This window comes from Podarcis vaucheri (genome assembly GCF_965113315.1).
Source record: "Podarcis vaucheri genome assembly, chromosome: 7".
NCBI classification, from domain to species: Eukaryota; Metazoa; Chordata; class Lepidosauria; order Squamata; family Lacertidae; genus Podarcis; species Podarcis vaucheri.
Genome location: NC_138765.1, coordinates 55,778,503 through 55,840,173, shown reverse-complemented (window position 1 = coordinate 55,840,173; position 61,671 = coordinate 55,778,503). Strand labels below are relative to the sequence as shown.

At 44.1% G+C, this 61,671-nt stretch overlaps 1 protein-coding gene across 1 annotated transcript; it reads left to right on the top strand.

The window, feature by feature from the left end:
• Positions 1-3,571: 3,571 nt before the first annotated feature.
• CRISPLD2 (cysteine rich secretory protein LCCL domain containing 2) lies at positions 3,572-50,918 on the top strand. The gene is made up of 15 exons (XM_082232949.1): positions 3,572-3,758; positions 20,626-20,947; positions 27,027-27,145; positions 29,942-30,074; positions 30,219-30,334; positions 32,181-32,281; positions 33,392-33,529; positions 33,869-33,929; positions 35,487-35,553; positions 36,810-36,940; positions 38,231-38,274; positions 40,584-40,656; positions 41,641-41,716; positions 46,804-46,937; positions 49,707-50,918. The coding sequence occupies exons 2-15, from the start codon at positions 20,699-20,701 to the stop codon at positions 49,759-49,761; spliced, it is 1,497 nt and encodes a 498-aa protein (XP_082089075.1). The 5' UTR covers positions 3,572-3,758; positions 20,626-20,698; the 3' UTR covers positions 49,762-50,918.
• Positions 50,919-61,671: the final 10,753 nt, after the last annotated feature.

Sequence of the window (61,671 nt, the reverse complement as noted above, 5' to 3'; positions counted from 1 at the left end):
CTTTACAATTGTCTTTTATATACATCAAATATTTAGTCCAGTTTTCTTGAAACTTCTGTTCATCCTGGTCTCGTATTCTTCCTGTTAATTTGGCCAGCTCTGCATAAGTCATCATCTTAACCTGCCTTATAAAACCTGGTCCTAATAAAAGTACTTTGGACTAGCCAAGCTGCTATCAATCAATCAATCAATCAATCAATCAATCAATCAAATATTTCAATGTGTAGTCTCACAATCTTTTTCTAGACTTATTGTCTTGAAATATGAATGACAATGAAACAATCAATCTTTTTCGAGAAAGTAATAATAAATATTGTTTTTCCTCAAGTGGGACAACTCTTGAGTATAGCATCAGAGCTCCCCCTAATGTTCTTCATGGTACAGGAAGCTGCCTCTTTGGAAACATGGTCAATGAAGATGCCAACTTCTTGGGCTCAGGTTTTTTCTGATTACTTTTTGCAACATACGCTCCTCTCATGGCTTATGACACTTACATGTTTCTGGAAGGTTTGTGGCAACTTACGCAGTGGCTTGCCCTGTTTATCTCAAATGAGTCAATCTGGGAGGGAGAAAAGAATGTGGGTTGCGGTCTCACTGGCACTGCATTCTGCAGCGTGCCCAGGTACTCTGAAAGAAATGGACAAGAGATTCAGAGGCTGATGCAAAACAACAACAACAACCTAATCAGAACTCAAATCACTTCCACATTGATTATTTATAGAGCAAAGATCCTGATCTGTTTGAACAAAGTTTGCAGGAAGTTTAGGCTACACTTGCTATTTAATGAGCATTCATATTCTGATTTGTTTGTAGGAAGCTGATAAGCTGTATCAAGCAATTATTATTCCACACCTTCCTGATCACACAAAAATATGGGTGGGAGTGGGAGTATGTTTGTTGCACAAGAGTATGGAATTAACCTCCCTCCCTCCCTCCCTTCACGTTTCTAAACTGCTTGCTATTTTAAAGTCTCTGAGAAGAAGACAAACATACATCTAAAAATCAATCAAGTACAGTGGTACCTCGGGTTAAGTACTTAATTTGTTCCGGAGGTCGGTTCTTAACCTGAAACTGTTCTTAACCTGAAGTGCCACTTTAGCTAATGGGGCCTCCCGCTGCTGCCACACCACCGGAGCACGATTTCTGTTCTCATCCTGAAGCAAAGTTCTTAACCTGAGGTACTATTTCTGGGATGCCGGAGTCTGTAACCTGAAGCATATGTAACCCAAGGTACCACTGTATTGTAAAAGGAGAGATTTAAAGTATTTAAAATAGTATTTTAAAAACAGGTGAAAACAGAATTTCAGTAATAACAACATCTGATCTCATCCACAACAGGGAAATCCTGTGGAAAAATAAATATCTTTATAAGACACCTGAAACAACAGATGGATGGTGTTTTACAATGGGCAATAGGGAAGGCATTCCACAGTGCTTTGTGAAATTCTGTATTGTGTTTTGGCTATTTAATGAGCAGTTACTCTGATTTCTTCGTGAGAAAGTTAGACAAACAGTGCATCAAAGCAATAAAAGGTAAAGGTAAAGGACCCCTGACAGTTAAGTCCAGTCACAGACGACTCTGGGGTTGCAGCTCTCATCTCGCTTTACAGGCCGAGGGAACTGGTGTTTGTCCGCAGACAGTTTTTCCGGGTCATGTGACCAGCGTGACTAAGCCGCTTCTGTTGCAATGGAACACTGAAACCAGAGCAGCGCACGGAAACACCGTTTACCTTCCCACCAGAGCGGTACCTATTTATCTACTTGCACTTTTGGCGTGCTTTTGAACTGCTAGGTGGGCAGGAGCTGAGACCGAGCAATGGAACCTCACCCCGCCATGGGGATTCGAACCTCTGACCTTCTGATCAGCAAGCCCAAGAGGCTCAGTGGTTTAGACCACAGCGCCTTCATGATGGCTATGTTCTGTTTCCATTGTCAGGGACAGTACCCTTCTGAATACCAGCTGCTGGGAATCACAGGTGGGCAGAGCGCTGTTGTGGCCAGGTCCTGATGTGGGCTTCCCAGAGGTGGCCCAATCCAGCAGGCTCTTCTTGTGTTTTTGTATTCATGCTTTGCAATGCATTTCCCCATCACTTCACTTCCTGCGGTTTACTGCGCAAGACCTCCCAATCAACTGTAATTGCATAAACTGAACTGATTGCACCACATCTAAAAAAACAGTGACAGGCTGGAAATGTCCTAAGCCAATGGGAGCAAATGCTCAATGAACAGATTGTCTGGAAGTGACCTTGACTGCAGATGGAATAGCTCATTACATCTCAGCTAAGTACACCAGTGAGGTTGCAAAGGCAAGAGGTATGGGAATGGCCACAGCTCAGTGACAGAGCATCTCTGTCGCATGCAAAAGGTCCCTGGTTCAATCCCCCATAGCATCTCAATGCAGGGAGAGCTGGGAAAGTCCCCTCTGAAAGAGAGCTGCTGCCAGCCAGGGCACTTAACATCTGAGCTAGCTGGACCAATGGTCTAGTTTGATATAAGGCAGCGTCTCATGTTCCTATGCTCCTTCACCCCGTCAACCTCTCGCAGCTTCGGAAAGGAGACTCTCAGCAGCGCCGCCAGTCAGCCTGCTTGGGAAACCGCGTTTCGGAGCTGAGGGCAGCCATAGCAGCATCTCAGAGCCGGAGGGAAGCAGCGCCTGCAGAAACGCCACGCGCATTTGTAGGGAGGAGGCGCGCGGCCAATGCTGCAGCCACTCCGGCCAAAGAGGTCAGTCCGTGCCTTCCTCTGAAAGTGAAGGCAGGGGCAGGCAGATCGGGGGTCTACCGACAGATGTCAGGATGCGTTTCAGCAGGGATTTGTGTCCCCCAGTTTCTTCCCTGCCGGAATGAAGATAGTTTGGACTGGCCAGAAGTAGATTAAAATAAAAACAAAATTGCTGGAGAACTCAGAACTGTGAGTTCCCACATCCAGTTTTGCTGCTTAAAACAAATTCCTGGAATCCGAGCGCTTTTGCGCCTGGGTCCGCGTGATGGATGGATCAGGGGATTCTAGTAAAACACGCTCAAAGTAAACAGCACAAGTCCGAAGCTCGCTCGCTCGCTCCCGGTCTAAGGTCCCTCCCTCGCCCCCTTATCTCGCCAATCCACTTTCTCAGGCAAGGAGGAGACGTCTAGCCGGCTTGCCCATTTCACTCTGGTTACCAAAATGGATTGCTCCTGTCTACGCTTCTCCCTGGCGCTGTTTGTTGGGGCAAGTGCAACACTTTTGGAGAAAGGATTGCAGTGAAAAAAATCTGGCAGCAATTATTCATCTGCCCTAACCGTCTCCTTTTAACTTCACACGTTAGGTTCTGTTCAAGGGAAGACTGCGGGGATGGGAAAAGAGGAGAGGCGGTTTTTTTGGTGGAGGGAGTTTCAGTCAAATCTGTTGAACTTCCCCTTCAGTGCAAAGCCCCTTCTCTCCTGCGGAGGCTCAGATGCTGCTAAGGAAGCGCATCTTCCAGGGAAAGAGAAATGATTCACTCGTATCTTGTCATAAGGGGTGGGAAGTAAGGGGGGAGGGGGAGGAGGAGGAGGAGGAGGAGGAAAGACAGGATGGTATAAAGCAAGAGACCAGACACTGCTCTGCCACAGTTGCTCTGAGGTTCTGGGAGAGAGACGGAGTACACACTCTTCTTCCCGCTTCTCGTCTGCCCGCCTCTCCTAATACTTGAAATAAGAGACTTCGCCACCCGCAGGTTCCAGAGGAGTAAATATAACAAAGAGGGTCTCTTTCCCCCTCCTCCTTTATATTTTGCAAAGGTGAGTGCCGATTTTCTTCCTTAAAAAAAAAAAGCATTTTAATTTTTTTACAATCGGTGTTCTTGCCCCTAGAGAATCCAGAGGGTGTAGTGAGAATTCTAAGCCTGATCCTTAGAGATCAGTCTCAGGGGCTCTGGAGATTTATAGCCAGTGAATCCGGACTCTTTCCCCACATCTGCTTTCTCAGAGGGATGGGGTAGTTTTGTCCATTTTTGCTCTGTGCTTTTATTTTTGTGTCTTCTTTTTTGTGTGTAATGCTTTTATTTGCTTGCATTTTCAGCCTGCTCTTTGGATTGCATCCAACTTAAGTTAGAGCTAGGCCTATTGAAATGAATGGAAACCAATAACTTGGGTCCATTAATTTCAATGGGTCTACTCCAAAGAGGACTTGGTTTTTTAAAAATTGCATTTATGTCCCACCTTTCCTTCCAAGGAGCTCAAGGTGGTATACATGGTTCTTCCCCTCCTCACTTAATCCCCACAACAACCCTGTGAGGTTCAGCTTCATGACTAAGTGGAGATTTGAACCCTGGTCTCCCAGGTCTAAGTCAAATGCTCTAACCACTGCACCATACTGGCTCTAGATACATCCCTTTGAGAATTATTTTTAAAAAAGAAAGTGGCAAACAAGAGCAATTATTATTATTAGATGGAGCTGATATTAAGTTGTATATCCACTTTGTTTTATAGCTGTGTGTATTTTTTATTTTTAATGAAAAGGTGTCTGAGTTTATTTATTAAATGAAACTCACATACGTCCACATCCATCCATGCCAGCTCTATGCAAACTGAAAGAGTGTGGCTGACAGGCTCATATTTGTCCACTTACAACTTTAACCCAGTCCAAAAGCCAACATTGTGTCTGCTAGGCTATATACTTGCTCCCTCACAAGGGCTGAGTCCTTGGTATGTCTGTCTCCTGAACCAGATCATTTTTGCTCAATGTTTTATGGAACACAGCAGAGCATCTGGTGCAATCTTCACCTCTCCTCATCTTATGCATGGATAACCTTTGTTCCATGCGTTGCCTGCTAGTAAATGCTTCAGTGAAGATGACTAAAGAATTTACATTGTGCTTGATTGTAGACTTGCTGCAATCAATGCACCTAAAATTAGTCATGCCCATTAACTTCAATGGGTCTACTCTGAGTAGGGCCAGCATGGCATACAACCTACTTTCTCTTCCTCCCACATTAGCTCATTAAAAACTGCTGACTTGAGTGCCAATAGACCCAAGATGTAGTAATCTGAATAATTGTCAGAAAATATTGGATAGTTTTATTTATTTATTCTGACATTTAAACCCCATCTTTCCTCCCAGGAGTTAAGATAGTGGACATAGTTCTTCCCCTCTCCCATTTCTTCCTCACAACACCCCTCTGAGGTAGGTTAGGCAGAGAAACAGTGACTGGACCAATATTCCTAGATGACTGAGGATTTGAACTTAGATCTCCTGGGTCCTAATACACCACACTGGTTCTCAGCAATAATGTATTTACCTGTCTAGATGCGGGATGAGTTGTTGTTTTTTGAATCAGGAATGGGGGGGAACCTGTGGCTGCACAGATGTTGTTGGATTCCAGCTCTCTTTATGATAGGATCATACAACATAGTCTTGCACTGAGTCAGATCGTTGGTCCATCTAACTCAATAGTGTCTACACGGACTGGCAGCAGCTCTCCAGGGTTTCAGGCAGGTGGACTCTCCCAGCCCTACCTGGAGATGCCATTGGGGGATGGAACCTGAGACCTTCTGCATGCAAGGCACAGGCTTTTCCACTGAGCTATGAATCTTCTGGGCTGGGGCTGATGAAGGGTAAAGTCCAACAGGGTCTGCACCTTAAACAAGCTGCTACTTGTGTGAAGTAGCAAGCTGCTTACAAGTTATATTAAAGCAACATCATTCATTCTAAAGCTGGCACATCCTAACAGGCTTGCTCCCATCTATTCAGCCCTTCTGAAACTCCTCATTTTCCATCATGCTCTTTCTATTAGGAACCCATGGCGGATGGCAGTCTTCAGCAGATTCACACCACTTAGGCTGCTATCCTGTAAATACTTACCTGAGAGTAAGTTCCATTATACGGTACTTCTGAGTAGACATGCATAGGACTGCTCTGTACTAATCCAGGGCTATGCATGTTTACGCAAGCCTAAATCCTACTCTGTTTGGTGGGGCTTGCTTACTCCTGGAACAACATGTACAGGATTGCAGCTATTGTTGGTTAAAATATATTTTTGCGGGAACATAGCTGATGCTGAAGAACAACTAGAGAACATATTGTTCATTTTGGTTAATGGTGTAAGAATTGCTAAATGCAAAAAGGAAAAAAACAATATCCTTAACTAGTCAGCTCTTCAGTGGGTTGCTATGTACTCTTAAGAATCAGAAGGGCTGACTATTTGGGCTGGGGTAGAATGAATAGGTTTCTATGGCCTATAAGCTAAGTGGGCTATAATTTTAAAAGGGATTATTAGATCCTATGGTCTGATTTCAAGATGGGACAAATCTCTGTGTTGAGAATGCGAGTTCAGCATGGGCTGCTGTGGCTGCTGGAAGGATTAATCCCATCTCCCGGTTGAGAATTAACCATTATCTGTTTATTGAGCTGCACAGTTCAAATACCTATCAAGTTTTTAAACAGATCTGTAATATGAAGACAGGGGTCCCCGAACTTTCTGGAGGGAGATTGGGGGCACATTTCAGAATCTGTCAATGTACCCATTTCACAGAAGACAAACTGACAATGCAGAGAAACCCTCTCCTCAAAGAGCAGGCAAAACATCTACATTCCCACCCCAATAAAATACAGACACAGGGACACAAGGAGCTGCCTTATACCAAGTTAGGTGACTGGTCCGCCTAGCTCAGTACTGTCTACACTGACTGGCAGTGGCTCTCCCAGGTTTCAGACGGGAGTCTCTCCTGACCCTACCTGGAGAGGCCACTGATGGTTAAACCTGGGACCTTCTGCATGCAAAGCAAGTGCTCTACCACTGAGCTATAGTCCTTTCTCCAAATCCCAGTTCTCAGGGTTCCATGTACAGCATAGATTGAAATCTCTTTGCAAAAACACAAAGCAATGCTCTGAGCACTTGGCCAAGCATCCATCTGATAGTTTCACCTGCTGAATGCTGTGCTCATGCACAGATCCACCATGCCTTATTTTCTAAGAAGGCAGTTTGCTCTTGGGAATCATAGCTGATGGGACTCTGTGCAAGAAGTGTGACAGAACAGGGGCTTCTTTTATTGGCCAACCCTGCCTCAAGCCAGGGGTGTGGGGTGATTCTGCTTTTGTTCCCAGATCAAATATCACTTCAACTGATCATACCAAAGGTTTCCCTTTTGTTCCATCCCTCCAGATTCTTTTTCCACATGAGGCTTCTCCTGGGTCTGCACCAGGAGGCATTTTTTCTGCCGACTCATGGCTTTCTGATCCATCCCAGATGTTGACGCGGCATCCGTAGCCTAAGCCCGGCGGATTGAAAAGGAGGCCATGCTCTTACAGTTTCCTCCTCCCTCCTCCCCACTCCCACCCTCTTGCTTAAAACAAAAGCAAAGTTTATTCAGCTGCCTAGATGGCAGCAAGATCCTTTCAAAAGAACTTCAGGCGCATACCAAAAACTTCCAACACAAACACAGTTTTGTTTGGGCAATTTTCTTTTTGGAAGGAATCTCAAATGCTGTGAGCCCACGAGAGCTTGACTTGAGGGGTTGGTGGTGGTATAGAAAGCCCTAAATTATTGGGAGCCCAGGTATACCAGAGAAAGGGCCTCTGCCAGGCATACCCTGCCCAATTATTAAGATCCTTCTGGTGATCCCCTGCTTGCTATCTCAGCTGGTTTGTATGTCGCTCTTTTATCCCAGGGGAAGAACCTTTGTATTTAGCCTTTGGGGCCATCGTTCTTTGCTGACTCTGCTACTTTTGCTTTCTTGCACTTCGTTGTCTCCTGAGACAATTGGGTGCCAGCAACAACAGCAAAAGCTGCTCCTGCTTTGCTTTTGTTTCCAATTTAAGCGTGGTTCCCAGGAGTGCAGTGGCCAATTCAGAAGCACAGGATACCTTCGTGACAGTCACCGTCAAGTCCCCTCACACCCTTCCAAGATTATGCAGCTTTCTAAGATTCTACAACAATATTATCATTATACAATATTAATAATTAGGGGTGCTTTGCAACAATCAGTGCAGAACCTCCATGTGTTGCCGTTCAGCTACTATTTTCTGTACGCATACATGGGCAAATGACTTGGAGCAATCCAACATCTTCTCCTGGAGTTACACGTTTTCCACGAAGTTCCCTTGTTTGGAACAGAAGCTGCACACCATTCTTTTGAAATGGAAGCACCTTCTGTTCTCAGTGTTCCTAAATACTTAGCTTTGGCTCAAAAGGCTCCCGTTTCATGCTGACTGGATGCTGGATTCAGGGACCCTGCTGCAGAAACCCTGGACCACAACCCCACTGATGCTGCCAGGCTGTCATTATTCTTAGGTGGGATTCAACCACATATTGGCAAATACAGGTTGCACCATTGTCAGTCAGTGAGGACATTACTGAGCAAGACAGACCAATGCAGACTCCTTAGAAATGTAAGAAGAGCCCTGCGGGGCAGGCCAATAGCCCACTGAGTCCAGCATCCTATTCTCATAACGGCCAACTGGCAGATCATGAGTGGCATCAGTGTTCTCCCTGCATGTGATTCCCAGTGACTGGTATTCAGAGCCGTACTGCCTCCAATAGTGGTGGCAGAACCCAGCCACTGATAGCCTTATCCTCCATGAATTGGCCTGATCCTCCTTTATAGGCATCCAAGCTGTTGGGCATCTTGGAAGGAGGTATCCCTTGGGAATGAATTTCTCCAAGAAAGGAAGCACAGCAAATCTTGGAGGAATGTGGTGTCCATGGACCCACCACCTGATGAGAAGTCTGGTCTATCAGGCTTCTCCCTTACCCCCCCCCCACTATAGTGCAAGGAATGGGGAACCTCTTCCTGACCCACCAGGCACCTGACCCAATGCGGCAGTGAAAGGCATGGCTTAGATTCAGGGATGGGGGATGAGCAGCTTAGCCATTGTGCTACATAATTGATTGATTGATTGAGAGAGAGGGGGGGGGATCCTGCTGTGGCTTAATGATCTCGAGTCTTCCAAAGTGAATAGCGGGTCATTCCTCTGCTTCCCTGCACAGGGGCACCTTGGAAATCATAAGCTGGGAGAGAACTCTGCTTCTGCTCCCCTTTATCACAAGACAGAAGAGCAGCGGCCAAGCTCCCAGCTGGAGGCCAACGCTAGACAGGGCTGTTAGCTTAAGCTGCATAAAGAGCAGACAGTTCCCTTCGAGGTCAGGATGGGATAAGGAGGGGAGAGTAATTAAAGTGTTTGCCTGTCCCCACATCTGGACTGTGTGTGACACAGCAGGACTTTTCTCTCTGAACATATTTATATGGGGCTGCATCCAGTGTTCCCTTTCGGCTTGCATGGCAGACTTCCACTGGCGCAATGGGATCCCCCCCCATCTCTCTTCTCCCCCACAGTCCCACTGGTGATACACCCTAAAAATTTCCTCCAGATGGTTGGAGAACCCTTTGAAGCAGATTTTTTTGGGTGTGGGTTTGTGTGCATGAAGAGAAGAGGAACAGGAAATCCCACTGGGCAAGTGGAGTGTCGCCCATGCAGTGCTGGATAGCATTGGCTAGGTTTATGACGCTCTTCCTCCAGGTTGTTCTGGGCAGCATTCATAGGGTCCACCAAGCAGGGGTGGATGGGTCAGCCTAAGATCACCCCATTCATTTCTCCTGGTGTCCTACCTTGATCTCTTCAATCCGGTTTTGTGCAGATTTCTTTGTTTTTTTTTAAAAAAATATTTATTGAGATTTTCAAAAAAATACAAAAGAAAAAGAGAAAAAAGAAAAATACAAAATAAAAATAGGTAAAAACAATTCAGTCTTTCTATCACATATTTTCATTTGCTTATTTCCTGGACCTCCTCACGCCTCCCTTTTCTGTATCCCAATTCAAATTGTTAATTCAGCAAATCCCTCCCCTCTTCAATCATCGTAATCTTCAATTTTAAAGTATTATAACATTAAGTTTTTACCTATTAATAACCATTTTCTCATATTCTCTTATAGCATTACAGCTAAAGACCACTTAGTTTCTATCCAACATCATTCTAACATTCATTAATTTTACAATATTTCTGTAGATAGTCTTTAAATTTCTTCCAATCTTCTTCCACTGACTCTTCTCCCTGGTCTCAGATTCTGCCAGTCATTTCCGCCAGTTCCATATAGTCCATCACCTTCATCTGCCATTCTTCCAGGGTGGGTAGATCTTGTGTTTTCCAATACTTTGCAATGAGTATTCTTGCTGCTGTTGTGGCATACATAAAAAAAGTTCTATCTTTCTTTGGCACCAATTGGCCGACTATGCCCACTGGTTTCTTCAAGAAGGTATATTTAAATACCTTTTTCAATTCATTATATATCATCTCCCAGAAAGCCTTAATCCTTGGGCACGTCCACCAAAGGTGAAAGAATGTACCTTCAGTTTCTTTACATTTCCAACATTTATTATCGGGCAAATGATAGATTTTTGCAAGCTTGACTGGTGTCATGTACCACCTGTATATCATTTTCATAATATTCTCTCTTAGGGCATTACATGCCGTAAATTTCATACCTGTGGTCCACAACTGTTCCCAGTCAGCAAACATAATGTTATGTCCAACATCTTGTGCCCATTTAATCATAGCAGATTTGACCGTTTCATCCTGAGTATTCCATTTCAACAGCAAGTTATACATCTTTGACAAAATCTTAGTTTTAGGTTCTAACAGTTCTGTTTCTAATTTTGATTTTTCCACCTGGAAGCCAATTTTCTTATCCAAGTTATATGCCTCCATTATCTGATAGTAATGTAGCCAGTCTCGCACTTTATCTTTTAATTTCTCAAAACTCTGCAATTTCAATTTGTCTCCTTCTTGTTCCAAAATTTCCCAATATTTTGGCCATTTAGCCTCCATATTAAGTTTTTTCTGAGCCTTCGCCTCCATTGGTGATAGCCACCTTGGGGTTTTGTTTTCAAGTAAGTCTTTATATCTTGTCCAAACATTAAACAATGCTCTTCTGACAATATGGTTTTTGAATGCTTTATGTGCTTTAACCTTGTCATACCACAAATATGCATGCCATCCAAAAACATTATTAAAACCTTCTAAATCCAAAATGTCTGTGTTCTCAAGAAACAGCCATTCTTTCAGCCAGCAAAATGCTGCTGATTCATAGTAAAGTTTAAGGTCTGGCAGGGCAAATCCACCTCTGTCCTTTGCATCAGTTAATATTTTAAATTTTATTCTGGGCTTCTTGCCCTGCCAGACAAATCTAGAAATGTCTCTCTGCCACTTCTTGAAACAATCCATTTTGTCCAAAATTTGCAATGATTGAAACAGAAATAACATTCTTGGCAATACATTCATCTTTATAACAGCAATTCGACCTAACAAGGAAAGCTTCAAATTTGACCATATCTCTAAGTCATTTTTCACTTCTGACCAACATTTCTCATAATTGTCTTTAAATAGGTTTAAGTTCTTAGCGGTCATATTAACCCCCAGGTATTTTACTTTCTTAACCAATGTTAAACCTGTCTCCTTCTGAAACCTCTCTTTCTCAATCGGTGTTAAATTTTTCTCAAGTACCTTAGTTTTTAACTTGTTCAACTTGAATCCTGCCACATGACCAAATTCCTGAATCAATTCTAATACTCTTTTAGTACTAAATTCTGGCTCCTGTAACGTCAATACTAAGTCATCTGCAAAAGCTTTCAATTTGTACTATATACCTTTGATCAAACGGTCCCTTCTGATCATGTTTAGCAAAACCTCCAGGACCGAAATAAAAAGCAATGGGGAAATTGGACAGCCTTGTCGTGTCCCTTTTTGTATCTTAAATTCCTCTGTTACCACGTTGTTAACTATTAGTTTAGCCTTTTGTTCTGAATAGATTGCACTTATACCATTTTCAAACCCTTGACCAACCCCCATCCCCTGAAGATTTTTCTTCATGAAACTCCAAGAAATATTGTCAAAGGCTTTCTCCGCATCTACAAAAATTAAAACAGCTTTAGTGTTAATATTCACTTGCAACTTCTCTAAAATATTAATTATATTTCTCGTGTTGTCAGACAAATGTCTGCCCGGGAGAAAGCCAGCTTGGTCCTTATGTATCTCCTCTACTAAGACTTTTTTCAGTCTTTTAGCCAAAATGTCTGCAAAAATTTTGTAATCCATATTAAGCAGGGATATGGGGCAGTAATTCTTGAGTTGCGTCTTTTCAGACTCATTTTTTGGTATTAGTGTAATATAAGCTTCTTTCCACGACTCTGGCGCTTTTTCTCCCTCCAAAATTTCATTACAAACCTCCTTTAGTGGTTGTATCATCCAGTCCTTCAAGGATCTATAATATTTTGAGGTTAAACCATCTGGCCCTGGAGATTTGCCCAACTGCATGTTCTGAATGGCACCTTCCACCTCCTGTTCTGTTATTTTGTAATTCAAGATTAACTTATTTTCTTGAGAGATTTTTTGAAGTCCATTTATTTTTTAAAATTGGTCTAAATCAAACTCTTTCTGTGGCCCTTGTGAATATAACTGTTTAAAATACCTCTGGAAGCATTTTCTAATTTCCACTGGATTCTGGATGTTCTTTCCTTCCACTTCCAAGTTGGTGATGGTGTTGAGTTTTTGTCTTTTTTTCATTTGCCCGGCTAACAGTTTTCCACATTTATTGGCCGATTCAAATGTCCTTTGTCTCATCTGTTTAATTTTCCATTCTATTTCCTGATTCATCATCTTCATATATTGAACTTGGTATAATTTTATTTCTCTCAGAATCTCTTGTGACTTTGGTTTTGCTCTCAGTTTCTTCTCAGCCTCTTTTATTTTTTCCAAAATTTTATCTTTTTTCTCATTTTGAGTTCTCTTCTTTATTGCATTCTGTTGAATAAGAAACCCCCTCATAACTGCTTTACTTGCGTCCCAGATTACTCTTTTTTCAATAGTAGTGTTCATATTTATCTCAAAATAGTCTCTCAAGGTTTTTTTGGCCTTCTTGGTAACTTATTGATCTCTAAACAAGGTGTCATTCATCCTCCATCTGAAGGAACTGGCAGGTGTTAGTTTCATCTCCATTTTCACAGCGTTATGGTCGGAGCAGGTTTTAGGGCAAATTTCCACTTTTCGAGTCTTAGGTGCCAGTCCTCTAGTTATCCAGATTTGGTCAATTCATTGTGCAGATTTCTTTGAAAGAATGCATGAAAAGATTGCATTTAAATTGGACACACTATTTGTACGCATTTCCTTCAAATGCACATTTTCCAATGTTTTCCAGTGCATTTCCCCCATAAAACACTTGCTTGAAATGCATTTGAACTATAAAACATGCATTCTTTAAAAAAGAGTGGAAACTGCATTGCAAAATTCAAAGGGGTACAAAATTCAGAACTGTAGTTTCAAGAAAGCTCAGGACTGTCAAATTGAAGTCTTCTGCAAAAGAGAGGCCAAACAACATTTAAGGCTGTGCCTACTCCACACACACACACACACACCTGCAATAAGCTTGTGAGGAAGGTTAGCCTAAGAGATAGGGACCAACACAGGTCATGGAGTGAGAAGGATTCAAACTCTGGTCTCCCTATTCCTTTCTGGAGGCGGAGTGCTGGACTTGAGAGAAGGTTGTGGTCTGATCCAGCAAGCAATATAAAAGGTGCCCTGCTGGCCTATCCAGCCCAGCATCTTGCTTTCCACTGTGGCCAATTAGATGTCTTTGGGAAACCCCTAGCAGAGCATGAATGCAATAGCCACTCTCTTGCTGTTGCTGTCTCTGGCAACAGGTGTTCAGACTGATACAGCCTCTGAACAATAGAGCTGGAGCAGAGGGATATTGATTTTGTTCATGCTACTGCTCTTTTGGGGAGTTAAAAGCTGGCCAGGAGGCTGAAGTTAGAGCTAATTAGAGAGAATTGCTCAGAAGCAGGATCTAGGCCAGGCATAGGCAAACTCGGCCTTCCAGATGTTTTGGGACTACAACTCCCATCATCCCTGACCACTGGTCCTGTTAGCTAGGGATGATGGGAGTTGTAGTCCCAAAACATCTGGAGGGCCGAGTTTGCCTATGCCTGATCTAGGCTCAGCAGAGGAAGTTTGGGATCTTTCTTCTTGAACCAGATTCCATTACACAACCTTAGGTTGATCCTCTGAGCCTTTGGATTCTGGAGAATGTCAAGGAATGTGAGACTGGCCGATGAGTCAATGCTTGCTTGGCGCATAATTTCATAATTTCATTTTAAATCATGTCATTGCTGAAATTCCTGGTTCTGGCCACTGTCAGTGACAGGATACTGGATGACTTGAGAGGGGAAAGAGAACTTGTGGACATTTTGGCCAGTCTCTTTGGCCAGTGTTTACTTCTCTTCTTCCACAGATTTTTATCAGTCTTGAACCGGCTCCTCCTTTTAGAGAAGCACTTTCTGCATCTTGTAAATTACTCACGCAGGACACTGCAAGTCACTCAGCACTCTCAGGCGGAGAGAGGATTGTCTCAGTGTATTCTTTTCATAATCCCTCTGAGAGCTGGTTCTGACACATGATGGTTGCCATCTGGAGGCTGCTTTAAATTGGTCCACGTGGTGGTTGTCATCACGTGGAGAGCTGCTCACTCTAAAACCGCTATCCTAGGTCTTAGACAGTGAGATGGTTCCCAGCAGCTCTGTTGAGAGTTCTTAACTCGGGGACCTACAGCCCTCCAGATGTTGTTGGAGACCATGAACATCTGCAGGGCTGCAAGCTTGCTGCTTTTGTTATAAGTGAACTGGAAACCATTTTTGAGGGGGTGGGAGAAACAAAGCTCAATAGCAGAGCACCAGCTTTGAATGCCGAAAGCCACAGCTTCAACCCCTGGAATCTACAATTTGAAGGGGATAATTTAGCCAGGTGATAGGGTAGAATTCTTTCTAAGACCCCGGAGAGCTGCTGGCAGAGCAGACAATACTGAACTGGATGGGCAAATAGTCTGACCAGATTAGGCATCTCCTGCAACCTCAATAATGCAAAATGTGTGCTCGGCCACTGGACTTTGACACCTGTCCCCCAAAATTAACTGCAGTGGGTTCCTAAATCTGATAGATGGCAGGAAAGGATTTTTGGTGGGTGTAAAGGAACACAGGAAGCTGTCAGCATTGTGTGCACTGACTGACAGCAGCTATCCAGGGTTTCAAATGGGGAACATTCCCAGTCCTAACTGCAAGCAAACTAGTTGCTCTACCACAGAGGCATTCCCTCCACTAGATGGATGGTTTATCTAAACTGGGAGGTTGCTCTCTACCTGTTCTAGATGGGTTCACACTCTCCCGAAAGGGTGAACCACATCACTTGGAGCAAGCTCAAGCTTTGAAGCCGTGCTTGGCAAAGTGGTTTTGGGCGGTCACTCTCCTATATTGTTGGGCCTCCGCCAGGCTTACCTGGTTCCAGCAGGTTCACAGATGCATGCTGGGCTGCTGCCCTTTAAATCCCCCACAATTTCCTTTTAAATCAGCGCTGTTCCAGATCATTGTGGGAAACTAAATTGGTGGCCTCCATTGAGTCAGGTGTTGCTCGTACGATCCATTATTATCTGGTATTTTCCATTCAGAGATGAATAATACCTCTGGGAACAAAGAGGCAGTGGTCACATTCACACCATATATTTATACAAATAAGGATCTACAGTGGTACCTCGGGTTACATATGCTTCAGGTTACATACACTTCAGGTTGCAGACTCTGCTAACCCAGAAATAGTACCTCAGGTTAAGAACTTTGCTTCAGGATGAGAACAGAAATCGTGCTCTGGCAGCGCGGCAGCAGCAGGAGGCCTCATTACCTGAAGTGGTGCTTCAGGTTAAGAACAATTTCAGGTTAAGTACGGACCTCCGGAACGAATTAAGTACGTAACCTGAGGTACCACTGTACTTTAAACAGTCATGACTTCCCCCAAATAATTATGGGAACCGCAGTTTGCTGTTCAGAGCTTCCCTATTCTCTTCCCAGAGCTGCAGTTCCCTGTGAAGAAAGATTGATTGTTAATCTGGAAACTGCAGCTCTGGGATGGGAATAGGAGTCTCCTAACAGCTCTCAGCACCCTTAATAAACCTATAATTTTTGATGGGTGGGGGAAGCCATGACTGTTTAAAGTGGTTTTAAATGTGCTTCAAATGTATCGTGTGGATGATTGCAAGGACAATACCCTGTCTGTTAACATGGTAAGGTCTAGCTGCTGGAAGGATTTAAAGAAAATTGGCTGAGGTGTCCGATCCTGCAGGCTCCCCATCCTCAGTGTGCCTACATAAAGCAGCTAGTTTGCTGCCCCTTGTGTGTCTCTGTGTGTGTGTGTGTGTGTGTGTGAGAGAGAGAGAGAGTGCCAACAAACATTACATCAGATTGGCACATTGCTTCCTCTGTAACTTTACTGCAGAGAGAGCAAGCGAGCAAAGGCCTGGCGCTGTTTGGGAAAGACGGCCTGCGAGGTCTGATGGGGCAGCGGGGGGGACGGGGGGACGACGACGCGGCTTATGGTAACCGTCTGCTTCCCTACCTAAAAAGCTGTCCGCCTTGAGCAATGGGCCAGGCTAAAAGGCCACATTGTGGACGCTTTACAGAAGAGCATCTATTTATAACCCCCTCGGAGAAGCCTCTGAAAGTAGGAATTGTTCCCCTGAAGTGGGTCAGACTGTCTACAAAAGTAACAGCTTGAGGTTAGCCACAGCAAGCCAGCCTCTTGCTGGAGTGGGGTTTTGCAGGAGGGTGTGTGTGTGTGTCAGTTGGGTGACGAGGACAGGACCAAATAATGCTGGAAAGAGAATGAGGTTAAGGCAATATTTGCCCTGAAAAAAAGTGAACTCATTGGCCAGGAAGCTAAGAGGCACATAGTTTGAGAAAGGAGAGGGGGTGGCTGCCTTAGGTCGATCAGTGACTGTCGGATGGGGAGAGAATGAATGGTGGAGAAGATGCTTTAGATGCACAGAGCTTAGAAGGCAGGGCCCCCCCTCTAAAGGGAGCTTGTTTCAAAGAGATTTCCTCTGCAGGGGAAGAAAATCTCAATCTCCCTCTCCCTCCCTCCCTCTCTTTCTTCAGCTAGAATTGCTTTAAAAAAAAAAGTTTCTTGCTAAAGTTTCCCTCAACTATACAGAAGTGTCAGCCTCCAGATGCTTGGATTTTAATGTTTAATGTGTCTTAAATGTTTTAATGTTTAATGTGTTTAGGGACTGAGAGGAATTTGGTTTTCTTTGCATTTTTATGACAGACACAATACTTGGAATGTTGCACTTCTATAGGTTTTGCAGCGTGGTTCTCCCACCAGACAATGTGTACAAAAATGCACATATTTGGGGAAAATGTGTGTAAAATGCATAGGTTTGTGAAAACCAGAGGCCAGCTCAGTTGGTTAGAGCATGGTGCTGATAACACCAAGGTTGCAGGTTTGATCCCCATATGGGACAGTTGCATCTTCCTGCATTGCAGGGGGTTGGACTAGATGATCCTCAGGGTCCCTTCCAACTAAAATAATAATCTATGATTCTAAAAAAAAAAAAAATGCTTCCGTTTGGGGGAAAATGCATACAAACATATTGGGGGTTGGGGGAGAATCACACTACAATGCTGACAAATTTCCACGATGGTTTTTCTCCTTATATACACAAAAGTCACACTTTGCAGTTCATGTGGTCATGGAGAGGCTGGGAAGTGCTCCCCCCACTCTGTGAAACAAGTTTAATGAAGGGAAGGAGGTGCTTGACACAGTGGTTTAGCAAGTAACTGTCTGGAGTGCCTCCCATCTTCTTTTAATGGGGGTGGGGTTTGGGGTGAGCTGTGTGGGGAGAGGTGAGGGGGTAAGTGAGGTTGTAAAGGGAGGGTTGGTCAGGTGCAGAGGGAGCGCAAACAGGTTTTTGGGGTTGGCAGGCAGAGCAAGCAGGAGTGGCAGCCCCTAGGTTGTTGGTTTTTAAAAATGCAGATTGCTGTGGGAATGTGAACTGAATTTAAGGCCGGAAGAGTGAGAAACAAAGAGAAACTGAAATTGACAGTTCCATTCATCCCAACTTCAGTTATTATATATGATTATATGTACATATATGATTATATGATATATGTATATGATGATATATTTCACAATATATCATATAGTGTGTTATAAGAACATAGTGCATAAACAAACAAAAAGAACCATGTAATCAAAGCATAGCCGAATAAACATGCGTGCTTAAACATCAGGCGTGGCAATGAAAATATTTTATCAGGAGCCTGGAAAGTTGGAAATTTTAGCAGGGAAAGTACATCTGTCCAAGATGGCTTTATGGCTTTGGGTAAAAAAGCTTAGCTGAAAAGTGTTTGTTCATGTGTGAAATGTATGGGTAGCATCTCACTATGAGGGAATCTGACTGTGCGAGACCACTGGACACGTGTACTTGTTGCATCAAAGCCATTCTCCATCAATGTTACCACTGACTTAGGGCACATCCAGACATCCTTTTGTGTCCTGGCACTTTCCCTGGGGAAACCCACATTTTATCGCTGAATCAGAGCAAACGGCAATGCACAGAAAACCTGATTGCTCTGATTCAGCAGTAAAGCACAGGTTTTCTGGGGAATTCACTGGGACAAAAAGAAAGAAAAAAGAAAAACCACTCAGACATGGAGCATTAAAGCCCGGACTGGTGCTGAGAAACCTGGCACAAAAGGAAGTCTGGATGAGCCCTTAGTGTAGGCATCTGGCTTGCTTTCCAACGGCCAGCTCTTTCCATTCCAGCTGCCTGAAGAAGGAATGTCACAAGGTCTTTGTATGCAGTGTTGACTGCAGTTCAGTGGTAGAGAAGTTGCTTTGCATGCAGACTGTTCCAGGTTCAAAAGTAAGGCAGATGCCTATGTTTCCTGTGCTCTCTAAGTCACTATTAAAATTGTTCAACATCTCAGATCCATCAGGGCTCATCTTACATCATTGCAGCTAAATATTTTTTTTGCCCAACTCCATCCCCAGACCTCACTGATACCATTCTAGAGCCAGTCCAGCACCCTTGTCTTTCCCCAGCAAAGTGACATATAAGTAATATAGTAAATTAGAGAAAATCCTGGTGCTTCCTTTGCAAAATGGATCTTTCATTTGCTCTGATATTGCTGGTGACAGATTTTGGGAGCTGGCAGAGGGTTCTGAGTCTGTTTTTCTGCCAGGCAGAAACAGCTCATAGCTCATGGCTGACCTCTCCAACCTGGCTCTTTGGGGATGTCTGCTGTCCTTTTCCATTAAGATGGGATTCTGCTTCCATGATAATACTTGGCAGGACCACTTCTCCTGTCTGGGCTGGCCTGGAAAATCAACAGGGATTGGGGCTATTGAAGAGCTTATACAGGGTATAGATTGTAAGGGCATCTACTTTACAGGCAGAAGGTTCCAGGTTCAATCCCTGGCATCTCCAGGTAGGACTGGGAGTGATCCCTATCTGAAACCCCAAGACTCACTGCCAGTCAATGTAGACAATACTACCAATGTCTAGGACAGCCTTTCTCAACCTGTGGGCCCCCAGATGTTGTTGAACTACAACTCCCATCAACCCTAGCCAGCAAGGCCAGAGCTCAGGGTTGATGGGAGTTGTAGTCCAACAACATCTGGGGGCCCACAGGTTGAGAACATCTGGTTGAGAACAGCTGGTTTAAGAGAATGCTGGCCCTACTGTTAGGCAGAGTGAAGCATCCACCTCTGGTAGCAGATGCTTGGTGCAAGGGGTAGTAAAATCTCAGAGGACAGAGTTTGTGCACCATGCAGCCTGCCTTTCACCTAAACTAGCTTGCTGCCCTCAGTTACAGTAAAGGATGCTGTCATCTGTCTGGAAGTTAGAGCCCGTTGCTAGCACAGTTGGCTCCTGAATATGTCATGGGAAGGTGCCATCTACTCTTTCACCTCAGACATCAAAATGTCTTGGGTCAGCCCTGTCTGAGAGGAGAGGCACTGATGTGGGAATGAACCAAGTAATGGATTCCTCTCATGTCGAATGGGAATTCTGCCATTACCCCCCAAAACATGAATGACCTGCTCTGTTGAGGCCCCCATTCCATGCAGCTAATGTCACAATGGGCAGCTAAATCTTATTGCAACAACAACAACAACAACAACAACAGAAAAATGTAAGCTTTCTGTTTCATTTAATGGAGAAAAACATGACAGCGTGAAGGACCCCATTTTATAAGTTGGGGTAGAGGAACTTTCTTTTCTTTTTTCCAATTATTTTGTATTGAGTTTCAAAGATGTTAACAATTTAACTTCTAATTTAATACAAATTTAAAATAATTGTTATAACTTGATTTCCCACCCTTCCTCCTTGCTCTTTCCACCCCCACCCTTTCCTGCTGCATTATATAACATACTTTTATCTGTTACATTTTTCCTTCATTACGACTAATTATTCATTAGGGTAAGGAAACTATTTCAAACCACATTCCCTTCTGAGGTAGACATGCCAATGGTGGGTGGGCAGGGTCAGAGCCAAAAGTGGATAGAGCAGTGGATGTGAATTTTACCTTTTCTCCAGGACAGTAGTCTTAATTTCTTCACACTCTCACAACCTCCATCCAAGTGAGCAAGAAACATTGGAGTTCAAGGGCATGTTTCAGCTAGCCAGAAACATAAAAGGGTGTGTGAAATAGGGATGGTGAGGGGTGTGGCTAGGAAGAGGGTGTGGCTTGGGTAGTGACATGAAGGCCAGACAGAGAAGCCTAGAAGCCCAAGAGCTTGCCCAGTGTCAGGCTGAGAATAACTAAACTTTCTTCACTTCCCTCTTTACTTTCTAGATCTGTTGCACAGACCAGAAGACATCCCTTTGAGGAGTGTTTCTTCTCTCATCCCAAATCCACAGAGCAGAACATGGCCAGAAGTCCCACTCTGACTTGGACTGCTGTACCATTTGGGCTACTCTTCCTAGTCCATGGAATCCATTGCTTTTTCTTGCCCAATGCTACAGAGTTGGAAAGCATCCTCAGTAAATACCAGGAGGAGCAGCCCCACTCAAGGACCAAGAGAGCCATTTCTCGATCGGACAGAGAAGAGATTCTAATGCTTCACAATAAACTGAGAGGTCAAGTCTACCCTTCAGCATCCAACATGGAATACATGGTGAGTTCAAAACGATAAGTGAGGCTTAGCTCTGCCTCAGAATTTCCCTTCCACTCCTGCTCCTTTGTGTGCCATTTGTGCTTACTTTCCCAAGTTCTGGACATGAATTTTTAGGAAATATGCACCACAAACAGAAGCCTTCTTCTTGTACAGCTTCTAAGTAAAGACCATGTATTTTCCTTAGCTGCAGCTTTGGTGATACACAGACTTCAAGATCCCAGTCGTTACATTAGGATGACCAAAGATACGGTAATACTCAATTACATGGAAGCAGGGCACAGGAAGGTTTTATTACACATTACAAGGGAGACTTAATGTAGGCTTGCCTGCTTGGGTGACAGCCACCAAAACTGGTAAGCCTGCATCGATATTCCCTTTGTAATGTGTAGTAAAAGCTTCCTGCTGTCATGTTGAGGTGTATTTTCCCATCTTTGCTCTACATCACTGGCTGCCACTACTGAGGGTGAATAAACACACCATGGTTGATTCCTATAACTTCGCTCTTTAGCACTGCTAAGGAATTGCTTTTCCACAAGCAGCTGGAGGTGAAATAAAAATGATGCCTCCATGTATAATTTAATATAGTGCTATATTATCTAGTGTTGCCCTTTTCTGTGGCCAATTTTCTTTTATAATGCTGAGACTCACAGGTAAGTACTGTTCAGAGTATTCAGCCGCCCAGTGTTATTCAGCAAAAGGGCTTTCAGATGTTAAATGAAACTTGTATTGCTTCTTGTTGAGTGTGGCTGAGGGATTAACAATCATTCTTATTTTGCTATATAAAAGAGTGGGGAATGAAAGGTCACCAGTAATTTAACTGAACAAGGAAATTCACCCATGAGGGGGCTTTAATCACTTATCTCCCAAGCCACACTCAACAGGAAGAAATGAACTATGTGGAGCATGGCATGTGAAACCTTTTCCTTTTCCTTTTCCTAGATCTAGTTATACGACTTTCTGGTACCCAAAGTGTTTCCATAATTAGAAACAATCAATAGCTGGTTGTTGGCAGAATGTTAACAAGAAAGGCAGATGTTAAAACCAGACCCAGAAAAAACATTTCCAATATGTAACATAGGGTTAGGGAGGAATTCGTTTGGACCACCTTTTGCAGGGGACAGGTGCAGCTGAAATATGCCCTTCACCAGATTTTGCAAAGCTGGTGTGATGCACAAAAACTACAACCCCCCCCCCAAATATGTATTTTACATATGTCAGAGGTGATGCATTGGAATGCACTGAAAAGTGGGTATTTGGGGCAAGAAAGTGCATACAAAATTCGTATATATTAAATGAAGACTTCCTGTGTTCTTAGAAAAGAAAGGAAAAAGCATGGAAGATAAGAGAGTGATGTGTGAATGTGGAGAAACTGGCCCACTGAAGAGAAGTAACATTTTTATGTGTTGCTCTGTCCACTTTTGTCTCTGGTCCTGGCCATCTATAGCATGTGGTTGCCAGAAGGTTGCTCAGAAGGGAGTGTGGCCCTCAAGCTGTGGCCCAGCTTCATAACGGACACCTTGAAAGTATGGGAGGGAAGCATCACATTTTGGGTGCCATCTCTGTATTGACTGTATCTCCATTCTTCAGCCTGGCCTTGGAGACTAACCTATTTTTGGTCTCATTTAGGCCATATGCCTGTTAACAAATTCCAGTAACAAGGAGTTTCTCCTTCAAGTGGTTTCCTGAAGCAAATTCAGCTCAGATTGCAGCTTCTTGAGTCATTGCATCTGGAAAGGAACTGTTAGTAGGTCAGGTCAACCCAGGGCTACCCTCTGCATAGTTTGGTTATTCGCTCAACCTCTGTTGCTAGAAAAAAAGAAGGCTCTTTTGCCAGGGCTCTGTCATGGCCTCGCCTGGCCAAGCTGTGAAACTCAGGGTGGAGCTATGCTGATGAGGAGGGTGGGTCTACGCTTGGTATGATGCCTCCCAATGAATTCTGGAGGAGAAAGTAAAGCTAGATGGGCTGTGAATATGGACCTGTTGAGCCCAATCCCCTCCCCAGAGGGTCCCTGAATAACACAGAGGGCCAGTGTGCAGGGTGCAGAGTGCTGGACTTCAGATAAGGAGGCCTCTGTTCAAATTCCTGCTCAACCAGGGCCCATCAAGATGGGTGTCCCTGATTCAGAAATGACATATTCTGGAAGAATGGAATGTATCTCAGCCGGCTTGTTTGAATGTCCGTTATTGAAAGTGATGATGCATAGAACATAGAAAGCTGCTTTATAGGGGCCAGACCATTGGCCCATCAAGTTCAGTATCATCTGTACTGACTGGCAGACGCTGTCTAGAGTTTCATGCTGGAGTCTTTCCCAGCCCTGCCTGGAGATGCTGGGGATTGAACCGGGGACCTTCCACATGCAAAGCAGGTGCTCTACCACTGAGCCATAGCCCTTTGATACACATCTAAGGCTATATACACCCAAGGTGCATTGCTCCTCACTCACCCTCCTCTCCATCCCAGAGGCTATTTAGGTGGCACGGTCACCATTTCCCATGTTTCCTCCATAAGAGCCTGAGGTGAGTTTCTCACCTTCCGGGGAGAAAAGAAAGCACTGTTATTTTCTTCAAAAATAGCACCTTAAAAATTAGATGTGGCGAAAACAGGAAAACAAATATTTTTAGCCCAGCAGCTTTCCAAGTCTTTTACTATTTGTCATCCAGGTTTTGTCAGTGAAAGAGGAATGTATAAATCCTTTCCAAGAAATTCTATTACACACAGACAGACAGACACACACCCCTTAACACATTTATGTGGAAATCCTAAGGCTTTGGAATGCATTTGACATAGGTCCAGTTTTCCACAGACTAATGAGTCAGAATGTGAATAAGTGTCCATGTGCCCTACTTTATAGAGAGCAGTTCTCTCTTTGAAGGTGTCCTCTGTTGGCAGGAGGAGACTCCTCTGTTTGATTGTCCTGTCTGCTCCATGCCTGGTTTAAGGTATATATTTTAAGATTTTATATATGGATGTTTTATGATGGCCTATATTTGTAATGCCTAATAAAGGTTTGGCAAAGTACGGAGGTTTAAGGTAAACAACACTTAAGAGGGGAGAGCAGGTGGGTCTTGATGTTGCCCACCGATAATTTGCAGCACCTTGCCAAGAGCCGACAAGAGCAGGCACACTGGCCGCAGTCTTCCTTGCTATGTTGCAAAGTTTCCTGTATGTATTTAAATAACTAATTCATTTAATTTATTTTAAAGCACTTATAAGCCACTTAATCTTTTTTTAATAAGTGGCATACAATGTGAAACAAAGAAACAATATCATTAAAACAAAAGTACAACCTAAAACCAGCAAAACAGCAACATAAAAGCATATAAAAATGAAAAATAAAATAGGAATTCAGGGATTTATTTCGTTTGCATCTAAATGTATAAATTAGTGTATGCCAATATTATGTATTTGGCACCTTCTTCATTTTTTTTAAAGTAATGGGTTTTATCTTTTTGGGGGGTGGGGTTGATGTGTAAAGGACTACCCTAATTAGGAAGCCAAATTCTGTGATGCTACAACAAAAAGGCCGGTGTGCAGCAGTGGGAAAACTTTTTTTTGCTCCATGGCTCAGATCCTCCAAAAGATCTGCTTTGTGGGCTAAATTTGAGAGATGAGTGGGGTTGCCCACTTGTCAAAACTCCTTGTGCTTCAATCTGAAAAGGAGAGGGAGAGAAACTCTCATCTGTTCCCTTTTAAGCTCTAGATCTCTGCAGCCAAGCGCTTCAAGGCAGTCTCCACACTTCATCCATCTCTCCACTTAAAGCAAAGGGCTTTAACTTCTGAGATTAAATCCTGCCATCTGGGCTGCAGGATCCTGTTCCCTGCTGCAAGCAGGTGCTGTGGCTGATACAGGATTAATAAATACACTGTCTTCCCACACATCAAACAATGTCAGCTGATGGGCGAGTGGGCACGATTTATTGTGGCAAAAGCAATTCAAGTGTTTCATGGAACCTGATGGGCAACATGGTCCAAAAACATCTGGAGGACCACATGTTACCCATCCCTGGATTACCTTTCAGGCACTTGGCATGGCTCTGCTAGAGTCTTACACACACACACACACACACACACACACACACACACACACACTTATCATCTTTGCAATGAAAGCTAAGATCCTCAGGATGTTAAATTGGGTGTGATCTCTTGCTCTCCATAATTTGGTGGCCAGGTGCACGAAAGACATGGTGTCCCCGTCGTGTGCAGTCTCCAGCTGCAAATCTATTTAGAATCACAGCTTCAGTTACGGCTGGGCAGACAGCAGGCGGTTCCAATGCTTATGAGGGCAGAAATGGCCCTGATGCTTCTCTGAAAGTAAACACACAGCTGAGACGTATTTTCCTTGGCTTTTGGGTTCCTTGCAGCTCAGTGTTGCAGCAGCAGCAGCAGCAGCAGAAGACACTTCAGGCTAATGTCTATTTACTCATCCAGCATGGTTACAGCTTCATGGTTTGCTTTCGCTCAGTGTGCTTGTCTCATGTGTTCCCTGCCCCCCCTTTTTTCCTGGGGGCCATGAAGCCTATAAAAGAGTCTCACAGACCAAGCAGAAAGGCCAACTCTAAACGACTCTCCTGGGGCTGGCTCATAATCCGCCTTTCATCGAGTCATATTTACCTAATAGGACTTGGAAATCATCAGCGTTCACCTCTGGAATACAAACGGAGCTTTGAAGTCCTTTGTGTTTCAGTGCAAACAGCACACAAGCCAGTGAGTCCTTGGTGCTTTTTTTTCCAGTCCAGGAGCTGCTCCGGAGAGGGGATTAGCAATCGCAAATGATTTTATTTTCTGCACGCCCATAGCAAATGCTTCCAACTAGAGCTGGTGCTGATTTGAAGCGCGTTGCAACAACATGTGTTCTTGGCTTGAGTTTAACAAATCCCCCTCCCCAACTCCTCATCATGCTTTGGCTCAGAAAAGTCACACGATCTAAGCATGGGATGTACTTAAATGACCCAAACACAACGCAGGGTTGCCAGAAAGCCAGGTACTTTTACCTTGTCTTGGCATGGGCTTGGTTTACATTTATGTTGAACCAATGATTCGATGCTGCACTGCCAATTTTATATGCCTGTGAAACACCTCTTTTCTTTTAAAGAAGAAAACAGTCCCAGTAAAGCCGAACTCAGTGCTATGTCCCAATTAGCACTCTAGCACAAGCGTGATGATGATGATGATGATGATGATGATGATGATGATGCTTATAGCACAGGATTGGGGAGCCTGTGATGCTCTGGTTGTTGTAGGACTCCCAGCCAGCATGGCCAGCAGTCAGGGATGATGGGAGCTTTAGCAGTGTGCTGGTTTCCTCATCATCCCCGTGTTATCATAAAAGTCAGTTCCCCTGGGGGGGGGGAGGCACCAACCTTCCCATAATTTCCATTGTAGTCACCACATGATGCCCATAGCTATTTCATCATTTCTCCGCAATTACAATTTATTTCCATTAAAAAAGAAAAAGAAATTCTGGGATGCATTTATTTATTTTGGGCCAGCAATTCCTCCTTAATGCAATGCATTTCTGTAAGTCACCTTCACAAAGAGCCAATGATGGGCAGGATCAGAGCCAGTGACTGGCAGAGCCAACTGATTCCAGTTTTGTCCCACCCTCTTTCCTGCTGAGTTCTACAAGGAGCAGTGCTGAGACGGAGGAGGGGGAAGCTAACAGGCAGTCCCACCTCTGGACTGGTTGTTAAGTAAGACGGCTGGGCAGGTGGGTGCAAACTGAGGGTGGACTGAGGCTGGTGGGTCAGTGCCCCATTCACCCCAAAGGACCAGCCTTCACTGGTTCCAGTTCTTTCCCAATCTTTCTGGTGTTCAGGCTGCAAGTGCTAGTCTTCCTGCATGACCTCTAAACAGTTAAAGCAACCTTTCCCCACAAACTGGACAGGATGCCCAATATGGAAATAACATCACGGTATAAGCACTTCTTTTCCTGGAATGCAAGGATGCTCTGCAACATTCCTTATTGAGACACACTCAATGTCTTGCTTCTTTGGGTTTAATTCTGAGGCTTGGTTGGAAAATGCCGCCATCTTCATTTTGCCTCCTCTAATGCCTTTCTGTCTTTCTTCCACATAGAGATGGGACGATGAGCTGGAGAGATCGGCCGAGTCCTGGGCCCATGAATGCATTTGGGATCATGGGCCTGCCACCCTCCTTAGGTCTATTGGTCAAAATCTGGCTGTTCACTGGGGCAGGTAAGATGTGTTAATTGTCTTATGGTGTCTGTGCTTGCTGCCCTGAGCTCCTTTGGGAGAAAGGGTGGGATAAGAATTTAACTATGAACACAGATAATGAATGAATCTAAGATGGCTACCAAGCCAAGCGAGGCACAGTTCTACACATATCTACTCATGAGCAAGCCCCATTGAATTCAATGTGATTTACTGGTACGTAGTTAAGTGGTTGTAGTATAGAAGCCTTTAGACCACACCCATATGGCAAATTTACAAGTGTGTAGGCAGTTCGAAAGCACGTCAAAGTGCAAGTAGATAAATAGGTACCCCTCCAGCAGGAAGGTAAACAGCGTTTCTGTGTGCCGCTCTGGTTCGCCAGAAGCAGCTTGGTCATGCTGGCCACATGACCCAGAAGCTGTACGCCGGCTCCCTCGGCCAATAAAGTGAAATGAGCGCTGCAACCCCAGATTCGGCCACGACTGGACCTAATGGTCAGGGGTCCCTTTACCTTTACCTTTACCTTTAGGCAGGGGGAAATGCCATAGGAAGGTTTATTCTAAATACAGGTCTTCTCTCCACACACTCTTCCTATCAATAGAGCCTCTGCATGTGTTGAGCTTCACTCATCAATGGAAACTTGTTTAGTTTCCCACTGCCAATGTGCAGCTTTTAGATGCCCCCCTCCTGGTCTGTGGCAGTGGCTCAACCATGCAACAGGGAGCAGCATTTAAATGTCTCTGATATGTATCCTGGTTTAAATGCCTGGACCATTCATACTCCAGGATTGCAGAGCTATTGTTGGCACACACATTTCCTATATGTTTGGGTTTTTGTTTTTTTAAAATTACTCTGTGCTACATGAATTTTCTCCATTAGGAAGAGTGTTGGTGATATGATGCAGGCAGGGAAATGGTCCAAGAAGAAGCAGAAAGTCAGTAGCAAGACAGAAGCCAGGGCAGAATCTTCTGTAACCTACAGAAATCCATATTTGGTGACAGAACACGATGTCCAAATGGCTAAGCTCCTTAATCCTTAGTGTCAACCCATGTCCTGCTAGGCTCTGTAGCCTGCTAGGCACTTTGGGTTCATTCCCTGATTGTGAGCACATAACGTGGACTAAGAGGGAGTGTACTTTCCATAATCCCAGTTGAAGGCTTCATCCTAACACTGTGCTGGGCAGGGTAAGAAATCATGCTTGTTGATGCAGCCGAATGTTTTTGCCAGCTCCTAATTTGAAGAACTGGCTGCCAACTGGAGAGTGGGCTGAGCTCCACTCCCTACTTTCAATTCAGGGTTTATATCTTCCACTTCCCACACAGCCTAATGGTGAAGTTGTTATTTATTTTGCTACACCTGCAGCCTGGTGAAAAGAGAGTCCCTGAGTTTCTGAAGAGATTTTGCTTTCTCTTCATTAATGTCCCCAGAGAATGAGAGGGCTTCTAAAAAGAAACAGCGTGGGAGATTTCATGCTCAGAACTTTATAATGCAACTCACTTTGAATCCCATTTTTAAGGGGGAAAATTCCATTCTGCTCCGTTGCTAAAAGTCACCAGTCCCAACCTGCCCACACTTATACCATTCTGGAGTCAGTCCAGGGCTCATCTCCACTTCTTTTCCCAGCAAAGAGGCATATAAAAAAACCTTGTGGAGAAATTCCTGGTGCATCTCTTGCAAGATGGGAAACAGGAGGCTAGGCTAGACTGGCCCTGGTCGGATCCAGCTGGGCTTTTCTTCTGTTGTGGATTCTTGGCTGTGTGAGAAAGGTACTCTGCCATATACTCAAGAGAGGCAATGGCATTCTCTGCCCAATTAAGAACACAAGAAGAGCCTGTAGGACCAGGCCAATGGCCCATCTTGTCTAGCATCCTATTCTAACGGTTGCCACCCAGATGCCTGTGGGAAACCAGCAAGCAGGACCTGAGCACAAGAGCACTCATGCAACATGCAGCATCTAGTATTCAGAAGCATGAGTGCCTCAGACTGTGGAGGCAGAGAAGAAGAAGAAGAGTTTGGATTTGATATCCCACTTTATCACTACCCGAAGGAGTCTCAAAGCAGCTAACATTCTCCTTTCCCTTCCTCCCCCACAACAAACACTCTGTGAGATGAGTGGGGCTGAGAGACTTCAGAGAAGTGTGACTGGACCAAGGTCACCCAGCAGCTGCATGTGGAGGAGCGGGGACGCGAACCCGGTTCCCCAGATTATGAGTCTACCGCTCTTAACCACTACGCCACACTGGTAACCATTGATTGCCTTCTCCACAAATTTGTCATCTCCTATTTGAAAGCCTTCCAAGTTGGAGGCCACCACTGCTTCCTGTGGGAGTGAGTGCCACAGTTTAACTAGGTGCTGCAGGAATAAAAAGTAAAGGACCCCTGACAGTAAAGTCCAGTTGCGGATGACTTTGGGGTTGCGGCGCTCATCTCGCTTTACAGGCTGAGGGAGCCGGCATTTGCCCGCGGACAGTTTTTCCGGGTCATGTGGCCAGCATGACTAAGCCGTTTCTGGCACAACAGAACACCGAAACCAGAGCAGTGCACGGAAATGCCATTTACCTTCCCACCAGAGCGGTACCTATTTATCTACTTGCACTTTGACATGCTTTCGAACTGCTAGGTTGGCAGGAGCAGGAACCGAGCAACAGGAGCTCACCCCGTCGCGGGGATTCAAACCACCGACCTTTTGATCGGCAAGCCCAAGAGGCTTAGTGGTTTAGACCACAGCACCACCCGCATCCCTTGCTGCAGGAATAGGCACTGCCTTTTATCTGCTCCGATTCTTCCACCACACCTGGAACATATCTTTGTTTTCCTTAGGTATCGCTCTCCAGCTTTCCATGTCCAGTCTTGGTACGATGAAGTGAAAGATTATACCTATCCCTATCCCCACGAATGTAATCCCTGGTGTCCAGAGAGATGTTCAGGACCGATGTGCACCCACTACACACAGGTAAGGAAAACAGGGTGGGGCTTCTGTTGGAACTTGCTGCTTCTTGTTACAAGTCTGCCAGAAGTGGGCAGATGTGAAAATGCTAGGGGACTGATCTTGTGTGGCAAGTGTTGACATCATTTGTGCCCTTGTGCCCATTTGCAGGTGGTCTGGGCAACGACAAATAAGGTTGGCTGTGCTGTGAACGTCTGCAAAAGGATGGACGTATGGGGCCAAATCTGGGAGAATGCTGTCTACCTGGTCTGCAACTACTCTCCTAAGTAAGGAATTGGGAACGGGGTTACATTCATTTCTCTTCCCCTTTAAAGGGGAATCTAACAAATTTGGGTTTTCTGAAACAACATATGAACTGAAGCACAGAGATCCTTTGAAATTTGCACTTTTCTGAATGTTGCAATGCAATTCTCCAGCCAAGTAATATGCAGAAAAGGAGGGTAAAGACTGCATATATTAGTGAAAATAATATGTAAAAATGCAATTGATTAGGTGCCAAAATGTGTACATTATGAGGGGGTGATGAATTTTCATGAGGACTTTTGTTTTCAAAAAACCCACAAACAGATGTGGATATGTGGAGAGCTGAACTTAGGGCTGGAAAGATGAGAACTTGATAGGCACTGATTCACCTGTCTCTATAAGGGATGCAGGTTGAAGTAATTGCAGTTTTGTGCATATTTTATCTCAGTTGGCAGCAACTGGGCAGGCTATTTCCAACTGTCTTTCTGGTTATGAGTAATGCCAAAGCCCAATGGGTCAGTTAGGGACAGTGGCGCTGCTGGTGACATAAAAGACAGGGGATTGTATCCAATGTAATGCTAAGTTAAAGTCACTTAGTGGTATACTTATCTGCTAGCCAAATGTGTTGCACCAGCAGAACATTGTTGTGCAAGCAGATAATCAGTTTGCTGGTAACTTTGTTGCACAACAGATTGCACAATCCATTGCTAGAGCAACTGTTACATTCAATTTCTCTGTTGCACAATATTTAAAGTCACCTGTCTGCTGGAGCAAGAGCCCGCCCTCATGCTTGCAAACACGGGAGAACACTGGAGACAGCCCCATAGTGTAAAGACCAAGGTTGAACACCAGGCTGGGTTGAGGAAATGTAATCAGTTTGGACCCCACCAGTGCTTCCATCACTTAAGAATATAAGAGGAGTCTGCTGGATTAGACCAATAGCCCATCTAGTCCAGCATCACAGTGGCTGGTCAAATGCCTATGGGAAGCCTGCAAGCCAAACATGAGCACAACAGCACTCTGCTCACCTGTGATTCCCACCAACTGGCGCCCAGAAGCACAATACCCCCTGACAGTGGAGGTAGAACAGAGGCATCCTTAATCCGAACCTTGAATCTTGTGGGCTTGTTTGTATCAAAATGGCAGCTCCTGCTCCTTTGAATGTTTTGAGAAGTGTGTTTCTGGACAGGCGTGGCTCAAACGTAGGCCTCTCGCCTCTCCTGAAGACAAATTTGGTGCTGAGTGATTTCTGCCCAGTAAGGATGAGTGGGTTAGCATGAAGGAAACATTGTGTGAGTCTGATGTTCCCAGACACTGGCAATTTGTCTGGCTCACACATCATAGCTAGTATTTTGGATCTCTTGGAAGACTCTTCGGAAGCTCTCCAGGACGGGGAATGGAACATGTTCCTGAGTGGGGAAGACCTGAACATCCGTGCTAAGTTCCTCCAGCCACCTGAATGTCCTGTGAGGAAAGAAATGGAGGCAGCCTTGACTAACGGCTTTGTGGAACTAGCGAGGGGGAGCCAGTGGCAAAAGCCCGTCAGTGACTGGCTGGTTGTGAGGTATATAAAAAGGCAGCTTCACTTCTGAACTCTGCCAAGTTATCGCTAGAGTGCTGCTGAACTATACATTTGTGGAAGGGAGTAATCTTTTCCCATATTTACAGTAATCTATCAATGTGTAAGTACAGTAAGGACATTCAGTTCTTCCGTAGCTCCACGGTGCTTAGAGGTCTCAGGAGGGTAAAGATCCAGGCAACTGGCCTGGCACAGTCCAGTGAAACAACTGCATATGTTAAAGTGTGGAACAGAGGATGCTTGAGAGAGGAGGAATTAAGGAACTTTCAAAATGTGTGCTCACTTTTCAGAGGCAACTGGATCGGAGAAGCCCCTTATAAAAACGGCAGGCCGTGTTCTGAATGCCCGCCTAGCTATGGAGGAAGGTGCCAGAATAATCTCTGTTACAAAGGTACGTGGTTAAGTGGTTTGCAAGATGTCAATAGAATTGGCGTATGCTAATGCATATGCATAGATACAAATGTAGAACTGTATTTCCCCCTTAAGGGTGTGACCAAAGGGAGGGGGATCTGTGTGCTTGCTCAGTTTGCTGGCCAGCTGCTTGCTGTTGATGGGTTAGCTTCAAGGTCCACCCGCTCTCCCTTTGTATGGTTCCGACCCACAGTCAGAGGCAGTAATGTTTCTGAATGCTTCACTGAGAGCCATGGATGAAGAGGCGCAGAGCTCTGTGCTTGCATTCAGGTTTCTCACAGGCATCTGGTGAGCCACTGTGAGAAGAGGATGCTGGACTAGATGGGCTGTATCAATGATAGTCCTACACAGAGCAGACCCACTGAAATGATTGGACACAACTAACTGAGGCTCATCAATTTCAGTGGGTCTACTTTGAGTAGAACTTTGCCAGTGGCAACACAATGAACGCCAGGGTTCCTGATGTGCTGTGGCTGGCTTCTACACCCAACTTGCATACCTTTCTCTAGTCCCCATCTAGGAAAGCATGAGTCACAATCAGAGATCCAGGGCACATTGCTGGCCAGGCAAAAATACTCCCAGAGGGTGCAAAGCGGGGCCAGTAGAGATTGTGGCCTTGGAAGATAAATGGGTGTGCCTTGGGGATATCTCATGGACTGGACAGAGAGGCATAGAGGTCTCCATTTGACGCCTGCCCCCAGGTGTGAGGTTCCATATGCCTGGGCTAATCAGATAGTAATTTTTATATTTGTACAGGTCTTGTTTGTTACTTCATACTCCAGTCAAAGCCACACCGTAAATATAAAACACATGGCTTTCCCCAAAGAATCTTGGGATCTGTAGTGTACTCTCCACAGAGGTGCTGTGGTGATGTGGATATGACCTTTAGAGGAGAACGACCCACTTTCCCCTTCTGTTTGCTTTGCATTTTAAACTTTCAAGCAGGAGCGAACTTCTAGGCAATGCAGCCAACCCCCCTAAGTAAATTAAAGGGAGCAGTCGCTCCATCCCCTGCGCCTCCACCACCTGCCCCACTGACCTTAAATATTAACAAGATGCTTTTTCTTTCAACCTGCTGGGGTGAAAAAAGATGACGGTTACGTCCAAAAACCCGAGACCGAAGAGACCAACGAAGTGGAGACGCCCCAGGTGTCGGACAGCAAACCTGTGTGGAAGCCCAAAGCCACAAAACCTGTGAAAGAAAAGCCAACCGCTGTGTCTTACATGAGTAAGAGAACATTACTGTCTCCGTCTCCTAAGTTTCAAGATGCTTTTGTTTATATATATATATATAAAACAAACAAACCTGCAAGGGAATTTTTGGTCACCTGTAGCTTTTTAAAGAGAGAACCCCCTTAAAGCTTCTAGACTGAGGCTGGGGAAGTTGTGGCCCTGCAGATCTTGTTGGACTCCAACACCCATCACCAGCATAGCCAATGGTCATGGATGATGGGAGTTGTAGTCTAGCAACGGCTTGAAGGCTTCATCTACACAAGTGTGACCATGTGGATATGTGTTACAGTACTTGCCCTGCTGATGGTTCTATATTTCCTCTTCCCCCTTCCAGCACAAGTGATCAAGTGTGACACCAAAATGAGGGATAAATGCAAAGGATCGACATGCAACAGGTAATCACCCCCTCCCTCTCTTTCCTTTCCCCACCTTGCTGGGAAAGCAGAGGCCTCACCCTTGGCAAAGTCACACTATATTTTCAAAGCAAAAGATGGGCTGTGCTCTGTTTGTTGTGACACGGATCCAGTGGCTGTGTAGAAGCCCCTTGTCTATGAAGCCAGCCTTTCAGGGCCCGTTCATGCAAATGACGCAGCCAAATTCAGCCAAGATTAAGGGGCCTCAGTTGATTTCGTGTAAGTGCCTGCAATGTGTAACCCGCAGTTCCCAAAGTGGCCGACACTGTTTGGCTAATGTTGGCACTGACCTTTCAGCACCCTCGCTCCAGCAATGTTTACTTATCTCAGCTGGACCATCAATTGCCTCCACCCACCAAGCCTGCGTGTGATGGTTTTAGTTAAAGTACAGTACAGTTTATCACTTTGGGGTTTTTTTGTGTGTTGGGGGGGAGACTGGGGAGGGAAGCATGCCAAATCCAAACCAAACATTGGTATTAAAGAGAGGGTTGTTTGAAAATGTAGAGTGGGGATGGTGTTCCGTTTTTATGCATTGCTTTTTTTTGTTATTGTTTCTCCTTAAAAACGTGGGTAGTTCAAATGAGGTTAGTAAGGCTGCACAACATTTAATTTGCAAATCAGTGGAGTCTGAGTACTTGCTTTTGCAACATAGCCCACACTCAGCCTAGATCTATTGGATTTTTTAATTTTGTTTTGCCATTGAAAAGTGCTTCTTGAAATGCCATGTGTCCATTTAAGTCACTAGTCAGTAAGACTTGATTTAAATCATATTTTTTTTACAGAAAGACCTATTCTTGCTGGTGTAATCTTAATATTTGCAACCAAATGAAGGTTTCATTTTTGGAATAATTTATTTTCAAAGTAGTTTTTACAGTTATATAAAAAAATCACTGATTTGGTTATACTATTAGAAATACAAAGACAGGTGATTATGAAATTATTACTGTATTTTTCGCTCTATAACACACACCCGACCATAACACGCATGTAGTTTTTAGAGGAGGAAAATCCGTAGGCATGCCACCCGTAGGCATTTCCTCCATAACACGCACAGACATTTCCCCTTACTTTTTAGGAGGAAACAAGTGAGTGTTATGGTGCAAAAAAATACGGTATTTATATTTGGACAACTTTTCTGCTGTATTTTATTGCAAGGAGAAAAATAATCATTTCCTTTATAACAATTTAAACAATTTATTTAACTAAAACAATAACATTATAGCATATGTATCCATGTTTCTTAACTGATATGGTTAAATGATTAAAAAACAAACTTAGACTGAGTTTCAGCACACATGAAAACTTAAAACAAATCCTTATCACCCCATTTCAGGGGAAGGTTTTATTCATTTGGGGTTCAAAGGAGGAGGAAAAATGAAGGGAGGAAGGAGGAACAAGAGAGAGACAGAGAAGAATGGGCAAGTCAGAATGTATGATAAAAATAAAAAGTGGGTTCTCTGTTTTAGGCAGGGTCTACAGATAGTTCCGAAAGGCCTGAAGACTATTACATGGCTAACTATACACATTTTGTTTTGCTAGATACCTGTGTCCTGCTGGCTGCTTGAACAATAACGCAAAAGTGTTCGGAACCTTCACCTATGAAAGCGTAAGTAATAAAGTAATAAACAGAGAGATATTTGCAAGTCCCAAGAAATGGAGGATAATGATGTGCCTTAGTGACCTGCGTGATGATAGAACCACCAGGCATACTCACCCTGGATAAAAGCCAAGCACACAATCACAGCCTTGTGTTCTGTGTAGGTGGCTTTCAGTTCAATAGGGCCACTCCCATAAAAAATAAATAAATGCATGATGTCTGGCCTCCAAAACTGGGATGTCTGCAGAATGAAGAAGCTCCAGATTCTGTTGGAGCTCGAAATTCTGCTAGACATCATGCATCACTAGCTAGGCCTTACCCTGGCTCCATCCAGACAGATACTGCTCTAGCTTACTCCTGATAGGTCACATTCCTCTTGGCTCTGTCTCTAATAACGGCAAGCATTTTATATACGAAATGTATGAGCCACATCCTTCAACATAAACTTCTAGGGCAATGTACAATTGTAATAATAAAACTAAAATTAAAAGATCTACAATAAAACCAAAGCACAGAAACAGTAGCATTCATTTAGTGATCAGCAAAGAAAATCAACAATTTTTACATTCCACCCTTGAAGTCCAGGTTTCCCTTGTACTCATTCCAATCCGTGTGTGTGTGTGTGTGTGTGTTGGTATTTTGTAAATCAATGTTGTCAGCTATGCTCCATATTAATTGTGGCTTGTAGGCTATGAATGGCAAGTGCCACTAGATCAATTCAGGATTTTGAGACAGCCCTATGGGCATCAGTTACAAGATTGCTGCCATAGGGACATGACACAATACAAAATGGATTTCAGATCAAAAAGAGCAGAAAAAGAGGGCCACAAATTGATGCAATCATTGGAAAAAAAGCATCTTCATTAATCACCACTACACTCACTCATAGAGAGAAACTCTTTCAGCCTCTCCTCTGTTCAGAACTAAAGGGAGGGAGGGTGTTCTGACATCTGATGGCATATGGGCATGTTTAAGGGGATGTATTCAATGTAGGAGAAGCTGAGCCAGAACAAACAGAAACTGAGCAGGAACAGCAAACAGTCTCCCATACATTACAGATTTTTTTTGGGGGGGAGAATATTTATTGAGGCCTTTTCCAGGTGCCATAGGGGGGTACTGGAGGGCACTGTGGCACCCAGGGGCACCACATTGATGACCCCTGCTCTGGATTAATGACAGACTGCTACCAAAAATGCAAGCTATTCATCAGCTAGGAAGAGTCTTACTCTGTTAACTGTCTTCTGTAAAAATAATGTTCCTTGCAGTCATCGAGTATATGTCGGGCTGCCATCCATTCTGGGGTGCTGGATAACAGAGGAGGCCTTGTAGACATCACCAGGAAAGGCAGAGCAGATTTCTTTGTGAAGTCTTCAAGAAATGGCATCCAATCATCAAGGTAATTTACTACGGGGGGGGGGGGGAATCTGAGCAGTAAGTATTATGGGTGATGGTTTTGGTGAGATCACATTTTAACTTGGGCCTGCTGCAGTCACCAGTTGGTTTCTACATTTACTGAGCTGCCTGGAAGGCTCTGTAGTCAAGGGCATATGGACATCACAAGATTGATCTAGCCAGATCTAGCCCAGGATAGTGTTTACTTACAATGGCCAGCCGGATGACTTTGGGAAGCCTGCAGGGAGGGCTTGAAAGAAGAAGCCTTCCCTTTATTCTGTTGCCCATGGGCCAATATTTGGAGGTATATTGCCACTGAATGTGGAGGTTCTGCTTAGATCTAATCGCTCATAGCCTTATCTTCTGTGAATTTGTTTATCTCCCCTTTAAAGTATCTAAGCAATTGGGGGTGAATTCCATTGTGTTTTCTGCAAAAAACTACAGTGGTACCTCGGGTTAAGAACTTAATTCGTTCTGGAGGTCCGTTCTTAACCTGAAACTTGGTACCACTTGGTACCACCTGAAAGAGGTACCACTTTAGCTAATATGACCTCCCATTGCCGCCGCACCACCATGCGATTTCTGTTCTCATCCTGAAGCAAAGTTCTTAACCCGAGGTACTATTTCTGGGTTAGCAGAGTCTGTAACCTGAGGTACCACTGTACTTTCATCTGCCCATCCAGAATGTCCTGTCATTCAGTTTCACAGGAAGATTTTGAGTTCTAGCATTAAGAGAGAGGGAATAAATCAGGATCTGCAGAAGTGAAAGTCTAACTCCAGCTTCAGCAGTGATGCTCTTTAAGGAAATGCTGAGTCATGGCTATGTGTGTGACTTCCATTATCTTCTGATTGGTCCCTTCTCCACCTATGAAATGGAGTTCCTGACATACTATTATTAATCTGAGAAACCTGAAGCTTCAAACTTCAGACTCCTTTAGGGGTGGCCAAATGATCACAGAAAAATGGCCTGTTTACTCTTCTGCCTTTAACTGAAGTATAATTCAGAAAAATAAATAAATGCTGGTGAGTATTTTCATGGCATTAAATAGACAAACACACACTCCTGCTAGTGGCTGCAGGTCAACTTGTGATATGCCCACCAGCAGGGGCTTGTTTAACAGTTACAAAATCTGGAATTTATGCATGCTTACTCTTTTATCCTGCCTACTTCCGATATCTAACAGATGCTGGTCCTCCTATAACGGTGCATGGAGATTTGATTTATTCAGTGCATATCTTTTCGTTAGAAACAGCCAGTTAATACTTTTTGTTTTCTGTCTTTTGCATTTCACAGCAAATTCAAACCTTCTAATTCCTTCATTGTTTCGAAAGTCACAGGTAAGTTTTCTTTATAGGGAGCCTATAATAGCTGGTAAGATACCATGCCATTCAGGGGTTTGTTAGGCATGGAAAAGCTTCCTAGAACTGTACATTATACTAGAACTGGTCTTTGGTTTACATCAAGGATGTGGGGGGTGGGATCTGGCAGACAGGTCAGGCTGCTCTCTCCCCCACCTCTTGTGGGCCAGGTTTGACACGTGGACTTGTGGGGACAGAACAGGGGATCTTGCAGAGGACTTGGCAAAGCTACTCTGTAAAACAGCACTCAAAAGACAGCTTCTCTTGATCCAACAATCAACTTATTGTCAGGTGTTGCTGAACCCATTTCAAAGCTCCACTCAAGAATGCCACTTGGTGGCTGATAATTCCCTCACAGAGTTGTAGTCCCCAGAGTTCTCTGTGAAGAGGAAATTACTGTTAAACTTGGGGGTTGCCATATTTCTAAAAGAGGAAATCTAGACACAAAGGCTGTTGAGCCCAGGCACTGTTTCCTGTTGCCATATTCTGGCTATGTCTGGGAAATTCCAGACGTATGGCAACCCTAGTTAAACCCCTCTGTGAATTGCAGCACAGTGTTTCTATTAACTCACAGCACCCTTCGCAAACTACAGCTCCCAGAGTTCTTTGGGGGAAGCCATGGCTGTATTATCATAGTCCTTTAAATGAATGCTGTGAAAGTAGCCACAATCTCTTCCATTATAATGATTTTCTGATGGCATCTGGCTGTTACTCATCTCTAAAATGAGATTAGGAGTGACCTACTTTGCAGAGGTGTTGCAAAGACTTACAGAAAACATGGTGAAGAACATTATAAGTAAAAATTGTTGTCTAGGTGAAATAATAATGAAAATAATAATACTAACGAACATTGCTAGTTGCATTGTCAATCTGTGACAAGAAACAGCAAAGGAGCTGCTTTCAAAATCTCGGTTTTGATTAGGTTGGTCCAAAATGTGTCCTGCAATTTACTTTGAACTGAAACAATCTCTTCCTCTTGGCTTCCCCCGCCACCCCAGCCATCAAGATGTGTGTCTCTTTCATGTGCCTGTAAAAACAATATGCATAATTATGACAAGAGCATGAAAGCTCCAAGAAAAAAAGAACACACACAAACACTCAAAAAAGCTAACTCTGGCATTGTCCTGAAACAGACCCATTTTCCATCCAGTTACAGTTCTGATCCAGGCTAAACACAGCTTTTTGTGTGTGTGTGTGCCAGACCCCTGTTCGCCTGAACAAAGGCATTAGAAAGTTAGAGACAGAAAGGGGGGGAGAGGGACTTTCAAAAGCAATGCCATCAAAAACCTTTTAAAGTTAGGATGCGACTTATAATCTGCCAGGAACAGAGTGCAGACCGGACAGGACACTTACATGGAAGAATGAGGCCACTTAAAAAGAAGAAAAAAACCTTGGATTCCTTCCCTCTTTTTAAATGAAGGAATCTTTTTGCAGTTTAGCCGATCTCCAAGATAAAGACTCTCAAAAATGTCTCCTTTGTGTAAAACTGTTTGAAGAGAAGGGACTTGGATGTGCAGGGCTGGCATCTTTCGGCACTCTGCCTTCCAGCTGCTTCAAGGAGCCTTACACCCGTTAAAGCACCAGCTGTCTTCCCTGGATGGCCCCTGAATTTTTCTTTGCTTCTGATCCTCAACAGTTTCAGATATCTGGATTTAGACTCCCTTTTAAATTTCCTACCATGCCCTTGGAGTTTGCGTCACTCTGGAATCACCAAGGGAAATGTAAAGGGTGACTGGACCCGGCTGGTTCACAGCAGCCAAGACAGGTTCGCTGACAGAAGGGGTCCACCAGAGGATGCTTAATGGTCCTCCCTTACTAGTGATCCAGGGACGGCAGGGGGTGTTTCATTTATCACCGACTGGTTAGCACAGGCACAGGCAAACTCCAGCCTCCCAGATGTTTGGGACTACAATTCCCATCATCCCTAGCTAACAGGACCAGTGGTCAGGGATGATGGGAATTGTAGTCCCAAACATCTGGAGAGCTGGAGTTTGCCTATGCCTGGGCTAGCAGTTCCTGACATCAACGGAGGCTGCTTTCCAATCAGCAATTGCAAGGCTTTCAAGGGGATGACTGAGCCACTCAGGAGCTCCTACTCAGGATGCATATTTCCTCTCTCTGCTTGATCCTGCTGCAGCAGCACCAGAGGACCCTTTGCCCAAGGACTTCTCACCCCTGGAACTGGTCCTCTTAATATGCAATGGGTGGTGTGTGCATGGGGAGTCTTTCTTAAGTGCTTCCTTCCATCCCATGGACCTCGCAACTTGACCCTGTGTTCATTTCCACAGTGCAGACTCTGGATTGTTACACCACAGTAGCGGAGCTTTGCCAGTTCAAGAAGCCAGCCACTCATTGCCCAAGGTAAACGCTGGAGTTATACTTGGTGGGTATGAGTGGCCCAGGACCTCCCCTTGCATGAGTCCCCATTGCAATGAAAGGGAAATTCATTTGTTTATTTTACTCATATAAAGTATTTATATGCCGCACTCTTGCAAAACATCAGGGTGATGTTCAGCAACGCAGAAACATTAAAAGCACTATGATGCAATCATAAAAATGAACAGCCACTCATAGGATATTTTAAACAATGGTATAAGCCTGTCAGTTTAAAAAAAATATTCAAGAGACACCTGGAAGTCAAAAGCAAGACTGGTGAAAGCAGAGAGAAGGCCAGGAAAATCTACAGGAAACAGCAATAGCTGGTGGGATGGTTCTCTGGTGGGGACAGTCAGCACCACAGAGAGGAGAAACAGCTCCCTCACTGGGAGGTAAGTGAGTAGCAGGGGCTTTTCATTCAGTTCCTGATTGACTAGCAGCTCCCAATGTGGTAATATCTTCTGAAGCTGCTAGCTGGTCAGTAGCCACAGAGCTTGGAAGGTGCTGGCTGAGCCAATCCTGCCTCCCTGTTGCCTCTCACCAGTCAGTGGTAAGGAATTCTCTTCCCCATCTGGCCCAGTAACTGCAAAAACAGTAGCTGGTGACTCCCAGGAGCGAATTCCTTCACCAGCTGACAATGACTCTTGGTTTGATCCAGCAAGGCTGTTCAAATATATATCTGTGCCAGGCAAATTTTGTAGGGTAGTGGGAGACAGAATCCGGAGCTTCCTGCCTAAAAGCTCATTGTTGTAACATAAGGGGTAGTGAAGGTGGCTCTGTAGGGAAACAGCTATTCTCATACAGTGCCCTCCAGATATTGCTGGGCCACAACTCTCTCATCATCCCTGACCATTGGCCAGGCTTTCTGTGGCTCACAGGAGGTGGAGTCCAAAAACTTCCTAGGTGGAGTCCAAAAACTCATTGGCTGTCCGTGGTGCAAGATGCTCATTTCAATGCATTGCCTTTCAGGTCTTACTGCCCAGCTTACTGCAAAGATGAGCCATCCTACTGGGCACCGGTGTATGGCACCAACATTTACGCAGATGTAAGTAACCTTCTTTTCATCCTGCTTGGCAAAATGGGCTGTACATACACAGTGGAGCTGTTGTGGCATTTTCGGCTTCTGTAGTTTTATGAATGACAGGCCACCTTCCACCAATCGTGAAAGTGAGCCCGCTTACGAGTGCTGTATATCACATCCAGAGTGCAAGCCAGGCTGTGCCATTGAGAAATCTGAAGGCTTTCCTGAAGAGAGGCAGATAAAGCTGGATGAGGTTTATTCCTTTCATTTATTACCCAAACAATCTCAAAGTGGTTTACCAATAAATAAATACATAAGGGTGTTTTAACACGTTGAGCTAAGATGTGGCTGCAAACCTGCTTTCCATGTGATAAATGTAAGGTGGAGGCAGACTCATATTATATAGGCAAGTGACAGAATTTGTAGTTCACCGGCAGCCAGAGGATTGCCAGAAGAGAATTCTCAGCACTTTGGGAAGCCTACGGTTCCCAGGATTTCTTGAGTAAGTGGACAAAAATCATGATATAGTCAATGTTAGAAGAGTGGCATCCTCTGTATGCTAACAGCATTGAGCTGGAACATCATTGAACAGCACTGAGCAGGCCCATGCTGACTGGGCCTGAGAGGAGTTGTAGTTCAAAGCACCCAGAGGCCATTCATTTGGTGAAGGTTGGCATAGGGACATTACAGAGCAGGCCTGTAATTCTTATGATTCCTTGAGCAGATAGAAAAACCATGAGATACTCTATGCCAGAAGGTGAACATCCTCTGCATGTCTATAGCACAGAGGCTTAACACACCAGGAGTTCTTAGGGCTCAGCAGAAGGAGCCAAAAACATTTATTCCCTGTTGAATTAGGGATGTGTTCAAGAACAACATCCATCTTGTTTGGAGACCAAATCTTTGCTCTCCAAAATTGTTGGCTGGCAACAGAGCCTGACAGTGTTTAATCAACGTGTGGGTTGGCAGTGGAATAAAGTTACTACTGCACAGCTAGAATGGTCCAAATTATTTGATGATTTTGTTCCTACTGTAGAGCTTCTTGAATTGCGTTTTAAAAAAGGAGAAAAACCCAAACAAAAACTTACAGTTGTTTCCCTGCAAGGGATAAAGCTCATTTTGGACACTGTGTGGCCTTAGCATAAGATCTATTTCTTTGTATGAACTGGTTTCTTTTAAACTCCTCTTTAGATCCTAAGTTAGCACTCTTCTGTCAGATCTTCAGCAATGGGTTGAATGGAAGCATGGCTTTCCACCCAAATATGATTGCTCAACTGCCTTGGCTTTCGCAGTTATGAGTAGTGGACTTAATTGGATATACAGTAGAAGGAGGGGATGGAAGGCTGGCCAGGGAAGGTTTGTGCTAAAGAAATATGTGCCAGTGTGCATAGTTATCGCTTGATGCCTACAGGATGAACTGATGATTGCACACAGTTTGGTCATGGCCTCATTCTGCCTAATGGGAGGGTTGGCCCTGGGATTTCCATTGCACTTCCAACACATAAAGATTGGCACTCAAGTGGTTGAGTTGATCTCTCTCTCTCTCTCTCTCTCTCTCTCTCTCTCTCTCATAAAGAATGAATGAATAATAGTACTAATTTACTTGAATTCTTTTTTAGACAGCCTTTCATTAATAAACTAAAAATGGTTTACAATAACTAGAAAAATAGGACAGAATCTACACATACAGAACCAAGAATTGTTAACACAAGTATCAAAGGCCAGGGAATGCCTGGGCAAGAAGACTTGTTTTCAATAACTATTGGAAATTCATCACTGTTGACATACCCCCTAACTGTCCCATTTTAAGCGGGACATCCCCAAATCACAGAAACCAACCCCAACTTCTGTTTGCATCCTGGAATGTCCCAGCTTTTGGTCCAGTACTCTGGTGTGAGTCCTCGTGTCAGACTACTGGAGCAAAAGACGGTTACTCTGGTGCGAGTCAGCAAGGACGGGCCAAAGTGCTGAAGGTCCAGTGATTATGGGGGATGAAAATGTTGGAGGGTATGAGCAACCACATGAGTAGTTAACTTGGCACTCTTCCACTGTTTTTGGACAACAGCCCCAGCCAGCACAGCCTTGGATCAAAGGTGATGGGATTCGTAGTCCAGCAACACCTGGAGGGTATCACATTGACTACACTATATTACTTCTGCTTGGAAGCATGAAGTGATCAAGTGCAGAGACCCTGTGTGAATTGGTCCATGTTCTTTATATGGCAGGTGACTTTTTGCAAAATGGAGACCAAGCAGATTTCCATATTGGGCTTTAAATTTTGCCCTTTACACATCATTTAGCTCAGGGGTCATCAATGTGTGGCCTATGGGCTAGATGTGTCCCACGAAGACCATTTTACCAGCCCATGAGCTGCCCGCAAACTGAGCCGCCCGCTTGGCAAGTCCCCCGCACACTGCGCTAAAGCGCAGCGACTCACCAAGTGGCACCAGAAATTGCATCTGTGCACGTGCAGATACCAGAAATTGCTTCTGTGCATGTGCAGACACTGACAATCGCTTCTGCGCAGACATGATTTTCAGCATCTGGGCATGCACAGAAGCAATTTCTAGTGCCGTGGACATGCGCAGACGTGATTTCCGGCGTTGCGCTGCGCCAGTCCGGCCCACCGACGATCTCCTTGGGAGTGATCCGGCCCATGGCCGGTAAAGCTTTCCATCCCCTGATTTAGCTCATTTGCTTGAGTACATGTGTATCCAAAATGAACTCTGGTCATGGCACAGGGCTATAGGGAAGTAGGAACCAGTCTTTGCAGAGGACCTTGGACTCAAGGCATCTTTCCCCTCTGCAGCCCCATAAAGACTGAAGCTTTTTTTGGTTCCCCCTCTGCCTGAGACCTGTTTGGTGTGCTTTCCTCCATGGGGATAAAGAACACTTAATTTTGGCCTGTGTGACTTGAATGAAAAAAAAAGAAAAAGAAAGACAAGCTCACTTTTTTCCCATAGAAACCAGCATACTATTTTAGCTGGCTCAGGACTGCAGAGGTATGTTTGCAGGGAAAGAGGTCACGGTAGCTCTGGAAACGCTCTTGAGAGCTCAAGGAGCCAGAGTGCTTGTAATCAGTGGCAAAATAATGAGACCACAAATGTGCCGGAGGCGCACTCCAGGCTTGGATGAACTGAGGAAGCAAACAGTCAAAAGTAGTGAAAGCTTATCATCAAAGCCAGATGGCCCATCAAAACCCTGCATAAAAGTGGTTTCCTGAGTTAGAATGCCATTCTGCCACCCTGCAGAGAGCAAGGGATGGTGCTCAGCTGTTTCTAAAACAGACAAGGGGGAAGGGGAAGAAAAAGAAAAGAAAACCATATTGAAATACAAGCTTATAACAGCCAAGGTTGGGCAGAATGTAGAGTGGGATCTGATTTGCAGCAAGGGTTTCTGATTCCCGATTGTTTGACAATAGTGTCAACGCCAAGGCTCCCCACTCCACTGAACAAGCAGGTTGCTGAAATTAATAACTTTGGGGGGAGCATGGGGACAGGAGTAGATTTATATTCTATTATTCACTCATAAAGTTGATAGTAAAATGAAACACAGCGGACAGCAGTTGGGGGGGCATGGTGTTGTGTATTGCCAACAAAGAGAAAATCCAACCCCTCCCTCCAAAATAAGATTAAAAAGAAGACATATTTGCATAAACATTGCATGCAAACTTAGAATTAACAGGCTGTATGCTTGATTGTATGTCTCCCTGCTATGTACAAGGCTGGAACAAAGAAAGTCAAAATCTCTCTGTTCCTTTCTAGTGAACCTATATGCAGCTTTTGTTCAGTAAGCTCAGTAAAGTGTTATCAGGATTTCTTTTCTCTCTTGCCTGCATTTCTGTTGGTTAAGTGATTTTGCTGATATGGGTTTTTGTTCCTCCCACAGCACTGTGCCAAAAAATTCTCATCCCCCCCCCCGGTTCTCCATCAATTTATAAGTAAAGAAGTTGGATTTGAAAATTATCAAATGCATGGTGTGGATGCATTCCAGGCTAGGGATAGAGAGACTGAGGCTGCTTGGCCATCATTCTAATTGCTGTTTTTTAAGGAAGGGAGGAAATTCCTTCCTGTGCTGGGGCTTATCCTCTTTAAACAGTTTTGCAACTTGGTAGTGAAGATAAGAAACTCTTTGCTGGGAGCAAGCGAAAGGCAGCACCAGGGGGTAAGGGGGTGGCAGGGGTGTGCCTTGACCGCACCGGAGGTGAATTTCAGAAGGCAGAACAGCCCGGAAATGAAGGCTTTGGAAAGAACTATTGGAAAGGGAGGCTTCCGTAGTGCATAGCTGCAGAATAATGGCCTGTCTGACTTCCTTGGGGACAGGGTGATATATTTTTTTTAATGTACCGGTTTTAGATGCTTTGTGGCTGCATACTCAGGCAAATTCAAAGCATATCTGCTTCAGCTGTGTTCCTCCGCTCTCCTTGACCATATATAGAAGCCGCCAAATCAAGCTGGCAGTCGGAATGGGCAGAGCTGCCAGCACAGAGGCAGTGATAAATGTTAAAAGGGATGAAAGAGAACCTGCCTTTTATGGCTTGGGTGGGAGAGAAGGAGGGGAGACCATGATCTCCAACGTGTGTGTGTGTGTGTGCGCGCGCGCTTTAGCTCTTTCTTCCTCTGTAGCTGCCTATCCACAAATCCTCTTGAATCCAAAGACTGGCTTCCCCTACAGCTTCGGTGTTCCGTGCCATTTCCCTCTTTTCCAAATAGCTTTTAATATGCAGTGATCCGTCAATGGTTGTGATTCTCTCAAGTTAGGCTTGACATTTTGGTAAAATTTAATGTGATCTGGAAATAACCTGGTATAAAGGTATACATGGGCCTGTATTTTATTTTTAAAAATTAATGTTGCTTTTTGAAAGGCGCTGGGGTGGACATTGCTGTCGATGAGGGAATTGAGGATTAATTTTGGACCAGGATGCTGAGCGCTGGAGCTGGTGTTGAATGCTCTGTGCCCTCAGCCCTGGCACAGGCCAAGCGATAACAAAATGATAACCTGGAACTGTCTTTGTGTGAATAATGTCCCAGCTAGTATGCAACATGGGTTGAGTTCCATGCGATGCCTCTGGGCCCCTTGTAAGTGACTGTGGTTGTTCTATGACCTTTCAGAATTCCAGTATCTGCAAAGCTGCTGTGCATGCAGGGGTCATTGGGGACAACGCTGGTGGGTACGTGGACGTGATGCCTGTGGAGAAGAAGAAATCCTACAGTGGCTCTTCAAAGAATGGGATCCAATCTGCAAGGTATGGCAGTCACCCCTCTTCTGACTGGGCTCTTTCTGAAATGGTTCTTCTGCTGCCTTCCTTGTACTGCAACCTAAGAACTGAAGAAAAGCCCTGCTGGATCAGAGCACAGGTCCATCTAACCCAGCATCCTACAGTGGCCAGTCAGGTGCCTACAGGACACCCGCAAACAGGAAACAATAGCAATTCTCACATTTGTTCCACTCAATTGCTACTCAGAGAGAGAGAGATAGCATATGAGCATGTGGACTCTATATAGTCCATATAGTAGATCATAGACTGATAGATCATAGTTGGACCCTGAGGACCATCTAGTCCAACCCCCATGCATTGCAGGAATATGCAGCTGTTCCGTACAGAACATCTTGGCATTGTCAGTACCATGCTACCATCTGAGCTATCCGGACTGATAGTCACTGGCAAGACTTTCCCTCTATGAGTTTGTCCTTTCCTCCCATCTGATTTACTGAGCAGCACCACATCTTCTGACAACAAATTCCATAAATCAGTGATTGGCTGTACGACAAAGTATTCAGTAAGGAACTGATTCACAGTATTGTTCTTGAGAGTGATCAAGGGGGATAAAGAAAGGTGGTGTTTAGACATGTTCCATGTTTCTGCTTTGTCTGAGAAGAGAACTAGTAAGAGCAAGTATTTACAGAAATTTAGAGGGATTCATCACCTTGTTCTAATACTTCCTTTTACAATAGTGATGGTCCTTTGGCATGGATAGGAATCATAGGAAGCTGCCTCATGCTCTGAGCGTCTGGCTCAGTATTATCTAGTCATACTGACTGTGGTTCTCCAGGATTTCCAGTGGGATTCTTTCCTAGACTTACCTGGAAACAGCAGCGATTGAACCTGGAACCTTCTGCATGCAAAACATGGCCTTTACCACTGAGCTATGGCCTGTCCCTGGTGATCCTCAGATGTTTGGGGAGAGCATCTTCTTTGCAAGCAGAAGGTCCCAGGTTCAATCCACAGCATCTTCAGCTATGACTGTGAGAGAACCCTGCCCGAAATCCTTGAAAGCAGCTGCCAGTCAGACAGCTGGATGGATCAATGGTCTGACTTCGTATGTTCTTATGTTGTTGGACTCTACTCCCATCAGCCTAAGCCAGTGCAGCCAATAGCCAAGGATGATGGGTGTTGTAGTCCAATGTTATCTGAAGAGCCACAAGTTCCCCATCCTTGTTCACCCCATCCTCCTCACCATTAGAAGAATTTTATTTCTAGAAAGCATATAACAAGGCAGTAAAACACTGACTGGCTTTTCTATTTTCTATTTTTTTTTACACTAACCCTGTAGGATGCTAAGCACACCTCTATGAGTTAGTTTGTGGTGAGGTCCCTAGATCTCAGATGACATCAAGCAGCCAGGCATGGTGCCTCATCATTCTTGCCTTAGATCCCATGGGGGTTTCTGGGAAAGTACATATTGGATAGCTCCCTCCCTGCTCTTCTCAGTCCTGCGTAAGCTTCACTATGTTGCTCCCGCAGGAGGAAAAGGCTTTTGGGAATATCCCAAGATAGCTCACACTAGGACTTCTGTAAAAGCCAAAACTCTCAGGGTTGTGACTGGTTCCAAGATTGTTGCTTTTTTCTCCCTTTGATGGAAGCGAAAAGGGAGGGAGAGTCAGCAAGGCAACTTTTGAATACTCTGAGCACGGTGAAGAAGAACGATGTCTCTGTGGAGGGAATAGGGGATCTCCTTGCAGCTCTCAGCACCCTTAACAAACTACAGTTCCCAGGGTAATTTGGGGGAAGCCATGACTATTAAAGTGGTATAACAGTGTTTTAAACGAATGGTGTGGATGGGACCTCGTCAGCCAACCAAGTTTTTACTGTTTGGAGCCAAGTGTCATTTTCAATATAAATCATTAAAAAACCCCACTGGGGATGTGGATGGGAGGAAGTAGCCTACCTAGTAAAGCGAGCAACCCTATACAGTCATACCTTGGGTTATAGATGCTTCAGGTTGTGCGTTTTTGGGTTCCGGAAGCGCCGAAATCCGGAAGTACCGGAACTGTTTACTTCTGAGTTTCGGTGCTTGCACATGCGCAGAAGTGCCGAATTGCAACCCATGCGTGTGCAGACGTGGCGATGCGGGTTGCGAATGGTGAGGGTTGCGAACGTGCCTCCCGCATGGATCACGTTCGCAACCCAAGCGTCCACTGTAAATAATAAATTTGTCTGCATCAGCCAGCCACCATCTCAATTTTGAAATTGGTTTCATGATTTCAAACATTGAATAAAATCCCCATTGCCTTTAAATGAGTTTGAACAGAGGAATTAGCAAAGAAACATTGACTGCTATGCCCCACTGCCAACCCAAAGAGCCAAGCTTTTCAGATGGGGCCTGCTGGGTTTACTTTGAATCTTATCTCCTCTCTTGTAGCCATTGGAGAGTCACCTGAGACCCCCCCTGTCTTTTCAGGGTGGGGGAATCCATATAAAGAATTTCCTATTGGCTGTGAGATGGGGGGGGGGCAGAGGACTGGACAAAAGTTTGGAGGATAAATGGCTTCTTGGCCATCATAGATAAGACCAGAATATCCCTACTTAGAAGCTGTTCAGAAGACCAGATACTGGAGATACGGTCCCCAGGAGGCTTCCTATGAAGAAAATATGACAGGGTCAGACCTGTTTATCACTTTATGCAATTTTCCAACTATTTAAAACAATCAAAAGAAGATGTAGGGGTTTCCCTCCACTCCTGTAATGGAAAAACTGCTTATGCCTTCCCTTTGTCTTATTTCTTGTTTCCAGCTTAAAGACACAGACAGAAGGAAACGCCTTCCGAATCTTTGCTGTGAAGCAATAAATTTCCAAGAAGCGGAACCCCGTCTGTTGGGAGGAGGAGGAGGCGCTATTGCTAAACGATGGGAAGCCCACACATGATGGTGGTCAGTCCTGGCATGCAGTACGACGAAGCCCTCTTGGTCAAAACTCTTTCAGGGACGACAAAGACTGCTGCCAGAATCACATTCTGACTTAACTATCCACATCCCATTGATGTCAGCTCAGTGTTTTATTATTATTAATATTACTTTCAAACATTTAGGGTCACATTTTGAGAGCTGAGTGTTCAACACCTTATTTTCTGGTGCACAGCTTATATTGCTCAAAGACAAGAGTTTTGCACTTCATGGAATGAACCTACCGCTTAAGGGTGAATGTTAGCTTGAATAACTATGGAGGCCTTGCTATGTGTGTGATAGTTGGTGTGTGTGATTGGGTGTGTTGGAGTGCAAGAGACAGACACACAGAGAGAGAATCCAAGTCTCTTTGGATTCTTTCCTTGGGTTAACAACAGGTCCATTAAATGCAGTGCTGAAACAACATGTGGTAGACTGTTCTGTGGATAGTGCAAAAGACACACCTAGCTGTCGAAAAAACAAAGCTGCCTTTCAAAAGAGCACCATCTCCGTAAACCGGGAATTTCTCTCAAACAAAGGGAAAAAATGTGGAATAGCTGGGTTTGCTGGCCAAACAATTGCAGGAAGTTAGGAAGGTTAGGGGTGTTGAAAATAAATCAAGGAACTAGAACCCCTGTCCAGGCACATTTCGATTGGTAGTACATTGGACAGCATCGTTTTATTTACAATTACCTACAATTTATTTTATTCAGCAGAGCTGGTCATATCTTAATTATGCAGTGATCTCTAGAAGTTGATCTTTATTTTGTTAGAAACTTACAGAGCGTTTGCTTTGCCCCTGTTTTTGTACAGATGTGGGGCTTTATTTTATTATTATTTTTATTATATATATTATGTATGTTGGGGTTAACCACAACATATATATTAGAGAACTAATAGATCTGGTTTGTTTCCTTGTATTCAGTAAGTATATATTTAGATCCCATGCAGATCCCAACTGTCTCCATGATGAATGGAGTTGTAACATTCACCCAGCTATTTCAAGGGTTGGGTTTTAACCATTTATCATTCTCACCCCCCTATTAAAACCTTTTAAAATCCAGCCCAATCCACAGCTGGGATCCAAAGAGTTTGCTTTTGTCTGTCTGCTGGGAATTTGGACATAGCAGTTGACAACCATATGTCAGGAGTGCTCTGATGGTGTTTCCTGCTTGGCAGGGGGTTGGACTCGATGGCCCTTGTGGTCTCTTCCAACTCTATGATTCTATGAGTTCCTCTAATGTCCAGGCTCTGAGTATCATAGAGAGCTTGAATTTTTAAATTTTTTTTAAAGGAATTTATTCCAGTTCCAGTTCATTCCCTGCAAAGAGGAACAAATTCCATTCTGATTCAGTTAACATATTTATAATAATTCATAATTCCTTTGTGCAGTCCCAGGTGCTATTCTTTTCCTCTATCTCTCTAGACATCAGAATTTTTAAAAACTGCTCTGGAGAGGTATAAAATAGAAGAAAACAACAAAACACACACACACAGTGCAATGTGGAAAAAAAATTAATTCACATTTGGTTCACCTGGAAATTATAGGAACTGCTTTCTGGTGTAGTTCAGAGATAGCTGAATTAATTCAGTGAAGTAGTTCATTCCGAGCACTAATGTGATCACTTATGTAACCAAAATGACACCATCCATATATAACAGACGTATCAGTGGATCTGGAGGGAACCCCAAAGTCTGCATAGGTTCAACATATCTTTAGTTTTAAAAAAAGTAGAAAAGAGGCAATGACAGCTGGTCATGCTCATTTGCCATGGAATGCTGACTAAGAGCGGGTGGGTCAGAAAACATGGATGAGGGGAAATGGAATGGAGCAGTAGAAATCTTGAACAGTGTCCCACGCCACAACATTTTGTTGCAGGACACTCTGAATATTGGTGTCTCATCTCATGCCATATCACATTCTGCCAAAGATTATAATCTGAACATTTACTTTCTATTCATTTAGAGTGAATCTTTACAGGAAGCAATAGTTGTTTCTTTGCTTTCTTAAAAAATAGTGATGCAGATGATTAGATAAGTCAGTGCCTTGGTGAGCTTTGGGATCCTGGACTTCAAGGAATGCTTGTCAGCTGTGGTGCTAAAGTGGTGCTAATTAGGGATAAACAGAATTATATCCCACCCCCATATCTGCCCCATAAACTGATTTAATATTCCAAAAAGTCTTTTGAACAAAGGAGGGGGGGATGCAACACACAGACATTGTTATTTTATCCAAAATATACCAGCGGGTGCATTCAGATATAGAACAACTACAACAAAGAATAGCCTTTCCATTCCTGGGTTCATGATTGCCTATTTTGGATGCGTGATCTGAATAGATCTCTTCTCTGTAGGCTGCAAGGTCCTGCAGGGTTGGTTTTTTGTATATTTGCTTTTTTTCTATGAAAAATGATGTATTTTTTACTATTTCCTTTGTAAAAAAAAAGTTTGCTGTAAATGACTTTGTTTTAGCTTTGCATGGTCTTCTCGATGGGTTTAGGATTTCAGACTGATTCTCTAGCACCACAGCAAAGTACCGGTATCTCTACAGCAAAACAGACTGTTTTCCGGCTGTTTTGGTTTGTGACATTTGTGGAAATAAAACTCTTGAGAATTAAATGAGACCATTTAGCACAGAGCTTGTTTGTTTCATATCTTGTCTTGTTGGGTTTGTTTCAAGGCTTTTCAGAATTGTCACACAGAACAAAATCAACTCATCTTCTTTTATATATCAGGGGTGTCAGCCCCCAGGCTTGGGGAATGAATTCAGTTCTCCAGACCCCTCAGTCTTGCCCTCAGAACTCTCCAGACCACATTCTTCACTGCCTCTGCTTTGTGCCTTCCTTGAGAGTTTTTGTCATGCTGGAATATGTTCTCTAATTCTAGTGACAACCCTTGCTTGCCTGGATGCAGGGTACAGAGGGGAGTGGGAGTGTGTAAAAACTAGCCTACAGTATAAAAGGAACATTTTCATGTGTTGCTCCTCCCAATTTTGCCTCTGGCCCCACCCACCACTGGTATGTGTCACCCCCCCCCCCAAGTTCGCCCAGAATGAAATCCAGCCATCAGGCTGAAAAATAGTTTCTCCTTCATGACATACAGTATTCTTAGCTATTCAATTTTGGGGGGCAACAGGGCATATATACTTGGGATTCAAATTCCAGGGAGGGTGTCCTCGCAGTTAGGAAATGAACACACAACATGCATTCAGGCAGGCAGTGAGCTGTGGCAATCTCCTCTTAGAGATACAGAAACATGTAGCATAGCAAGGATGTTTTGGACTAATGGAGCCTGAAGTATCTAGTTGTTTTGTAGCATTGATAAGACTGAGCCACACTGTCTTTGACACTTGTAGCCAGCTTTGCTTTGTCTGGTCAAGCGAGGAATGAATTTTCACTTGTTTTGATCATAAGAGCCCCGATTCACCTGAAAGTTTCATGTAGTCCAACAGGAATCAAAGCTATCCCAGTAAAAATGTATCACCTTAGTTCAGGTGGCTGGGGTTGACTGGAACTGTAGTTCAAAACATTGGATTAGCAAAGGTTCTCTGGCTGTTTATTTCCACCTGCAGTGTCCTAACACGAACTCCTTATTATATCCGGATCTCCCAGTTTAACAGATTTATAGATTGCCTTGTTTATATCAAGTGGCAAGCTTGCCAACATTTTAAAAAATAAAATATGTGATTTCAGTAAATAAATGAAGGGTTTTTCTGTGGTCTTTTTTGCAGAATGTAGCATTCAGCTATGGCAGAATTGCTGGCAAAGCTTTCGCTTTGCACCCCTTGCTTTGCTCTGTGATCCATACTTTAAAATTAGCACCAGGGGAAATTCACAGAGAGGTTTGTGCATGCCTGTTCTTAGGGATGTAGTGTTTAGAAATGGGGTCTCCTGCAAAGAGCCAGCAGCCAAAATATAAACCGCAACCCAGGAAGATGGTGCAGGGAAGTGTTCCCTGACTGTGACAGAAAAGGGCTTCCTTCAGGACTCTCAGTAAGCAGGCTGGTCAAAGTTTATAAAAAGAGCATCCTTCAGCAAACATTTGATCCTCAAAGCCAAATATTAGCAATTCATAAATTGAGAATCTAAATATGAGTCATTTTCCCATAACCAGCCATTTGAAAAAGGAATGTTGCATGAAAAAGTAAGAAGAGCCCTGTTTGATTAGGATGAAGGCCCAATTAAGGGAACCTGAACACCATGCATTTAAAGCACTATGAGGCCATTTTAAAAAGTCATGGCTTCCCTCAAACAATAAATCCTTGTTCAGGGTGATGTTAGGAAGGTTGGAATAGATGACGCTTTGGGTCCCTTCCAACTCTAGAACTCTATGATTCCTTGAGTCTATGGAGTTATATCCCAGAGTTCCCTGGGAAGAGGAATTGATTGTTACACCACTCTTGACACAACAACAAAACGTTACACATTTGTGGGATGGGGGAGAGATTTACCACCATATTCCCTTTCACAAAACTCCACTTTGACTCCTCCTTTTGAAAGCAGTCGTAGCAATGAGTTCTGGAGAGTTTTGGATTTAATTTAAACCTGGGAGACACACAAGCCTTTCAGCTCAGAACGCTATGGAGTAGAAGGTTAGTAAATCTTTGAGGGCTGTGTTTTTTTTTTTAATATAGAACATTCAGAGAAGCTGAGCAGGTGACAACCTCTCTCCTTCCAAATTGCAGGCTTTCCCTTAATAGTGTTCTTATTTTGGAAGGTGGATTCTTTCCAGCCTGGAGAGAAAGGGCACTCTGTGATCCACTGTGCAGCTGGTCCCTAGATGCCAGCACAGGCAGTCAAACGAATGCCAGCTTGTACCTCTCATGGCTAACCCACCCCTAGGAAATGGAGGCAAGGGTTCTCCTCTGCCTTTAGGAATCTGCCTTATACCAGGTCTGCTATAGGCACTTCCAGGTGAGATGACCTGTTTACTGAGCATTCATCCTCATTTGTCTGCAGGGAGACTAGAAAACGTTGGCTATTTGATTCAGTCTCATTTGTTTATAAGGAGGTTAGATCTCAATGGGGCAGTGGAAAACCTCATATTTAAAGGCAACCTATCTAATTATCAGGGACGCGGGTGGCGCTGTGGGTTAAACCACAGAGCCTAGGACTTGCTGATCAGAAGGTCGGCGGTTCGAATCCCCACAATGGGGTGAGCTCCCGTTGCTCGGTCCCTGCTCCTGCAACCTAGCAGTTCAAAAGCACACCCAAAAGTGAAAGTAGATAAATAGGTACCGCTCCTGTGGGAAGGTAAAAAAGCAGTGTTTCCGTGCACCTCTCTGGTTCGCCAAAAGCGGCTTAGTCATGCTGGCCACATGTTCCGGAAGCTGTACGCCGGCTCCATCAGCCAATAAAGTGAGATGGGTGCCGCAACCCCAGAGCCAGTCACGACTGGACCTAATGGTCAGGGGTCCCTTCACCTTTACTTTATCTAATTATCGCTTCCTGAAGCAACATGTACACTGAAACACTGCCATTCTTCACAGTTCACACTCTTCCATATTTTGCAATGGCATTCTGCAGCCACATAATGTGTGCAGAAATGCATTTGCTAAGGTAAGCTGTACATTATAAAAACGTGTATGTTAGCAAAAGCAGCATACAAAACTGCATTCTATTAGAGGAAATAATATGTTAGACAAAATACATTTTGCAAATATGTTACATTGTCCTGAAGTGCACACAAATCTGTGTCTGTCTGGAGGATTTTTTACCAAGATGATGAAGAAGTTTCATGAGGACTTAAAAAAGAAAAAGCAAGTGGATGTGGAAATGTGGAGAACTGAACTTAAGAGTGGAAAAATGAAAAATGGAGAGAAATTTAAATGAACAGATTTGCCCATCCCTACACCAAAGCAAAAGCTATTCCAGTTCCACCCTTGTCAGTGCAGTTCCCCATCACTTATTGCTAAAAGTTTGATCATTAGGGAGAAGCAGGTTTGCTGTGCAAGATCTCCTGATCGACTCTAATTGCATGACCTGAATTGCCAACACATGACTGAATCCCACCCCAAAATAGCGATGGTTTGGAAAGAATTTGTGTATCTGTGTAGCCTAGTGTTGTTCTGTTCTGACTGGCAGTAGCTCTCCAGGGGCTCAGGCAGGCGGTCATTCCCATCACCTGGTATCTGATTATTAATTTTTAGAAAGATTCGTAAACTCATTATTCAAATTTCTGTCCAAGTGCTGTGAATTATAAAATTGTTGATGGAACACAGGTAAATTCCGCACAACTTTTTCTTAAAGAAAAAAACCTAGTAAGACGTAAAATAATAATTAAAACACAAAGAAAACCAGTATATATTTAAAAATGAATATAGATGACTGCACTATTTATCTGAAATGGGGGGGGGGGGGATCAGCAGGCATCTAGAACAAGTTGTTGACGTGCCTAAGCAAAATTGGCTTTGAGGTCCAAAGCACAAGTGCCGCCACATTGCCACATCTTACACTTAAAATAGGGTGACCATATATTCCGAGGGGTCTCCATATGTCCATGGGGGGGGGGGGGTTGGTGACCGGGGGCAATTTTCAACATAATAGTAAATGTCTGGGGTTTTGTCTGTTCCCTGGCAGAAACAGAAGCGCTCTGTGGCGGTCGCTTCCTTGTTGCCTCCTAGATGATGATTTATGAAGTCCACTCACCACCCCGGCATCCGCCAATGCTGATCGCCCAAAAACAGAGCTCAAGGACTTTTTTTTGGAGGAACTGTGCTTGGATTTGTACTTCTTGAAATATGGCAACCATAACTTAAAGCACATTTAAGCCACAAGGGCTTCCGCCTAGAGGGAACTGTAGTTTATCCCTTTAAGAGCTGCAGTTCCTAGCATCCTTAAAAAACTACAGTTCCTAGGATTCTTCAGCAGAAGCCATGCACTTTCAATGCCTTTTGTGGATGTGACCTTCAGTAGGGTGGCCTGTTATGAACCATCAAAATGAGGTCAAAAAGAAGACTGTCCAGAAAGTCTGGTTATGAAAGATTGCTGGTTACCGAAAGCCAAGCCCAAATTTCAGAGGGCCTTTCGGCTCAGCTCATAATGAGCTTTGCTTTACCCTCCCCAAACTGAGAAAGGTTATCTATTTTGATTAATCGATTTCTCACATATATAGCCCTCCTTTCTTCCCGAAGGAGCCCAGGGTGACATCTCTGTAATAATAATAATAATAAAACTACAATAAAATTGTAGATCCAACCTATCCATTCTTAAGGAAATCAGCCCTGAGTGCTCACTGGAAGGACAGATCGTGAAGCTGAGGCTCCAATACTTTGGCCACCTCATGAGAAGAGAAGACTCCCTGGAAAAGACCCTGATGTTGGGAAAGATGGAGGGCACAAGGAGAAGGGGACGACAGAGGATGAGATGGTGGGATGGTGTTCTTGAAGCTACCAGCATGAGTTTTGACCAAACTGCGGAAGGCAGTGGAAGACAGAATTGCCTGGCGTGCTCTGGTCCATGGGATCACGAAGAGTTGGACATGACTAAACGACTAAACAACAACAACAATAAAATTAAAAAGTTCATTTCTCAACCAACCCCAATTCTGAATTTTGATGCCATCAACTAGTTAAGTTATAACTAGGACAATGTTTATTTTATTTCATTTTTTGAAACTCTGCAACAGGATTAGTTTAGGATTTCTTATGTAATTGTGAGTGCTGTTGTGCGGTCCAAAAGAGAGACAGCCAAGGATGCCAGGGCTCACTGGCACAGAGAAAAAGGCATCTGTTCCTTACCATTACTTTCAGATAGAAGAATTCTGCTTCATCCATCCTACATTGTTTTGAGCATTCCGGCTGGTGTTCTTTTTCTTTAACCCACACTAGGGTAAGTGGGGATAATTTATTCCTTTAATAATAATAATATTAAAAGAGGAAAAAAACACACCCAGGAACATCTCATCACTTTGCTTGGACACGATTCAACTAAATTAATGCAAGTGGAATGACTTCCACTAGAGCAATGGGACTTCCCCCCTACTTGTGTGAATGTCCTGTATCTTCCCCAGATCTGTTCCAGATAGTTGGGGGAAACTCTTGGGGGGGTGCAGCAAGGGGCAAGGCAGACAACATTCCATTATCCAATTCCCTCAACCATTCCTCATAAGGCTTGGTTTCCAAACCCTTGATCATCTTGGTTGCCCTCCTCTGCACACGTTCCAGCTTGTCAACATCCTTCTTAAATTTTGGGGTGCAAAACTGGACAAGACACTCCAAAAGGGTATTGTATAGTTAGAAAAGGGCAACCAAAATGATGAAGGTGATGGAAGGACTTCCCTGTGAGGAAAGGTTGCCATGTTTGGGACTTCTTTGTCTAGAGAAAAGGCAGTGAAGTGATAGAAGTATATAAAATTATGCATAGCATGGGGAAAGAGAAAAGTCCGCCCGTCCCCCTTATTACACCAGAACTTGCAGACAACCAGTGATGCTGAACGTTGGAAGATTCAGGACATTTAAAAGAAAGTACTTCTTCATGAAGCACATAGCTAAACTATGGAACTCACTCCCACATAAGGCAGTGATGGCCACCAACTTGGATGACTTTAAAAGAGGATTGGACAAATCATGGAGAACAAGGCTATCAATAGCTACCAGTGATGCTTTTGAATACCAGTTACTGGACACCACAGGAGGGGAAAGTGCTCTTGCGCTTGGGTCCCGATTTGGGTTTCCCACGAGGATCTGCTTGGCCATTGTGTGATGCTGAACTAGATGGCACCTTGGCCTGATCCATGCACCCATGACAGACTAAAATCCCCAAGATTCTTTGGGGGAACCCATGCCTGTTAAAAGTGGAAACTGCTTTAAATGTATAGTGTGTCTGTAGTCTGCATCACTTTAAGGGTTATATTGCCAGTCCGTGTGATTTCAGCTTCTTCTGTTGCTGTTTCAGATCCCGAAATGGAGGCTATCATTATTGTAACGACCCATCTGTTCCTCTTCCTCCTTTCACCGAAGGCACTTTGCAGGGGCCAGCACTCTTGGCAGGCAGAGAATCAGAAAGGCCGCTCTTAATTACATCAGGTTGATTTTGACGTCAGTGCCCATCAGGAAAAGGGTTTGAAGTGAGCTGAGGACAGGCTCTGCTTCTGGCTAAGGAACTAGGCCATGTCTTGGCTTCAAAGTCTCTGGTCCAGATTTTCAGGACCAAAGACTATGAAATCAGGCAGGACAAATGAGGTGGCAAAGGAATGCAGCATGCAGAAGGTCCCAGGTTCAATCCTCATCCATGTATGGCTGGGAAAGCCCCTGGAGAGTCTCTGACAGTTTGGTGGTTGGAACATTAGCTTTGCATGTGGAAGGTCTCAGGTTCAATTCCTGGCATCTCCAGGTAGGGATACGAAGGACCCTTGCCTGTAATCTTGAAGAGCCACTGCCAGTGGTATGAAGCAACGTCTTAGGTTCCTACAACTGTTTATTGATTTATTTTTTTAAAAAGGGATTGCAGATAGGAAAGCCAGGAAAGACACCAAAGAACAGGACAAAGGACACATCTGTATAAAACATGCATGTGCTAATTCATAAGCATAGATGCCCATGGTGAAATAGCAAGGCAACCAATGATCCTTGACATTCTGCATGACTGTTAAAGAGTTTTAAGAACACTTTGAATATATGGTGAGGCTGTGACCCAAGACCTGCTGGCCACTATTCAATAACAGACAAGCAGACAAAAGAGAACACCAGAAGGCGGAAAGCTGGGGGGGGGGACCCAGGTTGTTTAGTATGATAGAGGGAAACAGGTTACCCTCTCCTGAAGACAATAGGCTGTACCCAACATAGCCCTAAGCTAAAGTCTTTGCTTTATACTTGTTGCGCTGATGGGATGTTGATGTGCAAGGCAAAACAAAAGTGCACAACCAAATATTGTTGCACTTCAGATTGCATGGCAAGAACAAGCTTTTGCACTACAAGAATCTTACCTAGCAACCTATGTTTGGTTACTACATTTCCCCATGTCACTAATGCCACCCAGCACTGCCATGTGACCCCTGGAAGGATGTCCAGATAGGAATGTGGCCCTCTGGCTGGAAAAGGTTTCCCACCCTTGTGTTAAGAGAAAAGAAACTCTGCACCACTTTCCTTAGTTGGCAACCTTTCTTGCTGCCATGGATGCTAATGAAGAGATCTGACTGTTGCCCTGAAAGGAGCCAGATCATTTGCATGTTGGGAGAAGGCTGGAAAGGGGCCACCTACCCTTTCTGCGAGCTTTGATAGGTGCTGCTTTCCTGTTTCCATTGGAAGAGGGCGTAGAAATGGCACAGCTTCGTGAGGCAGGGAAAGAGAGCTGAGCAGCATCTGCTTTTTCTCAGCTGTCTCTTTGATCTCCCTGGAGTGCAAAAGGATGCGAGAGGCCAAATCTCAAAGAAGCCAAGAAGCGTCTTTTTCATTCCCCCTTCTCTCCAAACCGATGATGATGGTGATGGTGCTGATAAATATGAAGGGTAATTATTTTCTCGTTTTGTTTTTTATGAACCTTTTGCAAATTATATAAACTCCAGGAATCAGCTCTATGGATGCAGCTGTTGGACAGATGTTTCCCTATTAAAAAACAACAACTTCCATTTGTCTTTGGATTATTAGTTTTATAAGGAAAGGGCTGCCATGGCACGTGACTCTCCTTTTGTTTTAGTCCAGAGTTTCTTTGGTAATGAAGGAAGATCTGCCATATGCATTGCAACCCTGGATTGTCACTTTTATATGAGGATATTAGCACAGTGCTAAAGAGGGACTGACCTGTGTAGCAGCCTCTCTTCTGACTTATCACTATTCTGTGGGAGTTGTCTCTGGTTAAATCACTGCCCCCATTTTTCATGCCCCCTTTTTTGCCTTTTGGAGAAGGGCCATAGCTCAGTGGGGCAGAGTGCTTGGACTGCTGAATTTGCAATGAGTTTTAGATACCAGGAATGGAAAAACAGGGTAGAAATCTGCCCTTCAGAGTGAGGGCACTGGTGATCCTACTCACATTGACCTCAGTCTGAACTGACTTTAAGATGCCATTATATTGCCAAGTCTTGTTGGTTACTTAGTGACTTTATCCACGTCAGTATGCAACCCTCAAATTCCCAAGGTGTAACAAAATAATGAAACTGAACTGGGCTTTCAGGCTTTGGTTTGTAGACAGACAGTACCTCCAAAGTGATAGGGCAAAGCCCACAGTGTTTACACCAATCTCACTGTTATGTGTAGTTTAACAGTTTAGGAAAGTTGCACCAAATACCTGCAAAACCTAATCATGTATGTATGTATGTATGCATGCATGTAGTTAGTTAAAAATGACTATTTCCTACATCAGAGACTGTGAAGCCTCAACAGCGCCACCTTCAAAATTGTCTCCAGCATCCCCCTGCAACTGAGAAAGTGAGTATGTAGTTGTCTCAGGCTATATGTGACTGAGGTTATTTCTCCCTCTTTCATAATACTAGAACCCAATAAGACCATCCAGCGAAGCTGAATATTGGAAGATTCAGGACTTCTTCACATAGCACATAAACTATGGAACTTGCTCCCACGAAAGGTAATGGCGGCCAGCAACTTGGATTCCTCTAAAAGAGGATTAGACATTCATGGTGAATTAGGCTACCTATTAGCCATTAGGCTATGCTCCACCTCTACTGTCAGTTGCCTGATTGCACAAGTGGTGGAGTTCTGCTTGTGGGCATCTGGTTGGCCACTGTGAGAACAGACTGCTGACCTAGATGGACCTTTGGCCTGATCCAGCATGGCCCTTCATACACTCTGTGTATGATTCTGCCTTGAGCCATTTTTCTACACCTCTTCTTCATGAACTTTTCTGGTGGCCTGTAATATCCCT

Excerpts from the sequence above, each read along its gene's own strand:
- CRISPLD2 (XM_082232949.1), top strand. The coding sequence starts at position 20,699 with ATGGCCAGAAGTCCCACTCTGACTTGGACTGCTGTACCATTTGGGCTA. Across the intron at positions 20,948-27,026 it reads CATCCAACATGGAATACATG|AGATGGGACGATGAGCTGGA; the intron begins GTGAGTTCAAAA and ends TCTTCCACATAG. Across the intron at positions 38,275-40,583 it reads CATTGTTTCGAAAGTCACAG|TGCAGACTCTGGATTGTTAC; the intron begins GTAAGTTTTCTT and ends TCATTTCCACAG.